The sequence below is a fragment of the Capsicum annuum genome, chromosome 5 (genome assembly GCF_002878395.1).
Source record: "Capsicum annuum cultivar UCD-10X-F1 chromosome 5, UCD10Xv1.1, whole genome shotgun sequence".
In the NCBI taxonomy this organism is placed as follows: Eukaryota; Viridiplantae; Streptophyta; class Magnoliopsida; order Solanales; family Solanaceae; genus Capsicum; species Capsicum annuum.
Window position 1 is genome coordinate 102013454 of NC_061115.1, and position 72089 is coordinate 102085542.

The window sequence follows — 72089 nt, forward strand, 5'->3', positions numbered from 1 at the left end:
GAATATCAGAGTAAAATGTTATGGTTGATCTACTTCAGACTATCAAAATAGTCCACCAAAGGACAGATTCGAGAATTATTTAATTTTTAGGGGCGTTTTGGTCATTCCCCCTCACCCAAAATCCGTCCAAACCCTATATTAAAGCCTATTAGAAGTATTATATGTTATATTTCATCAAATTCCCTAAAAAAAAAACCCTAAACTCCTACATCCAACTTCAAGAACCTCGAAAGTTCACCATTAATTCTGCAAATTTATTCAAGATTCCAAGTTCCTAGTTCAAGAACTCCAAGAACCATCATTCAAAGGCACGATTAACATCTCAAAAACGAGTATCGATCTAAAGTTCATCATTCAAGGTATGTGGGGTTTTTCAACAAGAAACTCTCTTTCGTTCTTGTGCCCAAAAGTAATTTTCCTTACAAAGGCATGATTTTTATTTGACTTTTACGAATTTGAAGCATGAACGATCTTATGATGATTATTATGAAATCTTGATGTTTATGATTTTGAAAGATGAATTTACATGTGTGGAGATATAAAGCATGAATCTTGAACGATATTTATTATGATTTTGATATTTGGATCGTGAATCCCCATTAGAAATTGTGTTTTTTTAGAAAGTGTGTGATATAAGCACGTTGATATTGAATATTTGAGATATTTTGAATGATTTGACCTTTTGGTCTTAATGGAGTTGTTTTGAACTCGAGTGTGAAAGAAATCCACAACGTGGTTAATTTTGATAGATGGGAAGCATGATGGCTCCCGATGTATATTTATATATTACTGAAATTCTTTTGTTGTGGATTGTTTTTGAAATGATCTGAGCTAAGTCCGGGAGAAATCTTTAGCACCGAGTGGGAGGTATAAAGCGACCTTACTTTCCTAGAACTACGTGCTCCCATAGGAATGAGCCTGAGGTTGATTTATATAGTGATCACTAGTTCGTGTGGATTTGATATCGATAGTCCTACTCCGATGGCAAGGATAGGACGGCTCTCCCCAACGTGGGTTGTACGTTGGACTCCATGTAGCTCACATGGTTTATGTTAGTTATAAGAATCTCCCAGTGTGTGTATGTTTCCTTGTGTCTATGGCAAACGGTGAAGTGATTTGAAAGTGGAATTGTGAAAGTTATTCTTTCAAAACATTTAAATGATATTACATTATGAGAATTGATATTCTTGATGAACTGAAAGTGATTGACAAATTATATGATGACTCACATTTGTTATTATACTTTTATCCTCTCATGATTATGATGATTTTCTTCGGGCTATGTGAGTCTTTCATACATCCTGCATATTTCTTATAAATATTTATGATGATGATGTTTATAAAAATGCATACACCCCCATATACTCAATTCCTTTCCATGGTACTGACCCACATCTTCGGATGTGGGCTGCATTTTCTCAGAATGTAGGTTCAGGTGCTCAGTTTCAGGTTCGACAGTGATTCTTCGGGCACGCTGTTCTACATCCTCTGTCGTGGTGAGTCCTCATATTTCGAGGACGTGATGTCTGATGTTGGTTTCACGGAATTGTTTACATTTGATAACTGAGTATGAGTCAGTTGGGGCATGTCTCAATGGCTCGCTGGTTTTATTGATTTTCTTAGAGGCTTGTCAGACTAGTATAGATGTTGGGAGTTGACTAATAAATCGTATTTTGTTATCTTCCTGAAATTCTTTTATTCTTGGATGATGATTACTCTGTTGATATTTGAGGGTTATTTATGGAAACTCCGTTGATTCGTGTTGAACTGAATGAAAATGGCTCAAAGGGTTAGCTTGGGACTACTCGTAGCCTCAAGCACCGTGTGACGCTCCGGGACCCGTTTTCGGGACGTTACACTATCTCCATTGCAGCAATTGTTGAGATGCCGACTTTTGTCCGCTAAAACGTCCCTAAAGGAAGGGGCTTGAGATGGGATATCTTTCATGACGGAGTCCGTCGTAAGTAGTTCTATCGGAGGGGGATCTGGTGGTTCTGTGGGGGGAGATACTACTGTATCGGTGGTGTTAGGTGAGGTCATGATCCTCTACTGTAACCTGCCTACTAAGAGGAAATTAAAGGATAACATTTTCTCTCACGTCACCAAAGAAAGTGAGTACATTCTCTTTGCCATCTCACACTAAAGGGTGTGTATATTCCATATTATAAATAATTCAAGGGTAATAACAAACCTTAAAAAAAAATGTATAGTTACCTGACTTAAAAATAATCACATTCATTATCGCTACACATTTGTTCTTCCACCTATAGCACGCCACCATCGGCCATTTCACCATCAACCACTGTACCCAATTCCACCGTACCTTGAACAATTACCCTTCATGACTCACTGCTTAGTTTACATAAACCTCCAATCTGTCTGTATCCTCCATTAATCACATAGATAAAATTCATTACCTCCCTCCCCTCCAAATCACAACTTCCACCACCACTCTTCATGCACGATAATTTCTCCAACCATCATTTATAAATTTACTCAACTTCAGACCAAAAATTTTATCACAAAATGGAGTTAACAGTGAATTAAAAAAAAGGGACTTCTTTTCTTTTTTTCTTTCTTTAGCCATGACGTATTTTGGCTACACTGAAAGAATTTTCCAGGTGCCTCGGGTTGTTGTGAAGCTATGTTTCTGTTGCAATGTAGCCACATTGTGACGTGGCAGCTTTCTATAGTAATCTAAATAATTAGATATACTAATAAATATTGTAGGGAAAAGATTCAAAAGTTGCCCTTGCAATTAAAAATTTGGTTCAGCCATGAACTTACCGTTAGCAACATGGGGCAATTTCTGGGTCACAATCATAACGGTAAGGACATGGATGACCCAAACTTCTAAGCAAGAGCAAAGTTAGACCTTCTTGCAATGTACAAGGGCGCAATGTACAAAGATGAATCTGGATAAATACCCCCCACACACACACACACAAAAAATACGAACAACATGAACAAGGAAATAGAAACTGAAACATCATGGAAATGAGAACAATTTCAAAAATGAAGAATATGACCACTTATCTATCATAATAAGCACATAACCAATTGAGAAGCTTTCCAGTCAACAACTAAATGTATCCCACTCATTTATTAAAAAAAATTGATATTATGGGTATGGGCGAACGATGGAAATTGAACCCACGTAACGCGCCTGTGATGAAACATTATCAAGCCAACTGGAATTCCTGCATTACAATCTTCATTTTAAATCTGTTTAGCCAAAATCTTATAAACAAAATAATACTTCGCTGCTTGCACAATACACATCTCATAACTTTTAATGAGCAACACATGATCTCCTGTGAGTGCCACATAGGCAAAATTTGAATTGGACAGCGGCTTACATGGTAACCAGATCATAATGTACAATCACCTTTTGAAGATTAAAAAAAAAAGGCAGTACGCAATGTCAAGCATCTGAGCGATTCCCAGGTAAAGCCACCACTTGAAGTCCAGCCAGTACTGCCTCTTCGTCCAAAACAATTGAATACATTGCTCAAGGGAGTACAAACAATGAGCAGAAGCTTCTTCATAGTGAAAGAAAAAAAATGAAATGCTACAAAGCATCCTCTTATAGGGCCATTCAACCTCACAAATCGCGAGGAAAATTGTTGATTTGGCCTTCCTCCAAGACATCTTTGTCATTCACCTTATAACTTACTCGTATGCGCATGACAAGGGATTTCTGGGAAAATTAAGATAAAGATATAGCTGTAAAAGAATCACAGAAATTCAAGAGAGAAGTGAAAAGCATACCTAGTCTCACAATTTTAAGGGAACTGCATAATTTTGATGTACATTCAATTCCAGTAGCTAATAAACAAAATTCCATTAGTAGTTTTAGTTTCTTACAGCACATATTGGTAAATAATAAGAACAATGCACATCTTCAGCTTTCTTTTCAAACCCCTACAAGGAAAATAATGTTTCCTCAAGTTCAAGAGTTTTCAATCTTTCCCATCTCATATCCAATTCACTCAGAATCCATATGAAACGTACAGCTGGTAAAAGCCAGACTCATAAAAGTATATTTTCATGTCTAGAATTTTGCAGATCGACATCCAAAAATTTGTTAATAGTTCCTCTTCATGAGCAAATGGAACACATGAAATTTTGAAGTTAGAATTGATTCGTGATACTGTAACTGAACTCGTATCAGTATCAAATTGATAATGATCCTGGACAACGTTTTTAATATGAATCATCAATGCTGGAACTCTGGGGAGCAATGATAGAGCATAGACTTTGGAAAGAGTGGCATTAAACTCATGAATCATATAATGAAACTCTAATATGACAAGTGTGATAGAGCACCAATTGAAATTTATGCCCCGTAGATCTACAATGGAGTCTATATTTTTTCCTAACAGGATAAATGAAAATTTATCGCGATAAAATGGTGTTTCTCAGATAAATCATAGTATGAAAAGCTTTGAATAAGGAGGAGGTGGACTTCCCAAAGATAACGAGAAAGACGTGTTTTTTCACCTAGTTAACAACTAGTGGAGTAAACTTGATGGCAGAGAATCTGAGAACGAAGATCACTTATGTCGGTGCTTTATGTGCAAGGGTGCGATTGCAGATGTCGACCATCGCCTCATTCACCTTACGGTAGCTTCAAGATTGTTAGAATATGAGTAGGAAAAGGAATAATATATAGAACTCTACTTGGAAAGGGATTGAATTGTTAGTGTCCTAGTTTTCTAGTTAGAAAAGAAGTCTAACGTAGTTTTCATAAATAGGGTCTCAATGTAATAATTTAGATACAACAAATCAATAATATTTTCTCCTATGTATCTGACATGGTATCAGAGCGTTGGTGAGAAACTCAGCCGGACAAGTGATTGTACGTCAATTTATGGCCACTTTCCAGTAATTTCTTTTTTATTCCAGTAGGTTCATGTCATCATTTCGATCCAACCCATATCTTTTTTTTCCTCATATTTTGACCGCTTTTCAGTAGTCAAAACTAACTTTTCGGAGGTTCAATACAATTTCTTCAAACGTTTATCATGATTTCGATTTAGTCCTATGATTAAGTCTAAACCCTTAATGAGGAGATCAAATTATCAAACGTCACAGTCCATGAAGAATCGACGAGAGGAAGGTCGTTTTGGAATATCTCGACCTAGGTGTAATTATTGTAAAAGGCTTGGACATACTAGTTACGTATGCTATTCTCGACCTAAGTGTAGCTATTGTAATAGGCTTGGACATAATCATGACATGTTATAAAAATGCTCTTATTGCTCAGTCTATCACCACAAATAATCAATGGGCATATTTATCTGAAAAGGAATATAATGAATATCTTCAGTATCAAGCAAGTAAGCAGATATCTCTACTAGTAGCCTCAACTGCACAATCTTCTACCTTTGGATCATAGGTTGTGAACTGTGGCGCTTCTGATCATATTTCTTCTATCAAATATTATTTATTCACGGTCTTCCAACTGTCACTTTAGCAATTGTAACCAAACCAAAGCAAAAGGAGTTGGACAAGCTACTCCCTTATCCTCTGTCACTTTAAATTTTGTTCTTTATGTCCCTGGTTGTCCTTTTAATCTTGCATCAGCCAGATGTTTGACTCGTGTCCTAAATTGTGGCATACTATTTCTCGAGGACTCTTTTATCATGCATCACCATAGTACGGGACAAACAATTGGTGTAGGGTATGAATCACAAGGCCTTTACCATTTTACCTATCCTTTAACTCCTCCATAGCATGTCCAATTATAGATTCTCCAGACATAATTCACAAACATTTAGGACATCCTAGTTTGTTCAAACTACAAAAGATGGTGCCTAGTTTGTCTAGTCTATCCACATTAGATTGTGAGTCATGCCAACTAAGGAAACACACTAGAACTACCTTTCAATGTAGTACTGAGAATCATGCAGAGTATATCTTTTCCTTGGTTCACTCTGATATTTGGGATCCTAGTAAAATCTTTTCAACCTTAGGGTTTCATTATTTTGTTAGTTTCACTGATGATTATTCAAAATGTACTTGGATTTTCTTAATGAAAGATCGCGCTGAATTGTTTCCTATGTTCAGAGTTATTGTGCCAAAATAAAAATCAATTCAGTGTCTCTATTCGTACATTTCGTAGTGATAATGCCTTAGAATATATATCCTTCCAATTTCAACAATGTATGACTCACCAAGTAATTATTCATCAGACTTCTTGTCTGTATACCCCTCAATAGAATGGAGTAGCAGAGAGGAAGAATAGGCACCTCATCGAGACTATTCACACTCTTCTCATTCAATCCAATGTTCCGCTGTGTTTTTTAGGCGATACAGTTATCGCATCTTGCTATTTAATTAACTGGATGCCTTCATTTACCATACAAAATCAAACTCCTTATTCGGTATTGTTTTTACAGTCACCTCTATACTCTCTTCCCCCTCATGTCTTTGGGAGTACATGTTTTGTTCATAACTTCACTCCAGGAAATGATAAATTAACCCCTCGTGCTCCCAGATGTGTCTTTCTTGGTTCCTAGTCTGGTGTATCGATTGCGTCGGTCACTTCATGGTTTCAAACAATCTCCTCGAGCCTGGATTGGAAAGTAAAGCACAACAATTCACATGATTAATAGTGAAGCAGATCTCTCTGTGTTTTATTGACATTCTGCTCCAAATCTATGTATTTATTTGGTAGTTTACATTGATGATATCGTTATTACTGGCAATGATCAAGATGGTATCATTAGTTTGAAGCAGCACCTCTTTCAGCATTTCCATACTAAAGACGCAGAATGAAGAATTTTTTAGGCGGGACATGGAACAGTTACAGCTCACCGAGGACATGACCCTAGATAGGAAGGTCTGGAAGACGCGAATTACGGCAGAGGATTAGGGCCAGTTTGGGTCGCTAGTGTAGGGAATTACTTGGTGGGGGTTTTATTCTTGTTATGATTCCGTGTTCCGTGTTCCATGTTTTATTACGAATCTGTGTGCTTTCCTCTGCCTTCCTCTGCTTTCCTCTGTTTTATAATACTTATGGGTGCCATATTTATGTTATGTAATCTGCTTCTGTGCTTTACTATGTGTTTGTGTGGTATCTCGTGCCTTGAGCCGGGGGTCTTTCGGAAACAGTCTTTCTACTTCATCAGAGGTAGAGGTATGGACTGCGTACATCTTACCCCCCCAGACCCCACTAGGTGGGAATACACTGGGTTTGTTGTTGTTGTTGTTGTTGTTGAAGTTGCTGAGTGCAAATCAGGTATTGTTATTTTGCAACACAAATATGCCTTAGACATTCTCGAGCAGGCAGAAATAATGGGATGTAAACCTGATGACACTCCTATGGATCCGAATACTGAACTCCTGCCAGGACAGGGAGAGCCACTCAATGATCTTGGAAGATATAGGCATCTAGTTGGTAAGTTAAATTATCTCATAGTGACCAAACCAGACATTTCCTAACTTGTGAGTGTTGTAATTATAGTCAATGAGAGGCAGTTGTTCGCATTGTGCGACATATTAAGTCAGCCAAGTAAAGGACTACTCTTCAAAGATCGAGGTCATGAGCAGATTGTTGGATATACAAACGCTGATTCGGCAGAATCACCTAGTGATAGACATTTTACATCCGGATATTTTGTTTTAGTATAAGGTAATTTGATGTTCTGGAAGAGTAAGAAACAGAGTGTGGTTGCTCGATCTAGCACAGAAGCATAATATAGAGCAATGGCAGCCACTTGTGAGCTAGTTTGGATTAAACAATTGCTAAGAGAGTTAAAATTTGGAGAATCAGTGAAACGGAACTTGTGTGTGATAACAAAGCGGCTCTTCACATCGCATCAAACCCGATATTTCATGAGAGAACTCAACATATTGAGATTGATTGTCAATTTGTTAAAGAAAAGGTACTTTCTAGAGAGATTGTTACAAAATTTACGAAATCGAGTGATCGGCTCGCAGATATTTTCACCAAGTCCCTCATTGGTCCTCGTATTAATTACATTTGTAATAAGCTCGGTACATATGACTTTTATGCACCAACTTGAGGGGGGTGTTAGAATATGAGTAGGAATAGGAATAGTACTTGGAAAAGAATTGTAATGCCAATGTCCTAGTTGGAAGAGGAGTCTAATGTAGTGTCTATAAATAGGGTTTCAAAGTAATAATTTAGATACAATAATTCAATAATATTTTTCTCCTATATTTCTCACAGAGACTATGCTGTGTTACATGGTTTTGGACTTTTTAAGGTGATGCCAAGCACTGTTAAAGTGGCTATGGACAGTCTAGGTATCTTCCGAATCCAAATTGATCTATAAGGAAAGTCAACCTCCTTACTATTCAAAAGCTTTTCATAATATCTGTATGTTGTTGTAATCACCTATGTTAATTCACTATATCTAGGTCTATTGCATTTGAATACGGGGGAATATTTGTGCTTTAAGACAAAATAGGCTGACAGAGGTTTCTAAATCATACGATCCATACATTTATTTCTACCCAGAAAATGTCTAGTAGAAGTAATCCAAGACAGAAAATGAACAATCAGCGCACCTTGCCGTGTTGGCTGTTTGTTATTCTCAACTTCTGTGTGATTGATCCATTACCACCTGCAGGTAGGGTATTACCGCTAGCTGGATCCAACTGCAGTTGAAGGAACTTCAAAGAAATACCAAACAAGCTTAGTCAAAAAGACAAATGGTACATGTTCTGAGAATTTGAAAATTAGGCCATCCAACGTATATTACGATTGACATTCAATTGCAATTAATCAAAGGAGGACCTGTATAGACCAAGAATTACCCAATTCATTTAAACCTTCAGCAAAAAAATTTTTTATGAAGAAACCTTTAGCAAAAAGTTTTTTTATGAAGAAACCTTCAGCAAAATGTTTTAAATTTTTTCTTTCAGTACTTGAAAAAAGAGGATATTTTACTTTTTAGAACAATTCGTAGACCTATTTACAGCAGCCTCCAAGATATCCCTGAAATTTTTAGCCTTTCAGAAGTCAACCATGATAAGATATTTGCAAGGCATGAAATCCTCATCAAGGGCAACATTCTCCTTGTATAGAGAAAAGATTTACTGACACACTTCAATGAATCTATCCCATGTGTGGGTGTGGGTGTGGGTGTGGGATCCATACCCAATCTGGTCAATCGATTTTGGGTACTTTAACCAAAATCAACGGAGAAATTCTGGAGAGATTTTGTGATTTCTGTAATCAAAGCAAAAGCTAAGGTGAATTGAAGAAAATGGAACACCATACAGAAAATTCTATATCACTACTTTTCCTTTTGTCTCCTTCAAAACCTCTTGATCAATATTTTCTCAAGATTTTCAAATAATATCTCATAATCTTGATATTGTAAATTTGTTTTTTAGATATTTAAATTTTTTTTAGCTGAATCCCCATACCCCTATCCATACCTGGATCCATATTCCCAAATTTTAAAATCTAGATCATGATGGATCCGACCTCTAAGATCCGCATCCGTATCGGACACCCGCCCCTGAGTCCAAGCAACATGGCACTTCTAACAACTTCCACTCTCAACCAATATCAACTTCCATTCTAAAAAAACCCAGTTCCTCCATCAAAACTGAGCCTGAAGAAGCTCTGGTCAAGTCCCACAGGCCAGAAAAGGTTTCAGATTTTCTAAAAACGTTAAAAAATAAAATTTAGTCTCCACATGACAACCGTTATTTTCTGATATTGTAGTTCAGATATTTGATAGGTTATAGCAAGAGTATAAGAGGGATCTGGAATCAACCTTGTAGTACTTTTGTTTGGGATGGTTTATTTGGCGGTGGAGATTGTGGCAGTAGATCGACGTTGAAGGAAATACAAGCAAAAAACTAACAAAAAGGAGAGAGATTTTCCATGCTCTCAATGGAGGTTACTGTACATGCTGTGCCATATCAGCAGGTGTCAAATGGGTACATCTTTCAACTAACATTAACTGTTTGATAGGTAGAATCTTTAGTTCAAGTATCTAAATAAGAAAATTTGGCAAGTTTGAGAGACGGCTTATGTATTCTACCGAGATTCCGTACGCCACTAGAATATATAGTAAACTTCCATGGACACCGAACAAAGGGAACCCTGGCTACAGTTGTAGTAAAACCACCCCTCTATAAGCTTTCTTTTCTCTATCGCTTAGATGAACCGCTTTTCGCCTGTTCCGCCAAAAACCAACATGAAAAGCACCAATACTATAATACATGAGGAAGGACAACTAAACAGCTACTTTTATTTTATTTTTTTATATAATGTGCCTGAGATGAATTTAAATTAAAAAAATATGGTCAAATGATAATTCATGCTGAGAACAAAGTAAATAGAAGTCTGCTCTCTTAAAAAGCTTGAACTTTTAGATGAGATGGTAACAAACTTCAATATGGTGTCAAAGCACGAAACCATCCTGGGATCAAATTTCACCACCACCCATTATCAAAAGAACATTCATGTGCTTGACCCTCGAAAAAATAATTAGAACCACACAGTGAGGGAACGTGTGGAGAATATAATTAAGTAAATAAAAGTGTGCTCCCTCCAACAACTTAAAGGTTTTAGATGAGGTGGTTAGATACTTCAATAATTCATATAGCCAACCCCATCTTTTTGAAAATGAGGTGCAATTGTTGTATACTGTATTAACTAACAAGATGGTGTAAGCCGAAGAGGGACGACCAATCAATCAACATTATTAAGAAAATGGATACCGGGCCTAACTCAACCCCAAACGAAAGCTCATGAGGTGATAATTCCCAAAATCACGTAAGGAAACAAATTATTCCCTTAAACAAGGCCCTTGATCGCCAACCCCCACGCCCAACCCCCAACCACCAACCCCGACTCCCCCACCCACCAACCACACCACCAAATTCCACATCCAGGGTTGGGCATCTGTGAGTGGACAACATGAGGGCCTAACATTTTGTAAAAGAATAATTGGCATGGCTCTGACAATGATAGTGTAAAGAAAATGAACTTGTGCCTAATTCAACCAAAAAAAACCAATGCATGAGATAATGATTGTCCAAAATCACACAAGGAGACAATAGTCTATTCTCTTAGGATACTTACATGGGACAATCGATATTCCAAGTGGAACATAAAGAAGAGAAAAACAATAACACAACAAATTAACTATGGATGACTCTTCCTTTGTTTACCTTTGGTACTGCTGCCTGGAAGATGAAGTCCGAGTAAACATATTCTGACTTATTTGTAAAACTACCATCAATAAGTGTCATATGTGGGTTTCCAGGCTGCTTTGAGATGTTGAATGTTAATCTCAAGGAGCTGCTCTCAAACGCAGTAACTGATGAATGTGCCGGACCATTGCCTTCTGTAACTTAAATAAATGGTGTCAGCATTTTAAGAATATAATTTGACTGGCCAAGAGGTTAAAGAGCGGATAGAGATAGTACCAGACACTGATGGACTGGAAGGAAGCCCGTTTAATAAATCCAACATAGAAGAATTTCCACCTGTAGAAGAAACTTGAGATGAAGGAGCTGAAGGTGTGGACAATCTATCTAATATATCCAATCGACTTCTATTGTCTGTCTTGGAGGATAACACCTGAGGTGTGAATGGGCTTCTCTGAGCAGGAGTTCCAATCGACAAAAGATCTAGTAAAACATCAGAGCCACTCTTTTGGGCCTGAATTGTATCTGAAATTCAAAGAGCATAAAGAGAAAATCCACTATGAAGTCAAGTTTAAGTAGATGTCAGTTTGTGCTTTGGACAAATCAAAAGATGCCAATTTAAGATTTTAAATGCAGTAAGGAGGAAAAGAAAAAACGTGAGAGTCATCAGAATTATAAATCAGGAAAAGCATTCAGATTCATACAACACAGAGTAAATGAGACCTGGTTGCAAAGATACTGGCATCAGATTGACATCAAGAAGATCTTGAAGAAAAACTCCACCAGAAGAGTTAGATGAAGGAGCATCATCCAAAGTAAGATCAAGCAAGTCAGCAACAGGAGCAGTACTGAGCTTTATAGATCCATTTGGAAGACTAACTGATACTCCTTGTGAAGTTGACACAGCTGCTGGCACAGAACCAGCTCTCCTTCCACTGAAGGTTTCTTCATCCAGAACCGGCATTCTCTCAACGAGTGAAGACCTGAAAACACACATCGCTGCTCAGCATAAATCGCACTAGAAAGACGAAAAAAGGAATAGAAACAACTTTCTATAAGATATCAACCAAACCTCATATTCTGATGCCTCTCGATAATAGAGTTAAATTCAATAGCTCTCTGTTGCAGTTCAAGCACAAAACTTCCTTTATACTGACCAATGATATCATTTATCCGTCTGCACCAACCAAAAGCATTGCAGATTAATCACTTAAGTTACTCTGTCAGACCAACAGTTTATTAGTTTCCAACTATTTTGAAGGGGCACCGAGCATCAAGTTAGGAATATTAAATAGGAAAAAAATATAATTTACCAAGTTTGAGGCATGTGGGATTGCTAATAAAGATAACATTACCAAGTAACAATACAGCATAAGAGTCTTGAGAGTGATGTAGACAACAAACCGACAAAATAAAAGTTCAATACAACACCTTCTTAGCAATGATGAAAAGAACAAGTTTGCTAAGAAAATGTACCTTGGGTCTAACTCAAACCAAAAAATTAGCTCAATTGGTGAGGCGTTTCCTAAATCAATAAGGAAACTAAAGCCCATACAATTAACCCATGTGGGGTTTTAACACGGGGCGTGAAATTTGGACGGAACAATATATCATGGATGGCCCAACATTGGCTAGCCTAACATGCCCTCATAGCTTTGGTCCGACAATGAAGGAACCATGATACGAGTACGATCATGTAGATGGACTTATGAGGGCGTACGTTAGACCCGAGGCTTGGTGTGTGCAATGAGTGCAAAGGAGCACCAAAATGGACACCAAAACAGTCCACTACATACACTAAATGGGCCAAATCAGTCCACTACATATACTAGAGGGGTGCCCCTTCACTAAGGAGCCTTTTGGTCATTTTACCTATTATTTGTAATACACTATAAATAGAATAATGTAGGGTTTCATTAGGGAGATTTTGATGATGATGAATGTTGTATAACATTGAAAAGACAAGTCCTCTCTCCTTGAGGCACAAATCTGAAATTGTAATTAGGGAAATCAACTTGAGTGTGGAATCACTCGTGTTGGATTCAAGCTTGGAAACATTGGTCCTTGGGAGATCGAGATCCTTCTTGTGCCTACGCAGGAGATAGGTTAGTGTTGTGTGTAGTATTAAAGGTCCAAGGGTGTAACAATTCTTGGGTTGTTAATATTATTTCCTCATTTGGTCTACCTATCTATCTTTATCTTATTGCACTTTGTAGATTCATAGTGGACTGTTTTGTGTCCTTCTTGAATCCGAAATTTGTTCTCATTGTGCTCATCTTGTTATCATTGTGTTGCTGCTGTTTTTGGTGTCAAATACACCGTTGTTATCTCGTATTGTTGTTGCTATAGTGAATCCGAGAGTGGTCTCCAACTTAGTCCTCAAATCCTTAAGATTAGTAGACTGTTTGGGAGTTGTTTCGTGTTTCCGTTATTTTCCCGTATCAAACCATGTACTGTGAGGTAACACATCCCGAGCTAAAACCTGATTTTTAAGTGGCAGGAGGATAAAGTGGAAATCTCATACACCAACTAGGGCTGGCCAACTAACCCAGCGATTTCTTGATAACATTGGGTAGTCCAACATCAAAGATTGTTGTGGCTAATGGCTATGAATCCATATTAAGGAAAGAGACCTTGGATCTTATTCAGCCCCAAATGCTAGAAAAAAATGGACCTTGAACCTCGGTCAACCCAAAAGTTAGCACATGAGGTGAGGATTGTTTGAGATCATAAAAGAAGGCAACATCATGTTCCCTCAACTAAAGTAAGACACTTTAAAACCTACTTGCACGCAGAAACTGCACACCTAGAGTATGGACAAGATAACACAAGGGACTAACATTAGGTAAACCAAGAATAGGGATGGATCTGATTCCAATACCATATAAAAGGAATGAACCTTAAAACTAACTCAACCTAGCTAGCTCCTGAGACGAGTATTGTCCAAAAGCATATAACAAAAACCTTATAGAGAGAAAAAGAAAAGTTCCTTGGCTCTGTAGAAACTTAGGATCAGTCAACTAACCAATCATATAATACTGATGGAAGAAACATTAAATTAATCATGGTGCCTGAATATAAAGTTTTTTGGTGTCCTAAACAGAACATCACATCATTTCTTAAATTAAACCAGTTAATGAATAATGTTTTGAAACTTGTGAATAGGTGTGAAGCAAAGAGAGGCTGAAGATTATACATAAAGCACACGTGGCAGATTTGATAGGTGCAGACAGAAGCTCCCGTTAAAGTAGCGTGTTTTGAATGTGTTACAACTTGGGGAGCATGCTTAACTCAAAATAACTTGCAGAAAAGAGGCTTTAACCTTTGTAGTAGATGCTTCCTCTGTCAAGAAGATCAGGAACCCAGGAAGCACCTTTTTCTACATTGTAAAATTTCTAGAGAATGTTGGAGTTTTTCCTAATCTTCAGGGTATTAATTGGGTGATGCCTCAGAAAGTGAGAAGTTTGTTGGAAGGATGGCAAGAGCAGGCTATACCAAAAGAGAGAAAGCAGATATGGAGAACTATTCCGTTGTGCATCTTAATGACAATTTGGCTAGAGAGGAACAAAGTTTGCTTTGAAGGGCAGAGAATGCACATTTCTAGAATTAAGGGTAGATGTTTGCAAAATTTGTATTTCTGAAGTAAAGGCAGATTAATAGAGAGTTTGAACCAGTCTATGGATTTAGTGGATATGCTAGGAAGAAACGTATAGGAGGTTGTTTTTTGTTTTATGCGTTTCTATTGCTTTTCCTGTACCAACTTGGTACCTTTGAATAAAATATCTACCTTATCCAAAAAAAAAAATGAATGAAGAGTTTCACATAAAAATAGAACAGGATAGACTATATATACTATAGCTGAACAGCACAAAAGATATCCAGCTGAATGAACGTGAATTCTGGCAGAAATGTCAGCTGATGATAAGATATGTGTGTTTCATATACTGAAGTCATTAGTATTTTACGGAGTAGAAAAGAATACATACTGTGAACAAGATGGAAAGCGACTTGACAGCTTTAACAAAGCAATCAGACACATCGCCTGAGATGTGAGATCACACGAATGGCTTTTGATGGATGTCTCCAACACATCTATAGCATTCGACTCTGTCACCTGCTCCAAGAAATCTCTTCATATATGCCCCAAAAGGAGAAAACTAATATGCAGAAAAAAGCTGAAAGGATAATAAAATGCCCCCAACTTTAAAAAGGAAAGAAGCTAAATCTCTTTTAAGGAAATATTGAACTAAGATACAAAATAATTAGTATTTTATTTTTGATAAGTGGTGGTGATGATTATAAGCCATCTTTTGGACTATTCATCCTTTGTTTTCAAAATTACATCTTTATTTGACTAAAGCACATTACTAGATGGCAGATGCACATTATTACAATAATGCTTCACAATATATCATCCTATTTTGGTCTTGAAATACACGAGTAGCTGCATAAGTAAAACATAAGTGTTTGTCAATTTATCTGTCTCTCACAGTTTCACTCTCCCCTATTGGTCCTTTTTTGGTAGTTTAGAGGAATAAGGCATTTCTTGGAGATCTGCATTTTTTAATAACTTAAAATTGCATGGAACTAGTTTACATTCATTACCATATTCCACCAAAGCATAAATTTATCATTTGTGAACTACCAAAAAATGCAGGGAAATTCAACAGTTACAGTTATGGTCAACACATCCATCATGAGTTACGTAGAGGATGACAATAATGACTGACAAACGTCATCCAGAGAATACTGGATCACAAATGAAATACAAGCTGGTCAAGAATATGATGCAGGACTGATTTGGAGAATATATTCATAGAAAATCTGTCCAAAAGCATGAACTCGCCATTAGGGGTTCTTCTATGTCAAGCCTTCCAACATTATTGACTAACATTTCACCATACTCTCCAATGCACCAAACAGCAACTTGAACAAGGGTTTCCTAACAAGAACAATCAAACAGAATATAGTAAACAATATAGACATATTCAAGACCAGAAAACTGCTCATAGGTTACAGGAACCTAGATTCTGATAAGATAAAGGAAAAGTGTGTTGTACCTGTTCCCCGGCTGTCTGCACAGCTCTGTACAAAGACCGTACCGCATATCCATGGAGGTCAGAAGCATTTGTAATCACCACAATCAGAGCATGCCACACCTCATCCTTGACATAGTTTCCAGCCTATAGCACACCTATCATATTAGTACTCCCACAAAAAAAGGGGAAGGAAGAACGAGTAGATCCTCCAAAACAAGCCAACAAGGGGCTACAAATATGTAGAGTCAAAGCTTAAACCAGAAGCATAAGCACATTCATTAGTGACTAATAGTCAATTTGGCCAAGTTTTTAGGAGGCGAAAAGTGCCAAGGAACTCAGAGACTTCAGACCAATCAGTTTAATTGGGAGTGTTTACAAGTTGATATCCAAGGTTCTCACAGAAAGATTGAAGGAAGTAATGCACAAGCTAGTTGATACTCAAGAAATGGCCTTCCTGAGAGGAAGGCAAATCACTAATGCAGTCTTAATTGCTAACGAGTGAATAGACTCAAGATTAAAAACCAAGTCTCCAGGAATCATGTGCAAATTGGATATAGAAAAAGTATATGACCATGTCAACTGGAGCTTTTTACTTGAAATTATGCAGAGGATGGGTTTTGGTATGAGGTGGATCAGATGGATGAAATTCTGCATAAGCACTGTAAGATTCTCAATTCTGATAAACGGCTCTCCCATAAGGTTTCTTTCCATCAACCAGAGGACTGAGACAAGGTGACCCCCTCTCACCCTTTTTGTTCATATTAGTGATGGAAGGCCTAAATAATATGTTAAAGACTGCTCACAACAATGGATGGATAAGGGGCTTTAATGTAGCAAAGAATGGGAATGCTAGAGTGGAAATTACACATCTCCAATATGCAGACGATACTCTCCTCTTTTGGATGCAGAAGATAGTCAACTCAAAATCCTGAGGTGATTCTCATTTTGTTTGAAGCAACGTCTGGCCTCTATATCAACTGGAGAAAAAGTCTCATTTTTCCGGTCAACGAAGTGAACAGAATTCAGCAATTAACAGGGATTCTGGGAGGAGAAATATGACAGCTGTCTACAGTGTACTGGGGGATGCCTTTGGGAGCCAAAAGCAAATCCAAAGAGATATGGAATGGGGTGGTCGACAGATGTGAAAAAAAACTGTCCAGATGGAAAGCACAATACTTGTCCAGAGGTGGAAGACTGGTCCTAATCAACTCAGTCTTAGATGCTCTGCCAACATATTTGATGCCAGTTTTTCCTCTTCCTGTCAAGGTGGAAGAAAGAATTGATGCCCTTTGTGGAATGGAGATAAGGAGAATAAAGGATTCCACTTCGTCAAATGGAAAACTGTGATGCTATCTAAAAAGCAAGGTGGATTAGGTATCAGAAATTTGAGGAGACAGAACAGAAGCCTACTTATGAAATGGTTGTGGAGATTTCCTAAAGAGGAACATGTACTATGGGTTAGAGTGATCCAAGACAAGTATAAGAAGGTAGACCCCTGGAAAACCAAAGAAGTTCTGTTTATGGCACCAGTTTGTGGAGATCGATCAGGAATCTATGGCATAGCTTCTTCGAAAGAACTAGTTTCAATGAAAACAATTGAAGGAAGATTTTGGTTAGGGAAGTGACTGGCTAGGAAACGGCAGCCTCAAGAACCTTTTTCCAGACATTTTTTTGCTGAACCAGCAGCAGAGGCTGCAAGAAGTTTGGTTTGGACGGGGATGGAACCTTACATATAGAAGATTGTTGCAAGACTGGGAAGTGGATAGAGTGGTTGGATTCTATGGCATAATAGATCAATTCAAAGGTTTGAACGAGGAAGAAGACACTCTCAGATGGAAATGTCATAGCAAAGGTATTTTTGCAGTCAACTCTGCCTATAAGCATTTAAATAAGATGGGCACTCAAATCAGGTTTTTACATTGGAAGCTTATCTGGAAAGTTAAAATTCCATACAAGCTAGCAGTTTTCATTTGGTTGGTAGTAAAAGAGGCAGCATTAACTCAGGAGAATCTTATGAAGAGGGGATTTCATATGTGTCCAAGATTTTATTTTGTGAACAACAGGCAGAGACAATCAACCATCTGCGTCTTCATTGCAAGGTGGTTAGGCAACTTTGGAACTTGTTTACCAACTTTGGAAAGAGTAGGTCAGGTGCTTGAAAGCTGGAACAGTGAGGGTTGCGGCAGTAAGGACAAAGGCAGATGGAGAATTGTCCCAGCAGTGATTTGGTGGACCATATGGAAGGAGAGAAATTCTAGATGTTTTGAGAGTATAAGCAGTCCTATACATAGGATTAAAATGGATTGCATTATCACTTTTTGCTATTGGTGCAGTTCGGAGTATGTAGATGATCCAGTAGACATTATTGACATTCTAGGTTCTTTGTAATGAAGTAGGATCTGAAAATAGTTGGTTTTTGTCTCTTTGTTTACTAAACCTACCTAGGTACATACAGTAGGTCCATGTTGTGAATTTTCAGGATCCCAGCCTTCTGTGCTGAAGATTTATATACAAAACTGTTACCTTTGTCAAAAAAAAAAAAGTGCTCAATTTTTTCAAAAAGTGTTTATTTCAAAAAAAAAAGTGTTTCACCAAAGATTTTGGGAGAAAATAAGAGCTTCTAGGAGCAGCAGAAGCTGTTTTTCAAAAGCTAAGAAAAAAGTAGATTTTCCGCAAAAGAACTTTTTTGAAAAGCATTTTTGAGATAAATACACTTACCCTCCCCAGACCCCACTTGGTGGGAATATACTGGGTATGTTGTTGTTGTTGTTGATTTTTGAGATAAATACACTTCGAAATATTTCTAAAAAGCTTGGCCAAACACTAATTACTATTCAAAAGTGCCTTTTAAATTTATTGGCCAAACACAAACTGCTTATTAGCAAAAGTACTTTTTTTGAAAAACACTTTTGAAAATAAGCTAATTTTAGAAGTTTGGCCAAACAAGCTATAAGTGTCTTTACATGTTTGAGAGATTGAGATTATGATGCTGATTCTAGAAAAGTTGATCAGAGGAAAGTATAATAATCAGCGTTAAGAAGATAACATCCTCAATCAGAAAACTAAGTGAGACAAAAACCATTAACGAGCTGGATGTATTTCAAAGGAAACAAGCACCTGAAGAACATATGGAGGACTATCCCTGCTTTTTTTGGACAATATTCAGAAAGAAACTTGAGTGCTTTTATGGCAAAGATATTCACATCCAGATGTTGAATTAGATGTTTGTCCAATTTAGCTACGTGACAGTAATCTGATGGATATATTTGATAAGGACACATTGCTAGATTTAGTACACTCATTGCAGACTGAGCTTCATTGTGCTATTTTATCATCTGCATCTCAGTGCTGGAACTTTTGGTGAACAAAATTGTTTCCTTTTTCCAAGTAAGAATAATAATAAAACCTTTCACAATAAATTGCTTATTTTTTGCAAAAAAACAAACTCTTCAATTCAACTTTAACAGCAAGTCTTTCTTGATGAAAATGGAAATTGTATTATCATTTCGCAATGAGTACTTTCAGATAAATGGTCTTTCCCCTACAATCCCTCTCAAAAAGTTCATAAATCTGAGGGAGGAGGATGAGCAGGTTGTAAAGAGTATTCTAGAACATAAATTTGCTATAGCAATTTTACTTGAAAATAAGGTCTACTTATGGAAAAGATTTGGTAGATAACTACCATCGGAAAAGAAGTTAGCATACAACTTTTTCATTTCTTTTCTTTTTTATGATTTCTGCCCAGTTTGCACGCACCTTGACTTTTCCACTGGGTACTTACTACCTCCACCAGCACAGGTACCGGATGACTATGTCCACTAAGGCTTAGGCAAATAGGATGAAATCACCTTACAATTTTGGCTCTGCTGAGATTTGCCTCGTGGTTCACAACATTTTCATTTCATGAAAGCAAAGGCCATTCACAGATTCTTTTTGATAGCCAAGAAATCTCCACGAGTCGGTGGAACACAGTCCGAAACTTGATAGATATGGGGATCATCCATGTACCCTTCTCCACTTAGAAACTAGACTTTTGCCTGTGATAGGGTTCAAACCCGTGACGTGCGCCTAGCCCGCACATCATGTTGTTGTGCTCTTATTACCAGACCCTTCCCTAAGGCAGCAATCGACAGATAATAACTGCACTCCAATCTAGAATTATAAAGGTAGAGAACCAGCTTAGTAATTTATGTGAAGTTCACCTAGATGAACTTCCAATAGCTGGTTCCAGGTTCAATCAAAAGGGTGATTGCAGTAGGTTGACGGCTAGCATAAAAATAGCGAAATTATAATGGATCTTTATAGAAATTGATAGAGAGGATTCATATAGTCAACTCAACTAGCTTGGAAAGGCGGCATAATTATTATTCTTGTAAAGGATAATTTTACTAACGTAGTGTTTCACAAACGGTAAACTTGTCAGAATCAACAAAGTGCTTCACGAATAGAATTTGATAAGACTTTTCTACTCCTTAATTAAGAGGAAAGCCATCATAAACACATAATAAAAACTCCTTACGAACGTAACCTCTGCATTACCAAAGTTTGGCGAATAGAATATAGTTAGCTACATTCCTGTCCAGCTAAATTGAACATAAAAGGGTCTTTAAGGGAAAGACAAGATAGCTTAAAAGTTAGAAACACCAGGAAACATTGCCACAGAACTAAAATTATATAGCCAGCACCTAACAATAAACATATGGAAGCACCATAACTATTGATTTAAAAGTTAATGAAGATATATAAAATTATTGAATAAAACAAAGATATAAATTTATGAATCTACCAGTTTATGCATACCTCAGAAAGGACCTTGAGCATCTGATCAATGTACCAAATTTTCTCAGGGGAGAACCTAGTTTACCATAAGCAGTTGTAAGCACGAGAAGCATTTGAAGAGAACCAAGTTCAGGAAAGTTAAGTAATCATATTACAACACAAGAATCCCCTTGGGGACACAACCAGAAAAATCAACAGAGAGAAAAACAGGAAATAGCAAAGTAATAACCGGAAGATCTATTTTCAGAATATTCAGAAGCAGGAGTTTTCTTTGATTATAAAATTAAGAGATGATGTGTTTGACACTTATTCAGTATTGACTTACTTTTCCACAATGGAATATATCTTGGCAGTCAGATCCCCCTTAAACTCTGGATCGCTTACTTTCAGATGTTCAGTTAACTCCTTGGTCAATGGCTTCACATTGGTGTCGTTTACTAATAGATACACTAGGTCAAGGGCTCTTTTACGAATTGATGGATCGGTGTCCTGAAAATTAGATAAGCACATAAGTGGCAACAGAAATGATAAATATGAAAAATTTGAAAAAAGATGTTATACATTTGCATTTCAACTCGAGAAGCCATGTAATGACAGAAGTACAACGGCATACCCAACATAATCCCACAAGTAGGGTTTGGGGAGGGTAGTGTGTACGCATACCTTAGTAGAGGTTGTTTCCAACAGACCCTCAGCTTAGGTAAAAGCAATATCGAACAGTTCAGACAAAAAAAAAAACATAACGGAAATGAAGAAGCCAAGACAAAAATGCTAAAGAAAGCCCGACAACGCACACTACGAAAGTAATACGAAAATCAAAATCCAAGAAACATCCAATTTTAAAAGAAATAAATAACAAGAAACTACCAAAAAAAATACTATGAGTACTAGTATGGAAGAATAAGAGAGCCAACTCTCAACTACCTGACCTCTACCCTAATCAGTACCCTCCATAACCTCCTATCTAAGGTCATGCCCTCGATAAGTTGAAGATGTGTCATGTCCTGTCAAATCACCTCTCCAATACTTCTTGGACCTACCTCTACCTTTTTTCTGACCATCCATTGCCAACCTCTCACATTGCCGCACTAGGGCATCCGTGCATCTCCTCTTTACATGTCTAAACCAACTCAACCTAGCTTTTTGCATCTTATCCTCAATCAAGGTCACTCCCACCGCCTTGAAAAGGGACGACCCGGTTCATACCTACTCCGTAGGTGTCGGGGAGAGGGGGGACCACTCCGGGCCTGACCTACGTGCCCTCACCCCAGCTTCGCTGGAGGGGCGTTTCGAACCCCCGACCCTGGCACACCACGGTAAGCAAGCTTACCGCTGAGCCAAATTCTAATTTTATCTCTCTTAGTATGACTACGCATTCATCTCAGCATCCTCATTTCAGTAACTTTCATCTTCTGGCGTGGGAGTTCTTGACAGGCCAACACTCTGTTTCATGCAATATAGCTGGTTTGTAGGAGTTTTTGACGGGCCAACACTCTGTTTCGTACAATATAGCTAGTCTAACCACCACTTGGTAGAACTTACCATTAAGTTTTGGTGGCATCTTCTTATCAGAAAAGACTCTAGATATGATTATCCAATTCATCCTGCACCAATACAATGAGTGACATTCTCATACTCTTTGTATAATAGATCCAAAATACTTGAAACTTCTTCTCCGATGGATAGCTTGTGCATAAGGCATCACCTTCATATCCTCTTCCTAAACTTGCACTTCAAGTATTTTGTCTTGGTCTTGCTCAACCTAAACCCTTTAAAGGTCGTTTAGCAGAGTGCATTAGAAAAAATAATGCATGTGTTAGCTTATGTAATACTAGTATCTTGTTTGGTAATACAATCTATTAGGTATTAAGTGTGTATAACTTATACATGGAAATCCATGGTATTAGTATTGCAATGAGTTATAATGCATGCATTAGCATAATTAAAGACACAATTGCCCCTCACAACATTTTCCACATTCTTTCCACCATATTTTTGAAGAGTATTTTTGTAAATAATTACTTTTTAAAAAAATATACGCAATGCATTTTATTTTTAATACACCAAACCAAACACTTCATAAGAAATTATGCAAACCGTAACTAATACCAATATTACTAATGCACGCACTGCTAAATCACCATATTTTGCACTATTTTTATACATCCTGCCAAACGAACCCTTAGACTCCAGATTTGCCTCCAAGCTTCAAGCTTAGCGTTAACTCCGTCGCAAGTCTCGTCGCTCAGGACTATATCATCCACAGATAACATATACCAAGGCCTTGCACCTTGAATTTGCGAAGTCAATTAATCAATCACCAAGGCAGATAAAAATAGGCTAAGAGTTGATCCCTAGTACAACCTCATGTCCTTAATCGCCCTAATGTGCTCCATAGGAACGCCTTTAGCCTCCAAACACCTCCATAGAACCTCTCTCGAGACTGTCATAAGCATTTTATAGGTCGATGAATACCATGTGAAGGTTCCTTTTCCACTCCCTCTGCTACTCCACAGTCCCTTAACTAGACGAATAGCTACTATAGTAGAATGCTCCGGCATATAATGACGGAAGTACCATCATGAAAAGATTCCATTAATAATGTATATATGTACGTGGTATACATTCCCCTCCAAAACTATTAAGACAGATCTTATAGAGCTTGAGTACTGCATTTCAAGAGCGCAAATCATGAAAAGTGCTGGCTAGCAGAATTTTAAACATACGTTGAAGGTGTATTATGTAGGAGGTACTCCAAATGAGAGTAAAAGAACACTGATTGAAGAAGAGGAAAAATGAGAAGCAGAAAATGGTTATGGTTTATGATAAGAAAAAATAAAATATAAAGGTAATATACCTTCACGCATTCCAAAATTGTTGCCCGATGTCTTTGTACTGCTTGACTATCTACAGCTATAGCTCTCATCAGCATGTTCAAGGCGACATATCTGACATAATTGAACCTCGATAAAATGAAAAACATATTGCAGAAGAATAGAAGTAATTAAGCAGCCAAAATAAATGTGGCATTCAATATACAGAAGGAAACCCCATTTCCCTCCCTCCCTCCAAAAGATGAGAAAACAAATAAGAAAAATTAAACAGGTATCATTATTGGGATTTTTGTACAGTCAGGAGCATCTGAAGGTGGCAATAAAGGTAAGCCAACTAACAGCATGAAGATTTTTGTGCTGAACTTCCATGCAGGTTGCAGTCAGATGCACATAATACCAAAACCAGGGATGTTTTGAAACAAAAGCATGTCGTACTTTGATTGCACATAATTACAGTGTGGTGGAAGAAGTGGGAGCTGGCAGAGGCCTTGTCCCCCTCCTTCGTGTGTATCACCAAAGAGTTCTCATTTCACCATTGAGTAGTTTTAACCCATTTATGTCAGGAACGCACGAAGAAAATTACTGGCTTCATTTCATTTTATACATGTTATCCAACCACTCATGGAGTTAAGATTTTGATTTAATTTAAAAACTACATTAGTGATAGTGTGAAAAAAAACTTAAAACTGAAGTTAAAGTTTTTTTGATAGCGAAACTGAAGTTAAAGTTAGTAGAACATCACTTTGAAGTTTAAACGTTGAGTAGTTTGATAAATCTGTATTCTTATCTATCGTGGAAGTTTTATAGAAAAGGAACCGTGACAAACATTTTGGAACATGCCAAAATGAGAAGAATGTCATTAATCTGAACAGAATTTAGTATATTTTCTTTGAGTTCCTTACTCCAGCTCTCGAAACATCCAACACTTGGACGATTTCATAATTCTTACTTGTCTCATGCAGGCAACTGACTAACGCGTGCCTCATTGCCCATGCATTCTAAATCGAATTGAGTGGTAAAAAACAATAGATGGAATTGGCAAGAAGATACATTAATTAGTAAGGAAAACATTATGGATGAATTTTTTAATTTCTTACATATATTTTAAATTTGTTCTTCATTTCCCTTTTTAACTGAAGCCCATGCTTTAACAGCACTCTGCGCTTAAAGCCCCAATATACCTGGAGCACTTTTTACAGCTTTTAGCCAATGACAACACTGGTCACCTCATATTTTTTCTTTATATTTTAAAGATGTATTACTATCTGTTTAGAGAAACATCATAATTATACATACAGATGACACTAAGTACGACATGAATAGAACAACCATAATCGAATAGTACTCTATACAAACCCAAATTAACTGCAACTGCCAAAATACATATCAAGTCATGCCACTTTAATATTTTATTCACCATTCCTCAAACTCTTCCACTAACTAAATAAACTTCCTTGACACTAATCTTGGGTGATAATCCATTGTCACTCTTGTCCACTGCTGCTATAGCACTTCAAATTCTAAGCACTGGGTAGATGCTAATTTTGTTCTTACATGTTTTACTTTTAATTCTTTTATTGTTGTGCTTGTTACCATCTTTCAAACTCAAAGTACAAGATTTAAGTGTCAACTAGAACCAAATTTGGTGTGATTTTCAAGATAAAACCCTAGGTGCCTGCAATTCTTTGTGCATATCAAATATCAAAATCCTTAAAAGTAGATTAAATTACTCTAATATTTGTACCTAAAAAAAAACTTAACACGGATTATTAGTTGCACCCCTAAACTATTCGTAGTCTTAATCTCCCCCATCCCCCACCCCACCCCACCCCCAAAAAAAAAAAAAACTTGAAAATTTAATATATTCTACTCCTTTGATGCTGACATGGATAGGTGCGTGAGAATGAAGAGAAATCGAAAAATCAGCTTCCAGGAGGCTATGCTTCAACCATTAATTTGTGCACAGTTATATACAATGGCTTATTTATTACAATTGTTTGTTCGTGGCGTTTTGGTGATGTATATGATTTCGAATAGCTAGTTTATAGTATTACCTTGTGGGAGTCTTATTTCCTTTACTATCTAGCGGTGTGACATTCCTTTTATGGTTTGTTTTTATGTTTTTTGTTGGGTATACTATTATCTATATTGAGACGGGGTCTATCGGAAAAAGCCTCTCTACTTCATCTGAGGTACTGGTATGGACTGCGTACACTTTACCCTCCCCAGACCCCACCACTTTGTGGTAATACACTGGGTATGTTGTTTCTGTTGTCACACCCTTTTTTTAACCAAAAATAATTAATTTTAAGTTTCAAAAGGGTTTTTATTATTAAGTGACAAAAGATGAAAATGGTGTATGATAAGACGGGGTAAAAATGATAAAAAAATAATTTTTGGAAGGACAAAATTACGTGTCTACAGTTGTTAGTTTCTTCTTTCTATAGAATGCATATTTTACCTTCGTTTTCCGTTGTTCCAACTGTATATCTTTCTTTTTGGGTCTAAATTTGTGTTTAAAAAAAAAAACTTGGCTAGAACTCTATTTTAGCCAAATAAAAAAGTTCTAGCTAAAATAAAGGAGTACCAATGGTGTATTTCCTGTTATCTTTTCTTTACACGCATTAGCTATTTATTTCAACTGTACTTTTGTTTTCGGATCAAATCAATTAAAAGAAGTTGACCACAGGTCCAGTATTTTGTCCAATAAAAAAGTTATATCAAAAACAATGACGTTGCATCTTAATTAGATGCAATTTCTATTTATTTCAACTGGGTATTCTTCTTTTTTGACAAAATCATCCTTGTCTAAAGCTTCATTATATTTAAACAGTTAAAAGTTTGAGCCAAAATAATAAATTTCAACTGTTGTATTTCTCTTTATATCTTTTTTAAGATGCAATGACTCTTTGTTTCAACTGTGTATCTCTTTTTTGTAGGCCAATTTTGTAAAACGTTAACTGGAACTACATCACTTTTAGCAAAATAAAAATATTTAGCCTAAATAAGTGAGTTCTAGTCAAATTTTTTTACATTTTTAACCAGAAAAAGATGATCTAAAAAAGTAATGAATTTCAAAAGGCAAAAGAAACATGACATTGCAGAAAATCCACATGTCATGCAACTAATAATTCGTGCCAAATTTAAGGGATTAATTAGATTTTCTGCCAATTTGTAACTATAGGTTTGGTGCAAATTATTTTTCTAGTACCACTCTTGATGTAAAACCAATAGAATCATAACACAAGACCTTGCACATTCAAGGTTTGTGAAAAGCAAAGAAATAACGCATACCACTCGTTTGCAAAATATCTGAAAACCCAAGTGGAGGGTGTTCAGGAAGAAGTCACATATTGAAGGTGCACAAACTTTGAAAATGATTGATTCAGTTTCAACCAAAGAATATTCTAAGGTGATTTTATAAGACACAAAAAACGAGTCGCAACAAATTGGAAGATTACACCAACAAATATTATGAAGAAAATTTAACTAGATGAATGAAGATGACCTGATATTATTGTCACGGTTGGACAAAAATCTTCCCAAAATATTAATAGCGAGCACACGTAAACCACCATTATCTTCAATGCTCATGATAGTTTCAACACATTCATAGAGAATAGCATTGCCTGCATTTTTGTTTGACTCGGTCTTCGTTGCCACCTAAAAGTTAATCTAAAATTGTTAGGAGAATGAATAAAAAAATGCTATATTTCACTTTACATAATAAGTTCCCTGATGAGTAGCGAATTCCAATGCTTCTTATTCATACAGTTATAGTAGTTTTAGTGATGGTACATAGTCCAACTTACCACAAATTAGTTATCAAATAGCAGCAGGGGAAAAAAAAAAAGACAATTTTCTGAGATTGTTGTATTTGCTAAGATGGTTGTGTTAATCAGTCTCTGAACTGTGAATAAACTTATCGTGATGCATATGCTTAACACAACCATTTACTAGTAAAGCTTCGTTCAGTTTCCTCGTCAAGGATCCGCATAGTAACATTTCCAAATAAAGATAGCTAGCCCAGCAGGGTGATTGTGAGTATTAATAAAGATTTCGATGAGATCAAGGAACAAAACGAAATGAAACGAGCCGTGATACCCAATGTACTTAAAGTAACTATATACACTTGTTCTTTATATTTGACTATAAGCAAACATTCATCAAGTAAAACTATACTTTGCTTTCTTTATCCATGACTATAAGTAACCATATATCAACAACTATAATCCACCTATCTTGTACAGACATGGAAAAAACACATTCTTCTATCTTTACAGCTTACGGAGGACATGACCCTTGATAGGAAGGTATGGAGAACGCGGATTAGGGTAGAGGGTTAGGGGGTGGGAGTGCGGCGATAACAATAGGGGAGCGTTTTTTATTTGTGTCGGAAGTTTCTTGTTCGTGGTGTTGAGTAATGTTTATGGTTTCGGATAGATAGTTTTTAGCATTATCTTGTGGCTCTAGTATTATCTTATGGCTAGCGGTGTTAGTTTATTTTGCATACTATACAAGTTTATATGCATTTATGTTTTGTGTTTGTTATATTGTTATTGGTTCTAAGCCGGGGGTCTATCGGAAACAGACTCTCTACTTCACCTGAGGTAGTGGTATGGCTTGCGCACACTCTACCCTCCCCAAACCCCACTATGTGAGAATACACTGGGTATGTTGTTGTTGTTGTTCTATCTTTAGAGACAAATCAAGGGAATGGAAAATTATAACGCAAGATTCGATAGTGAACTGCCAAAATATGGACAAAACATGCCTATGATGAAAGCATTCCTAAAAAACTCAAAACTGTACAACATTCATGTCATTCACATATGCTTCAATAGACCACTGAGCTATAACTGACCTGAGCAAGAATGTCATTCATGGAATCACTAGCATCAGCATCGCCTTGGCCCAAAACACGTAAGATCTTGAGCAATCTTATATGAAGAAAAGGGTCTATAATGCCGGAAATGTCATATTCAGGTGCATACGGGCTGTTGGCAACATCCTTTAGAACTTTGACTAAGCCATCTGTACATTTCTATAACCACCGATGAGCGGAAACAAAAGAAAAAAAAAATGTAAATGCCCAGTTGAACTGAAATAAACATTTAAATCTTGTCTATCTCGTAATTCAAATGTGCATTTAAATTCAAACAACAGAATATTTCAAACATAATGTTTATATTACAATCCAACATGTTCATTCCTTAAGATATTTTAACACCAATATGCCTCCTCTTTTACATCATATTGTCCCACCTCCTGTCTTTTCACCCCAATCAATCATGGCACAAGTGAATTTAAGAAATTACCTGTGCAAGTTTAGTCATTCTTTTCAGTTGAAATATCAAAAAAGAAAGTCAGAGGTTTAGAAAGGAAGAATCAGAACGAAAGATTGGTCAAGATCCTAATAATGTTCTTCGGCCAATAAAAGTAGAGGCAGATTATCGAATCTAACTTAACAGGTTCGATAGAATTAAAACTTTCTGGAGAGCAGAAATCTCAGCAAAAAATACTGCATTAATATTGCAAACTCAAAGTTACAACAAGCAAGAAAAGAAGATAATAGATGATCAAGCATTTCTGCTTCATAACATGTGCATGGAACGAAATCAGCATGGAAATGTGGCCCATTATGCTCTTTTTTATGCATTTGGAACAGAAGGGTTGGAGGATGTATCAAAGCAATGAGGAAGAGCTTAAAGAGATTTAAGAGTTCTTATTGTTTCATATGCACTTTCAGCATAAAGAAAGAATACCTTTCTTGCATGGGTAGCTGGGTAGGCTTGACAGGAGAATGACCATAGCCTACGTAGCCCAAATGAACTTGGGAGTCATTTGGTTGTTGGTTAGAGTTATGCAGGTATTAGTTATGCACAAATTAGTTATGTAGGGCTCAGTTATGCAACATTGAGTTAGCCATGTATTAGTTGTTCCATTTTCTATCCTACATAAGATAATGCATAGATTATATTACAACTTATACATGTATTAGTTATGCGAGATTCCAAATTGTCAACTAAACACCATGTTTATTTTTTTTTAGGGGGAGGGAGGGGGGGGGGGGGACTGGTAACTTGTATATTCCTCAAAAAACAATACTGAAACTGAGTTGATCAGTATTTACAACATGTACTTCAAATCCTGCTATCTCTTCCTAAATTGAGTCTAGTACATCAATTATGGAGATAGTATCATTTGAATATATCTGATTACACCAAAAAAATAGTAGCATGAGACAATTTAATTTAACTTTTTGCATACTATTCTCTATGCCATCAAAAATCCTAGAGTTCCTCTCCTTCCATATTGCCCACCATATGCTAGTAGGGGCAATTCTCTATCTGTCTCTACTCTTTGCCTGCTTCCCTGCTTCCTCCCAACTTTGGATTGCTTCTATGATCTTGGCAGGCATGCTCCATGATAAACCCTTAAGATTCAAGAATAACCTCCATAGTTGACCGGTGATTTTGCAGTGTAGAAAAAGATGATTAACAGTCTCCGCATCTTCCCCACAAAAGAAACATCTAGAACATAATGGTATCCCCCTTCTCATTAAGTTGTCTTGAGTCAATACAGCTTCTTTGGCTAGCAACTAGACAAAACAAGTCACTTTCAATGGGATTTTTGACTTCCCGATTCCTTTCCATGGCCAGTGACTTCGTGGTTGGTTGGGGTGGTTCAACCAGGTGTATGCACTACTCACCTTAAAGTTGCCCTTCTTTGCCTTTCACTTTCCACCTGAGAATGTCTTGACTCCCTTCTAGTCCATTAAATTGCTTAATGGTGTTGAAGAAATCTGCTACCCTCTGAATCTCCCAGTCATTTATTTGTCTTCTAAAGTTAAAGTTCTGCCCTTGATAAGTCCAGTGGTCTGCTATGGACTTCAGTTGGTGAAATACTAGAGAGTATACACCAGGAAACAAAACATCTAGCCTACCTACTTCATGCCAAACATCCTTCCAGAAATTTGTTTTCTCTCCATTCCCTCCATTCCCCACTTTGATCATTGTATTGCCTTAAACTCAAGCCAGAAAGCTCTGATGGATCTCCATACACTGACCCCATATGGCGTCGTCACCTCTTTGGTCATCCAGTTGTCTTCCTCCAAATATTTTGCCTTAACGACATCTTTCCAGTAGGTCAATTCTTCATTAGTGAATCTCCATAGCCATTTCATTCTAAGGGCTTTGTTCTGTATCATCAAATTCTTTATTCCCAGTCCTCCATATTTCTTTCCCGCTATCACAGCATCCCATTTAACCAAATTGTATCCTTTTCTCTCACTATTTCCTTGCCAGAGAAATTTTCTTCTAGTTTTATCCAACCTGTTGCTGACCCTCTTGAGGGAATTGGGAATATTGATACCATGTAGGTTGGTAGTAGTGAATCAAGAACCGAGTTAATCAGGGTCAATATGCCACCTCTGGAGAGATATTAGGATTTCCATCTTGCTAGCTTCATTTTGCATTTCTCCACCACTTCATTCCAGATAAATCTAACTGTGATTTAGCCCCCAAAGCCATCCAAAGATATGATGTAGGCAATGCTCCAGTTTCCCTCCTAAAACAGCATTTAAAACTTCCATGTTGTGTATATTATTAAAAGGATAAAGGTAGCTTTTCCTCCAATTAATGTGTAGACCAGAGAACCTTCAAAAAACACTAGGATCACCCTCAACATCTTTAGTTGGCCTACATTAGCATCACACAATATCAAGGCATCATCAGCATATTGTAGATGAGTGACTTCCACATTATCTCCTCCAAGTCTGTTGACCTCAAAAAAACCTTTGAGCCATCCCCTTACTCTAGCTGATTTGATCATATTGCTCAGACCTTCCATAGCGAGTAGAAAAAGAAAAAAAGACAAGGGATTCCTTGTCTCAGCCCCCGCTGTGCACTAAAGAAACTAACAGGAGATCCATTTATAAGTACCGAGAATCTCACAGTAGTGATACAATGTTTGATCCAGTGTTTAATCCACTGAATCCACTTCATCCCGAATCCCATTCTCCACTATGTAAAGGAATGAACTGGGTATTTTTGTGCCCTATCTTCTCTGGCGACTCTGTTCTCAGTTCGTGAAGATTCTGACTGTACCTCTACTCTCACTTGACACTCCACCCATATCGGAAAGTGGTATACTACTCCATTTTTGGAGATCGAAATTTATTTAGGAATGTTTCATCCATCATTTGCAAACAGAATTCTTGCCCATATCATGTGATTTTTTTAGTTCTGTTTCCTCCTCCGTGGCCACCCAACCTCCGCATAGGTTCCTAATTTCTTGAAATACTCTTCCTGACCAGAGATGAAGAGGGATTCCGACAATTCTGATCCAAGTTTCCTTCTTCAAAGAATTGTTGAGGAGACAGCCCACCACCATTCCAGATTAACAACAACAACAACAACAAACCCAGTGTATTCCCACCTAGTGAGGTCTGGGGGGGGTAAGATGTACGCAGTCCATACCTCTACCTCTGATGAAGTAGAAAGGCTGTTTCCGATAGACCCCCGGCTCAAGGCACGAGATACCACACAAACACATAGTGCAGCACAGAAGCAGATTACATAACATAAATACGGCACCCATAAGTAATAGAAAGCAGAGGAAAGCAGGGAAAAGCACACAGATTCGTAATACAACATGGAACATGGAACACGGAACACGGAATCATGACAAGAATAAAACCCCCACCAAGTAATTCCCTACACTTGCGACCCCCACCATTCCAGATTGAATCTTTGATTTCTCCAGTTCCACTGCCCTTGGAGAGTTTGCTCAGCCATGTTTATGTTGGGGAACTCGAATAGAAACATACCTCCATACATTTCATAGATGTCAACTCCGAATGACTTCTTCCAAAGTGTTGACAACCATATTCTTATCTCAGACAATGTTGGCTTTTCCTTCTTTCCTCCTTCCAGACCTACTAGGCATCTTTTCAGAAGCCCATTCTCATGGTCTTCTGCATGTGTGAGGGACTTCAATATTGCTAGCATTGTTCGTAATCTCTACCTCCCTTAAAGCCTTTGATTGACATTTACTATCCTTAACTGCTTTTGCATAAGGGCAGTTGGCTTCAGTTACTCTAGGTGGTTCCGCCAATTGCATTCTCTTATAGCCTTTAATGAACGTTTCGATTTTAAATGCAATGTCGTACCATCCTGCATTCACGGCTAGTTCCGGGATGACCAGTACAAACCTACCCCATTTATCAATGGAAGTGATACTTACAAATCTTCCATGTTCATTATGTTTCCAAGTACAGAAATCTTGTGCCTCTCTATCTGCAATTTCCATCTTTTGATATTCTTCTGATCACTGGAAGCTTCTTTGGGAGTGAAACAGATCCATTCCATGGTTTTGCTGATCATGGAAGATCTCCTCATCATCTTTCTACACCTTTCAACCCATTCAAACCACACAGAGCTGTTAGTACTCCACTTAGTGATGTCGAAAGACTTAAAACCAGCATTGAATTAGATCCTATTATCACCCATTGCGAATTCTGAAAGGTCTGAATTTGGAAAAAACTATCATGTAAGGTAATAGTGAAGAAAAGTTGATGAAAGAAAGGAAAGGGAGATGAAGATTCCTGTCAGTAACTACCGGAAAAAGAGGGATCCCCCACCCTCACCCCTAGGAAGTAGAGGAGAGAGTTGCCTCGGGGAAAGTGCCTGGGAGCATTTCAAATTTTGAATCTGGAACTTCGGAGACTATATCAACCAAACACCATATTTGGTGTTTTCAATTTTATACATAGCAAAAACTGCTACCAAACATTGTACAAGTTATACTTCATGAATAAGTCACCTACGGACCAGCAACCGAACAACGCCTTATAGTTTAGGAACCATTTTAAAAAATTAATAAAATGATAATTTATCAAACAAAATATCCTTGGAGAACATCTTCCGCTTTTTTCGTTTTACCTTCATGGTTGTACTTTAACGGTTATACCTGGTTCACACACCAAATCAGATTGTTATCCTTTGGGGTTACCAACATAAATGTCATGCTCTAAACAAGTACATAGAGTAAGGCCACGGAAGCGAAAATCTTATACTAATCAGAATATCTTTCACCCCCCTATTTTTCCCCTTTATATTTTCCCCCTTTTTTGTGGTTGACTGGGGGTCTTAGGTTATCACCATAGTTGTCAGTGCATATATTCCCATCAATTTTGATTATCATGTCTTTTTCTTTTCGGCCCAGGTTCCTGAAGTTAATTTAACAAGATCAGATCCCCATACTGGATTTGGGAAGAACTATAGGAAGAGAAAGTGCTGGTTTTTACTCCCTCCGTTCCTAAATACTTGTCATACTTTTTGTTTGCACGCCCCTTAAGAAACTATGTATTTTTACCATAATACCCTTATTTAATTTCTTTAATCATCTCTCTTTTGATTAGTGAAAGTGTGATCTCTATTCAATAAATGAAAAGTGTGCTAAGGGTAACATAGGAAGAACATACTCAACTATGTCTTGATTTCTAAAATGACAAGTATTGTGGAACATCTATTTTTGGTAAGGATGACACATATTTAGGAACGGGGGGCGTAGATAACTTTGTATTTAGAGTTGTGCACCAGTTAAATGAAGATGTGTTCCTTTTTTAACAACAGTTTCTAAGAACTGCACTCAAGAGCAGAATGTCACAAAAATGGAGAAAGAACAAGCAGTACCAAGGTAACAGATTTCCTAGTAACAGAATGTACAAGTAGCAAAAGATAATGCTGCCCATGTTCAACTTACCTTTCTAAAATAGTCAAGGGCCTCTGTACTAACTTTACATAGATCTGCACAAAGCTGGACACCAGTGATGAGGACTCCATGGTGCTTTTCTTTTAGCAAGGCAGCTACAGGGTTTACAAAGTTTTCGGCAAGATCTGGTACCTTCTTTATAATTCTTATAGAGCAAAGTGCTGCCTACAGTAGACCAGTAGACCAAAGTAGAGTGAATAAATGTTGGTAACAACCATACGTAAGTGTAGGAACAAAGACACATTAGAGCACTAGTACTTAAATACACAGAAGAGAATACTTAAAGAACAATGGATTACCTTGAATTATATGCATAAGTCAATCATGTTGAAAAGAGGCCACAGAAAAAAAGGAAGAGTAATAAAGTAGAATAGGAGACCAAGAGGATTGATTTTCTTGTATGGCAAACCCCACCCATAACCAAATCCCCCTTCTCCACCCTCCTATGCAGGACTCAAACGTCCAACCTCAAGGTTGCAGGTAGAAGTTCCTTTCACTGGGCCAGAGACGGACCTACATGATAGTAAGGGGGTGCACGGGCAGCCAGTAGCCTTGAGAAAAACTTTGTGTATATATACTGTATATATTCATAAATGTATCAAGGACCACTTAAATATTTTTCCATGGCCCCCTGAAACACAGGACTGGTAGATAAGCTGGCTGTGTACCAGGCAATGCTCTTCCCTTTTCATGTGTGATCTAGGTTCGAAACCCACTGCAGCATTCAGTTCTTTGTTTTTCGTTCTCTTTTATTTTTCCAACTTCAACATTAATTCCTCCCTAGTGGTCAATTAGTTTACTTTTTCTCCTTTATCTTTTATGACTTAGATGAAATTTATTTACACATTCTCAATTTTATTATAAGAGTCAAGTCCCTTCCAACTTTGAACAATATGTACTCTTCCCTCTTATCTTATGCAATATTTATTTACCTAAAAACATTTTCACTTCTCCTAATAATACCTTTTTTATATTATATATAATATTTTGTTTTGTATCTATGTGTTCCACCTAATTTGATTAAGGTTATATCATCTTATAATAGATTTTACTTTAACTTCATTAACATCAACTCTATTTTAATTGTCTTTTAATATAATGTCGATTAAGTATGTATTTGTGAATCTCTCTGTGGGTTTGTATGTCTCTGCCTATCATGTATATGAACTTTTGAGTTTTGATTGAATGATTGTCATTAATGAAATATTTTCGAAGTCATAATTTAAAATTTACTGAAATATAAAGACAACCTTCTAGGAAGTTATTAAAAACTCTACCTCTATGTTATTATATTAATAATTTTTCTGTTGAATATACATTTACAAAGTTCTCACACTTTTATTTTCATTTGTATAAATAGCTTTTTGAGTTTTAATTGTCATTACTAAAAAAAAATTATGCAAGAAAATTAATGTTATTCTAATTTTCTAAGTTTGTGTTATTCTTTTGCAAATTCCTTCCTTTAAATTAAAAGCCCCAGACCAACTTCTCTGTTTACCTCCACTTGTGAGTTGATACTGGATATATTGTTGTAGACCAGCTTCTCTCTCCCCTAATAAGAAAATACATATTCTGTTGCCTTCACAATCACTTCAGCAACATAGCAAGGTATCCATCAATTATGATTCGGCCAACCCAGAGTCTTAGACTTCTCTTCAATTTTTTGACTGCTGAATATTACCTTAATCTTCATTGTATTTGAGTGTGTTGTTTTATATTTTTGAATATTAGAAATTTTGAAGTTTAAAATAGACTTATCAAACCTCTCCCATAGCACCCATTTTGCAAAGAAATCTCTAAAATTTTCTCATTATAAAAAAAGTTTGTTGTTATTCGGAGTATAAATGTAACAACAACAACAACAACAACAACAACAAACCCAGTGTATTCTCACTTAGTGGGGTCTGGGGGGGGTAAGATGTACGCAGTCCATACCTCTACCTCTGATGAAGTAGAAAGGCTGTTTCCGAAAGACCCCCGGCTCAAGGCACAAGATATCGCACAAACACATAGTAACGCCCAGGGTTTTTGGTCCTTCAAATTTTTCTGAGTTTTGAGCTCCCTGCCTTGACTACAACTCTCCCTACGAGTCGTAGGGTGTCTTGACGAGTCATGTGACCCTAGTCGTAAGGTGTCCAGAAAGTGGTGTTGAAGTTACTGTCCTGGGTACGACTTGAGGGTGCTGGTCATACTGACTCATGACGAGTCATTGAGACGAGTCGTACCCAAATCATGTAAGTTTTTTTTTTTGTTAGAGGAAAAGGTAACTGTATATTCACAAAATTTCATCATCCAAACAATGATGAAAATAAGCACTTACATCCCGTAGGGCAAAAACCAGAATGCCACGGGAACTAATCTGTAGAGCTTTACAATTTCCCTATAAAATCAACAAAAAGTTCTGTATCCCCCACCATATCTTGCTTACACCAAAAATATAGAAGACTAAGACAGTTCATTTTGATCTTTTGAATATTGTTTCTTTTATCTTCAAAGCATCTTGCATTTCTCTCCTTCCACAATGTCTACCAGATGCTTGCAGGAATCAATTCCCACCAGTCCTCTTCTGATTCTCTTCTTCCAATCTCTTTCCAGCAGTCCATCATACTCTTAGTAGTTTTGGGAACCACCCAACTCACTCCAAGTATACACAAGAACATGTTCCACAGATTTGCAGCTATTTTACAGTGCAAAAACAGATGACTATTTATTTCAGCATCCTGATCACACATAAAACATCTTGAGCAAATTTGTCTACCTCTTCTCTGTATTACTTCATGAGTCAAACAAGCTTTCCTGCAAACTAACCACACAAAACAGGAAACTTTCATGGGGATTTTGACTCTCCAGATCAGATTCCAAGGCCAATTCCTAATCTGTAGTTGACCAGTAATCCTCCCCCAATAGCATGACTTCACAGTGAAAGCACCCTTGTTGTGCAGTTTCCACACTGGTCTATCAGGTGTATTAGTAATTCCGTTGAAATAATTTATCACCAAAAGCAAATCTGCAACTCTTTAAACCTCCCAATCATTTAAGGCCCTTCTAAAGTTGAAGTTCCAACCTTGTGTGCTCCACATCTGAGCTATAGTGACCCTAGCATGTTGACTGAGAAGGAATAGATCAGGGAAGAGAGATTTCAAGATCCTTTCACCTATCCAATGTTCATTCCAGAACTCAATCTTCATGCCATTACCCACCTTGAGTTGAATATTTTCTTGACATTGGGGCCACAGTCTCCGAATAGTCTTTGGAACACTACAACCAAAATTTCCTAGGGCATCTTCAGTGATCCACTGACTTTGAAGTCTATATTTCTCAATGATGATTCTTTTCCATAAAGGCATATCCTCAGCACAGAACCTCCATAACCATTTTTGCAAGAGGCAAGAGTTTTGGAGACTGAGGTTCTTAATACCTAATCCCCCCCGCTTCTTGTGAAGTGTTACAACTTCCCATTTTACAAGATTGTAACCTTTTTGCTCCTTGTTTCCATCCCACAAAAAAGTTCTTCTGGACAAATTTATTCTCTTCTCAATACTCTTCGGTATAGGAAATAAGTTCATCATATACGAAGGAAGGGAATCCAACACAGATTTGACTAATGTTAATCTCCCTCCTAAGGACAAATATTGACTTTTCCATCATGTCAATCTCCTACCACATATCTCTAGCACTTCTCCCCAGACCTCCATTTCTTTGTTCTTTGCACCCAGGGGCATCCCTAGATACTTTGTGGGTAGCGCAGCTACCTGGCATCCAAGATTACTTGCTAATATCTCAATATTATCAACTTATTTACTGGGTAAAGACAACTCTTTTGCCAATTAACATGAAGACCAGAAATGCCTTCAAAAATAGTGAGGAGAGCCCTAATATGTCTCATCTGTGATACTTCAGCTTCACAAAATATTAATGAGTCATCTGCATACAACAGATGTCTGACTCCCCTTTCATCTTCTCTACATCCCTGCAACTGAGCTTGGAAGCCCTTTAACGAACCATTTTCCCTTGCCCTCCTGATCATGAGGTTGAGCCCCTCCATTACTAAGATAAACAAAAAAGGTGATAAACGATCCCTCTGCCTCAACCCCCTTTCGGAAGAAAGAAGCCTTCATTTCTGTCGTTTATAATCAGTGAGAACTTTACATTACAGATGCAGAAACGTATCTAGTTGACCTATTTTCTACCAAAACCCATGTCTTTCAACACCTTCAATAGAAATCGAAACTTCCAGTTGACATGGTCACATGCCTCCTCTAGGCCAAGTTTGCATAAGATTCCTAGATGGAATCCACTAATTCTTTGGCTAAGAGAGCAGCATCCGTGATCTGTCTAACTTTTAGAAAAGCCATTTGGTGTTTATTTACTAGTTTCCCTATAACTGATTTCAATCTTTCCGTAATAAGCTTGGAAAGTATCTTGTAGACACTCCCAGTCAGAAATTCTTAAGCTCCTCAGCTCCAGCTTTCTTCGGTATTAAAGCTATGAAGGTGGCATTGGAAGACCTTTCAAATAACTCTTTCTGATGGAAATTATGAACAGTTTCCAATAGATCCACCTTCACAGTGTCCCAACAAACCTTGAAGAAACTCATTGTCAATCCATCTGGGCCCGGAGCTTTGTCTCGATTGCATTGCTTGATTACATTCAACATCTCTTCTTCCGTGAAAAGTCTTTGAAGCCAATCTTGTTCCTCCTATGATATGGTTGGGCAATCTATCATGTCAAAACCTGGTCTCCAACTTTCTGGCTCTGAGTAAAGTCTTTTATAAAACTCAACCATAGTAGTCTTAATTTCATCAGGTTATACAATTTCTTCTCCTCTAACCACTAATCTGTCAATAGTGTTAAATCTTCTATGAGCAGTTGCTATTTTTTTTTTGGAAGAATGGCATGATTCTGCTCTTTGTATGAGTGGGTCACTATGAGCCGTAAGGAGATGTTACGAGTCGTTATGTGTAATAGTAGGGTGTCCAGTGTAAGTCCCAATATGAGTTCTGTGTTGATTACGACTAGAACCTATGAGTCGTAGGTTCCCATTACGATTCTTGTGGCTGAGTGGTAAGGTCAGCAGTGTAGGGTACCTTGGTAGTACAGCCTTGGTTCTCGTGGTGACGAGTCGTAAGGAGCGGCTACGAGTCAGTGGTTGACCCGTAGTCAAAGGCGGTACTTTTTCAGCTTTTAATTTAAGGGCATTCCGAACATTTCCCCTTTTACTCAAATTGATACCCACGACTTATAACCCCTTTAGGGTGTTATTAACACTCAGAAACTAATCCAAGTAACTTCTCAAACAATCCAAAGGCTCTCTAAGTTCCCTCAAGCAAGCCAAGCTAGGGTTTCATAAAGTTAGTCATCTAAGGGCTCAAGGGTCAAATTCTCTCCAAATTTCTTGGTGTTTAAGGCATGTTACTCTTCCCTCATTGTTAATTTTGTAAAAACATGTGATTGAAAGTATTGTTCATGAGATATTTATGATGGTTTTGAAATAAGGGTTGGGAGTTTTGAATGCTTATTTTTGAACAATGTTTTCCCATGGTTTACATATGATCATTCATGTTTTAATTATGGTTTTGAACTTGTGGGTGCTTGGGTATGGTGAATGAACTAGGGAATTGTGAATTTCCCAAACTTGTGACTTTTGAAGTGGTTATGACCCAACCCCATGATGTGAAATTGGTTTTTAATTATGAGAAATGTGGATATTTGCAAAATTGAACTAGTCTTGAACTAATGCATGATATAAAGAGGTATTTAAAAGCACAATGGTATGATTTAGTGAACAAAGAGAGTCGATGTTTCCCCCACCCTGTATTGATGAACAAAGGGAGTTGTTCTCCCCAAGTTAATGGAAATTGTTTTGGAATGATGTTATTACCTTGCAAGTGTAGTTGGTATGACGATATCAACAATGTATGTCTTAATGTGAAGTATGGTTCAATGATGGGAATGTGTGATACTTGTTTTAATTGGGCTCTAATGAGGGTTGTGTAGCTGAGTCCTGAAAGTGGAGGTCTGAGTGACCGATACTGGAAACCATGTTTGCCGACGCGAGGGTCAAAGTGATCGGGGAGGTTCAAGTCCCCCTCATTATTATTTCATAATTAGGGAGGTTCGAGTCCCCCCGTAAATCGTTATATGCTCGGGTGCTTAAGTCACCTTAGTCTATGTTGGGAGGTTTGAGTCCCCCAAGTGCATATATATGAGATTATTCTCCGGTTTGTGCGGCTACACGCGAGGTGAGAGATGGGGCCCATATAGCCCGTGATTACATGCTATGACGGTTGAGCCATACGATCCAGGCTAAAGTTTTAAGTGCATGTTAAACCTTGTTCCCAACCCTGGCATGTGAAGTATATATGTATATGCATTTGATTCTGTGCATTGGTTTGAATGATTTTAAGTTGTTGATCATGACATTATGTTATCCTTATCCCTGTGTTACATCCTACCGTTCACCCTGCTAACCGTCTTCGGACGTTGTATCCCCATGCGATGCAGGAATTGGTCATACTTCTACTCCTCCTACTCAGTGATTAGGATCCGAGATCAGCTCGTAAGTTGACATTGAAGTGGTGAGCTTTCATACATCGAAAGTCTATATGTCATGTTTCGTTCTTTTACTTCTCAAATTGTTCAGACTTGTTTTGGCTATAGTCGGGGGCATGTCCCGACTTTATTGATATTCAGTTTTGGTTATTGTAGAAGGCTTTGTTTAGACTACAATGGTTATTGGGTGGTGTCGGTCGGTCGTTTGGCCGGTCGTCGGTGGTTGGTCATGGACATGCATTAAAACTTTCTTAAGTTATTGCACGCTATCTTGTTATATGTTCGAAATCATCTGACTTCGGGGTGTGTTGTGTTTGGGTTGGTTAGGTGCAGGGGGTGATCTCCGGTCCACGTGGGACTTGAGATACCCGTCACTGCCAGGCCCTGGTTCGGGTCGTGACAATAAAAGTGTCTCGAATTCAAGTACGATGGATGACTTATTTTTGTCACATTAATATCAAATTAATGATTCGATAATATTAAACTTTTAGATAAGAAGTTATCATAATAATTAAGCTTTCAAATGATTACATGCTGTACTTTGGCACTAGTAATTAGCATATTTAAAGACAAAGGTGCCCCTGTTGTGCTCAAATCCTAGATTTGCCTCTGCATTGGGCTACTCCTCCCTTAGTGGAACCCAAGATGATAGTTCAAGGAAATTTTGATGGTTGATTATGGAAAGTAATCATATAAATGCAGGGTTTCCAAAAGGATCAAATGAGATATGCCAACGGACCTAATGGCAATAGCTACTCTTGAAACAGTGTGTTGTCCACATTGGTGACTCCACTAAGCAAAAGTAATCTGAATCTGTGTTTCCCCCATATTTAACTTGATTGTGGAGTCAATTTTCTGTTCAGCGATCAACATCAAGCAGGAACATTTAATTGCCTAGGATAAGTTCTCATCCATATATATTGCAATTCCTACATGGAGTTTGATGACAGCTCAGGGATAACACAATATTTCACCATCTAGGATTGCATAAAGGAAGGCTTTCATTATAAAGCCTCCATCTCAACATTTTACTAAACCAGCAATCTCTGATCTGAAGGACAGTCTCCATATTATTGCTGGTCAAGGAAAAGCCACCTTCTAATAACAAATCCTGAAATTCCTGATAAATTTCTTGTTTCTCACACACAGATTGACTCACACATCTCACAAACATCATAATAAAATTGAGCAACTTCACTCTTTCTAACCCAACATACGGAAATTCATATTAAGCTATCAGTGTTTCCACACATGCACAAAAGATTTTGTCCTTTTAACTCACCCTCCGCCCAGTTCTGTACAGAGGGACCTCAACTTTAATTTCATCAATGAATTCCTTAAGAAATTAATATTTAATGAGTTTGTGCGGGAAAAGTTAATCCCACAGAATTTCACACTTTTGGAATGGAACTTAAACAATTCAAAAGAAAAACTTTTATCTGTTAGCAAGAGATATAAGACTTACCTTCTTTCGGATATTAGGATCTCTAAACTGAAGCAACCTTTCAATTTCAGGTGCTAAATCACGTGCCATTTCTGCAGAACAAATGTTTCCCAAGGCGCAAAGTGCAAGTCCAACAATATATTGGTTTGTGTGATTAAGATCTCTATTAAAAGTTAAGACATCTCAAAAAATCAAATTTCATTTTCCAAACAAACAGATAAGCAATAGCTTTTTCTCTTTTTTGAGGATAAATCAACTGGCAACAGCTTATGAATTTTAATTATTTTTTAAAAGAAACAGAAAAGAAGATATGATAACCCCTTCTCCAGTAATTCTTTCTTTAATCATTTTGATTTAATCCAATAAATTCAAGTGACTTCAACTAATGTAGAGAAAGAAAGAAATTAAAGAGAGACCACCATAAAGCAGTGAGTCTGAAATGGATACTGTTTTATAGAATTTGTAACCAACATGAGAACTTCCTGTCTTTCATCAAGCAGCAACATTAGTCCAAGATATCCTATTCGTTTCTCTGGAAATCCCGGAGATGCAATTAACTTCAAGCATTCCATTTGACCGAAATGGGTCGGGTAACCAAGCATGTGAATAAACATTAGTTTTGCAAGATTACGATGTCTATAGGCTGGATCATTTTCACTGATTGAAGCTCTAATAGCAGCACACTCCTTTCTTACTACACCACGCTCTTCTGCTGCAGTTTTGCAAGCACGGATAGCCCGAATCATGTCCCTGCATTGGAACAATAAGGGTACATAATCATCTTTATCACAACTACGCATCCTTACATAGCATGAACTAAGCATCTTTGGTAAACTAAACAGAATCTAACACAGAAACATAGCATCAGCATCCTTACACACTTTTTCTTTTTTCCTGAGGGAATGGATTAGGATGGGGCAAAGAAAATGATTACGTCAATCAGTAGCTAAGGAGAAATCTTATTTCATAGAAAAATATTGCAATGCAGGTAATTCCTGTTTCTTAAACGCTTAATGTGAAAATAAAGTAATCCTTAATGAGTTACACCTCTTAGGATCCATCCACTCATCAGAAACAATTCCAAAACTAAATAAAGAGAAATAATAGCAGTTCTGTTCTATATCAGAAGCATCATGCTGCTAAATAAAGTGAAAGAATAACAGCTCTACACTATATCAGATGAAACGTAAAGCATCATGCTGCTATAAGACAAGGCTGCAGAGGCACCAACAAAGCTGTAAAACCATCACTTCAGAGGAAACTGAAACGATATGTATAACTGTTACATGTGACCTGGAATATATTGAAAACAAAACACATTTAAATCAAACCAAACTACACTAAAAAGTTTTCTTTTTTATATTTCAAAAGGAAAACACTTTAGTTTAGCTTGGTTTGATTTAAAATTAACTTACTTTCCAACTACCAACCCTTGTGAAAACTAATGGGGGTCCAAAAGAAGCTATCAAACTGCTAACTTGGACAAAACTGAAACCACAAGTTTCAGAATTATGTTTAGACAGCACAACAACAACAACTACGCCTCAATTCCAAAGTAGTTCAAGTAAGCTATATGAATCATCATTATCCATCATGCATCATGCTCAACAATTTTTCTTTTAAGACAAACTAGGTGTTCTATAAGAGCTGAGGTTCTCTACATATTTTCAGAAAATGCAATGAATCATTCAATCAACAAATCAAATCCTAAACACAATCTAGAAAAATAAATTCGCTGAATTTTTTAGTGTTCTGAACAAAAATAAAAATCCAAATTGAGCTTATAAAAGCATAAAATAAAGTTGAAAGAGTTCAATTGCATATGCCCAACTGATAAACTCGTTCAAAATTGTCTGGATACGCCAAACACTGCCAAGCTTTTGCAGCCAAGAACTAGTAGCATGCTTCAGTGTGGAAAAGAATAACCAATCACAGACTCATGAAACAATTTTTCTTTTTCTTCTTTTGATAACTGTGGTGTCCGGGGCAGTTTTCAAACACCTAGACTAAATCCACGGGATACTTTCCACCTCTCACCAGCAACAACAATCAGGCAACTAGACAAGGCTAGGACAAATTGGAAAAAATATAGGTTTTCATAACTTTGAATCTCTAGATTACATTAAGCAAATCCTTACATCTGAAAGATATTCCTTCATAAATAATAGCCTCAATTTTCATACTTATTAGCCGTATTTTATATTAGCAACCAACAATTTCTTCAAAGCGCCATACTAAATACAAAGGTTATGGAAAATCCTAAAATCATAACAAACGACCATGTCCACACTCTCACTTCTAAGACCAAGTCATCGAGGAAAAGGAGAAACTAGCTCTTAGAGAAGCCACCGCCAAAGGGTTTGAATAATATGTCAACAGGATATGAAGCAACATGAAAAAAGAAACAGACAACATGACACATTGGTAAGATCCTTCTTTCGATCTTTCTCTCAGATTGGCTTTACAGGACAATCAGAAAATCAGTGGATGCATTTATATGTTTTATTTTTCAGCAATATAGGACTACTAAGAATCTTCCTGCGTAAACAAAATAATGATGAAAATTTCCATATATATCTTGATATAGATACACCCCATGTGTGGGACTATACTGATCATGTTATTGTGCAGTTATCATCCTGATATAGATTTTAAAAAAAAAAAAAGTGGCTGATCTTCATTTCTTGTGTATTGTCTAGATTGCCAAGTTTAAGACTATAACCATCCAATGAAGAGAATTAAAGAAAGGGTAGAGAAAAACAAGTAATTACTTTTAGATTGCTATAAAATTAGTCTTTCTGGTGGTAAGAGATAGTAAAAGCTAAGATTACAACTAATGGTAATAATCACTTCAACACTGCAATAAAGTGATCCAACATCACGTAACACTTGCATGAAGTTATTGTTTCAAAACTAAGAAGGTCATCTACTCAACATCATATTTTATGGTTTATCTGCTTCATCATAGATCTTGAGATTTTGTGTCCAGCATAGGTATGAGCTAAATAAAATCACCAGCATTTTTGTTGTGATCAATCATCCAATTCCCGATAGTTCCCTCTTCCTCTTAACTTAGCCCAGAACCACCAACACAGTTTCAGAATTTTAAGCTTAAACTGTGCAACATCAACCATTTTTTAGATGTTGTGTCTCAACAAACCTATGAACTGGGAGAGGCACGACTTGTACCCAAAGCCTCGTAAGGCCGAGCACACCGAAGCCAAGTATGCATCTCCTGAAACTGCTTAGTGTCCGAGGCCAATGATGCCCTTAAAAGTAGCAACAAGAAATGCTAACAGCTCAACAACAAGTAAACAATTCACGGCCGATCTCAGAAAATACTCAGCTAACTAGAAGGCTGACAACAAAAGTTTACACTTGACTACAAAGTGACTAAAACAATTACGAATTCAAGCTGGCTTAAATCCCTTACGACCAAGTAACACATTACCTGAAAACGAACTTAAATACGAAACATTAACCGAAAGATGGGTACCAATAGGACAATAACAATGACCCTCACTTCCAAACTATATAGATACTACCAACTAATAAAGCAGCAATGCAATGAGTAGATTTGAGCAAAACTAACCTGAGGCGCGTGCCGGAGGAAAAGGGATTCATGATTGGGTCCGTTTTGAAACTATGGGAAAGCTCGATCAGATCCAGGAGTGCTGACTTGTTGATTAATTCTCACCTCAAAAATTCAGTGGGGACCTGTGGAACATACAATCAGGAGTGCTGACCTGATTGATCTGTTTGGATCTGGAAATGTAGAAGAGAGAGAGTGTGTGTGAAGGAAAAAAAGAATAACAGTGTCGAAAGATGATTTTATGCAAATTCAATTGAATTGAATGAAGAAACTGTGCACATGGAAAAAAGCAAAAAACATACTGTACAAACTAACTGCAATGCCTCTTTCCTATTTTCGTTTTCTCATTTTTTCCTTTAGGGGTGTGTTTGGTAGGGAAGAAAATGTTTTTTTTGTGGAAAATACTTTTTTAGAAAATGTTTTTCCGGAAAATAAGTTGATTTTGCACTTATTTTTTTATGTTTGATTGGTGAGTGAAAAATATTTTCTAGTGTTTGATTGGTTAATGAAAAAATATGTTTCAAAAAATACATTTTAGTGTTTAGTTAAAGAGTGTATTCGATGTGAAGGATGAAAAATATTTTCTAGAAAAATAATTTGTTTCTTATTTTAGTATTGTATTCGTTATGCAAATTGGGTAAGTACGTATTTTCTAAAAGTATTTGTATATATTTAACAAAAATAATGAGAACAATAAAATAAGAAGAGTGGATAAGAAAAAGTTTTGATTTTTTAAATAAATAAATTAAAAAATCAATTCTTTTTTTTTTAAGTGAAGGGGTTAGTAGGTGGGGGTTATCAAAATAGGTAGTAGGGGTGGGGTAAGAAAAAAAATTTGATTTTTTTAAAACAAATTTAAAAAATTTTGGGGAAGGGGAGGGCGGCTAGTAAAGGGTGGGGGTAGGGGTAGGGATGTGAGGATGAGGTAAGAAAAAAATTAAATTTTTTAAAAATAAATTTAAGAAATTTAAATTTTTTTGGAAGGGGGAGGTTGGTAGGGGAGGGGGAGGTCGGGCAAGGAGGTTAAGAAAAAAGTTTGAAATTTTTTTAAAAAAATAATATTTCTTTTTGGAGGGAGCAGGGGTTTGAGTTTTGAGGTAAGGGATGAGGTAAGAAAAATAAAATATTTCTTTTGAATGGGGGTCGGAATAGAAGAGTGAGGGTGGGGTAAGGAAAAAACTAAAAATTTCAAAAAATAAATTTAAAATTTTAATTTTTTTCAAGGGGGGATTGGTAGGGATGGGGGTAGGGTAAAAGGGGTAAGAAAAAAGTTTTGGGTTTTTGTAAAAAGAAACTATATATTCTTTTTGGAGGGGGAAGGGAGTTATGGGTTTTGGATAGGGAATGAGGTAAGAAAAAAATTTTAAATATTCTTTTTGGATGGGAGATGGTAGGGAAGAAGGGGCGGGAATTGGGGTTCGGAGTAGGGATGGATAATTTTTAGAGTTGTGTGAACATTTCAACTTAAGAGTGAGGTTGAAAGAGAGTTTTGGAAAATGTTTTTATTATTTTTTGCAGAGAAGTCATTTTCCTTAGATTTGAGTAAAAATAAGTTGATTTAGAAAACATTTAAGCCCAAACATGAGAGAATTGAAAAACCCACTCTAGGTCTTTCCTTTTCTTTTTCTTTTTTTTTTGGTTAAGCCAAAAGAAATCACACCGAAATTGTATTCCTTCCTTTTAATTTATTTATTTTGTTGTTCTTAGTCTATTTTTAAAATGACCTTTTTTTTTTTGCTCCATTCATTTCAATTTACTTGGTATTTTTATTAAAATAATTATTTCAATTTACTTATCCAATTTATAAAATCAAAATAAATTTATCATTTTTTTCAATACTACCACTACATTACTTAACAATATAAAGTACGTAGTCAAATTTAGCTTTTTAAAAGAATAATTAATAAGGTTAATTTAATAAAATAAACCCTTAATAAATATTTTCTTAAGAGAATATGAAGTCAAATGGGTCAAGTAAAATGAACAAAGGGATTGATGATTTTTTACATGACATGTTTAAGATCAAAATATTAAGGACATTTTGATACATTCTACATAATTTTGGTTTAAGACACAAGATTAAAAAAAATACTTTTCTGAGGTTTGATTTTATTAACAATGATCAAATAACCAAAAAGTCAATGGCTCAGACTTGGAAAAAAAAGGCAAAAGAGGACCAAGTCCAACTAAAGACAGGACCAAACACTTTCCTAGTCTATGCAAATGCCTAAAAATTAGAAAAAAGCCTCTTGTACTCTTCCTAAAAACTTGTCGCCATTTGAGAAATTGTTGAAGTGGTGTCGGTCGAACTCCCTGCTATTTGAGATCCTCCTCCAGGTCATCTTCAAGCTCTAGCCATAGATATTGTAATGGGAGCTTTGTTAATCATGTTCATAGTTCTAAGGTTAGTCCATTTTCTCTTCTTCTATCTTTCCTCTATTGCTCTTGAAAACTGACCCCTTGTGTTTCTTGTCAGTTGGTCGGGGTTCATTCCCAAAAAACCAAAGAAAAATGCTTGTAACATTCAGATTTGGAATCCTTAGTATGCTTCTTCTTTCTCCATTTTTAGGTATTCGACTCTCCAAGCTCCCCTTTATGTGTCTCTTACCCTTTGACCTTCTTTTTTCATATGGATATAAGTAGGTGGAATACTCAACTCTCAGTGTTTTCTACTGAGTGAATAAGGCACGACTACCCTTTTTTTGTGAAGCTTTGTAATAGCTAGAGTTTATAGTCCTAGCTAGTTTGTGCATAAATTTGATGTCTTCTTCTGGGCATACTCTATTTATATATGGCTATGCAATTCTTTCCTTTAAATTTTTGTAGGTATATAAATAGTTGTGTTTGTCTTAGCTTATCTCTGCTATATTACATGGATATTTTCCTTGTGCTTATTTTTCTATCTGCTAACATTGTGGAATGATTTTGACTGTTTTCACCCTTAGATTAGGAAATATTTCTATTTAGTATTCACCTAATCTTCATTAGTAGCTCCTTGAAATTATATTACTCCATAATTGATTGTGATTCCATCACCTCGTTAGCTAGTGAATCTGCTGATACAAGCATGAAGAGTACAAAAGAGTACAAGGCATGGTCAAAGGTTTAAGCTTTGAAATTGACAAGTGTTTGGAGCCTTTTAAAGTTTTGTCAAGTTAAAGGAGGGGAAGGGAACTACTTCACTCAATAGGCATCTCACTTAAAGGGCAAGATGGACTTTCCACTTTATATTCCAACACTCAAGGGGCGCCCCTTCTCTTTAGTTCATTAAAGGTAGTTTTGTCAATTGGCATGTAATAGTATAAATAGACAATTTCTTCACCCTTTTCATTAGTTTTTGGATGACATTGAATATTACTCATAGTTTGTAGCATTAGTCTTCTAGTTGTAGCTCTTAAACCAAAATTTGGAACCTTGAACGCACTTGAATTGGTTTTCATTTGTATTGAGTTATTTGGCAAGAAAGGTGAACTTGAGGAAATGTGAGTCCTTTGGTCAACCTAAGAGGAAGGTTTGAGCTTCTATTGGTGAGGTGTGATTGGTAATTTGATACACCACCTTTTGTTAATCACTTGGTAGGAGTAAAGGTCTTTCTACTATCTTTATATTTTATGCAATCTTCTTCTTCATTTCCTTTCTTGTGTGTTGTTTTCTCCTTGTGTGATTGCTGATTTTTGCCTTTTGAGTCCATTTTCGTGAGTTCTTAGTTAGCTCCTTATCATTTGGTATCAAAGCTTTGGTTAGGGTTGTTCCAACATCCCTAAATCTTAGTTTTAGTGTCTCAACAAAAAAAAGTCAGAAATCTAAAAATCTAAAAAAAAAAATGGTGTCTAGTGTTATTTTGTGTTAGATCCAAATTTAGAACCTTAGATCTATACCATTTACTTTGTCTTTGAAGTTTCTTGTACTAAATCCTTGCTCTCTAGTACCTAGGGAGTCTAGATCTACTTTTAGAGTGAAGTTTGGTTGAGTTTGAGCTAATATCCACCATGGCTATGGAGTTTTGAAGCTTTTTGAGCTAGATACGAAATTGGCTTGGTGATTTGGATGAGTTTTGTGGCTGATTCTTAGTTGGTTGAGTTTGTTTTGGCCTAAGTAACCTAGATCTACAACAAAACCAGATTTAGGGTTCATTTGCTTGTTGGTCAAACTTGGTCAACACTTGAATATTCATCTTGTTCATCCATGATCTTCATATCTTAGTGAAGAAGAATATTCAAAGTATTTGTTTGATCCAAAAGGAGGGAGGAAAGAGAGTATGATTGTTGTTTGTGCAAGAATATTCCCTAGCATATTCCAAGTCTTCCACAAAGGAAGAGGGGACAAAGGGACAAGCAAGTACACTTGAAAGTACAAGAGGGGGGACCAACTCATTTTGAATTCATTTGAATCTCCGAAAAGGCTTCAAAACCTTTATTTTTCCCTCTAAAACCGAAATCCTTTCATCCCTAAAGGAGTGCTTGGCCGAAACAAAGATTTGGGGAAATTAAAAATTTGAAAAGTGACAACCAACCGCGTAGTGCCACGTCATCACTTGTGATCAACCAAATTCCTCTCTAAAATTAGATTTTCTAGTTTCTAATTTTTTATTCTAGTTTCTTTTAAGCTAATTCCAACACTAATTAGCAAGCTAGTAAGTTTCTACTAGATTGGTAATCAGTCTAGAGTTTGTTTAATTCGTGTCTTCAATTTTTTGTGTGCTTTTCTCTTTTAAAGTCATAGTATTTTGTTGATTCAAGTTCGTACATCACTTTATTTGAGTCATTTCAAACAAAGATTGATTTGGGACCAAAGCTTCTCACCACTCAAGTAATTTGCCAAGTATTGCTAATTATCCAACACTTGTGAGGCCAAGTGTAAGGTGAGGTTGAGTGTGAGTGAAGTGAGGCTTTATTTGAACTAACGTGTTTGTTCATTTTGTAGGTTTTCCTTTGCCCGAGATATAAAGAGTGATAATAATGCTTTGAGGAGTAATATGGATGTTATGAGGAGAGACGCAAAGGGTGATTTGGATGCTATGGGGAGTGAAATGTCCACTTTTTATGGAAGGCTTGATTGTGTTGAAAATAGGAGGAACTCATGACCTTCTATTCCTAATCCCTACCATGCATCCTCGAGTGTCCAAGCTAACAACTCCTACATGACCATGACACCCGAAACCCTCCACCAAATGTTATATCCTCCACAAACTCTTTAAAACCAAGCCCACACCACTGCTAACCGAAACATACCAAGACCCCTACTCCCTCAAATGAACCAAGTTTAACAACAAGGACTTGGAACCCAAAATACCCCACCAAACCCGAACCTCCAAGAACCAAATCCCTTTGACCAAAAACCAATTAGCCCACATAACCAAACATCTCTACAAAACCCCAACCACCAAATACCTAATCCAATGAACCAAAGACCAAATCTTCCCCCACATCCAATGCCACAAGTCTAAGTCCCAAATAATAAAAGACCTCTTAACCCTCTATTTAGACCTCAAAACCAAAACCATCCCATCCAAGTTGAGGATTATGGTAGAGGGGAGCAAGAACGCTATGAAGTTCCTCATGGTGATTATTGGTTTAATGAAGAAGAGAGAGGAAGATATAATCAAAGGGGACCTTATGGCGATAGATTCCGAGGGCATGAGGCAAGGCAAGGCCATGTTGATCATCAAAGAAATTGAGATATTAGTATAAATTCTATCAAGGTAGGCATTCCAATCTTCAAGGACGAGAGTGGCCCTGAGTTGTATCTTTCTTGGGAATCATCTTGTGAGAAATTTTTTCAAGTCAATGACTTATCCGAAGAGAAAAAGAGTTTTTACGCTATTGCTCATTTTGAAGGTTATGCTAATACTTGATGGGATTAGACCAAGAGGTTCAGGAATGTCTTGATTGATGGCCAACCACCCCCTTGGAAAGACTTAAAAAGAGTAATGCGAGAGAGGTATGTCCCGAAATAATATAGACATGAGCTTCTTTCCAAACTCTATAACTTAAGGCAAGGAAGCAAGAGTGTCATGGCATACTATGACAAATTCCAACAACTCATTTTGAAACTTGATCATAGAGATGAAGAAGTCATACATGACATTATTCATTTCAAGGTAGGGTTGAACAAAGACATCTCTTCTCGAATGACTCTTATTAAGTTTGAAAATATGGTTGAAGTCTTTCAAGTGGCCATGGAAATTGAGAAAGAGAACAAGAAATGATACAAGCCAAAGACTCCTTACATCTCCTTGGATTAGTCCAAAGAAAAGGGCATAGTCTCGACATCCATGGATCTTCCTCAAGTCATGACCAAGGTTTCCCAACACCATTCTCTAAAGCTCGAAGGTAAACCAACTTCTACTTCTCATTCTACGAGTCTACAATGTTTCAAGTGTCAAAGGTGAGGTCATAGGGCAAGTGAGTATCTTACCCAACATAATATGATCCTAAAAGAGGGGAAATTGTATTATCTTGGTGAAGAAGTAGAGTTGGAAACTGAGGGGAATGATGACAACTCTTAAGATAGAGAGTAAATAGAACCTGAAACTCAAGGAGAAGGAAGTGAGGAAGATATGTTGCCTTGTGAAGGAGAATGTGATGTGCCTAGTTATGTGATTAGGAGACTTTGTTTAGTAAGGTCTTGGATGATCAAAGAGAGAACCTCTTTCATACCAAGTGACTTATTAAAGATAGTGTGAGTTCAATGATCATAGATAGTGGGAGTTGCGTGAATATTGCTAGTGTCACCTTGGTTGACCACTTGAAACTATCCGCTAACCCTCACCCAAATCCATACAAGCTTCAATGGTTAAACAAGTGTGGTGAATTGAAGGTCAAACGATAATGTGTGATTAGATTCAAGATAGGGAATTATCATGATGAAGTTTTATGTGATGTAATCCCTATGCAAGCATGTCACATATTGTTGGGAAGGCCTTGGAAATTTGATAGGCACACTATACATGATGAAAGGTCTAATAGGTACACCTTTGTGTATGGTGGCTGAAAGTTGTAAGACCCCGCAAAATTTTTAAGCTTAAATCAGTCCTTTAAGCTTGTCAAGGGGGTCCTATACTAAGGAAAATTCTAGCTAAGTTCCCAGACTTAGTTTATTTTTGGCCTTTGAAAGTTGATAAGCTTATTTTGCCACTTTAATGTCCTTTAATGGTCCGTATTTTTGTTAATTCATGATCAGAGAGGTCAATAGGTGTTCTCGAACAAGTTTCAGATTTTTCAGACCTTTTTAGACCACGTTTGGTGTCCCAAAATAGTGGACCAATGCAATCTTAGCGCGCTGCATCGCCTATCACGTTGGTTAACATTGTTACAGGGACAGCCAGTAAAACTACTAAGGCTTGGCGCGATCATGGCGCGATGCGTCGGGTATTACGTCGATGCATCAATGCATCGCATCGCCAATCACGTCGATGCCCAGTTTTCAGTCATTAAATATCCATGTTTTAAGGAAAAAAGGGTTAATTTCCCACCCCTATATAAGCCTATAACATGAGATTCAGCCCTTATTTTACCAAAATATTGTTGTTACTCTCAAATACTCTCAAGAACAAGTTTAGGGTTTTCATAAGAGCTTCAAATTCAAGAGATTCTACCGTTAGTTTTCAAGAATTTTCCATCTAAGTATGTCAAGTGTTCATTCATGGATTCTTTTCATCCATGAAACCCAAGAATTCAATTTTAAATTATGAATTGTGATGTTTATGTTATGGATTGATGATGTTCATGTAGTTATTGTTGTAGGATTACCAAGTTGGAATCTTTATGTGTTGTTCATGAAACTATGCTAGCATGTATGTTAAAATTTATGAAATTGAGTTGATTAAGGAATCATGTGATATTAATTTGATATCATGCCTAAGCCCTAAGTTATGCATACTAGGTGTTTGATAAAATGTCTAAGAAAATAATATTTGTGTATTATGACTCAATAGAACCTAAATGATGAATTCATGTCAGCATTATGTTCAAAATGAGTGTGACTTTTAATAGATTGATGTAATGCTCATGAGATTAGGCTTAGGGAATTATGACATGTTTATATGCATTCTTATTCATGTGTAAGCCTGTGGTATACAAATACTTCATGAAAAATTCCCAATGATAGTACTATGAATTATTGACCATGGTTATGTGTTCAAGAAGTGTCATGTCTTGTCAGTTTTATGCTATCGAGTCTTGGGGGTACTTGTACCCGACAACTTAGCTGTGTGCCTAGAGCCAGCATCATTTTTATGATAAATCTCAGTCATACCATGGTTAGTAGTATTCTCAGTCAGTTTCATGGCTCAGTAGAATTCAGTCAATTACATGACTCAGGAAAACTCAGTAATCTCAGTCAGTTATCAGATCTTAATAGTATTCCATCAGTTAACGAATTCAATGAACTCAGTCCAGTTCAGTTCAGTTAATCATGTTCAGTATCTATTCAGATAGGAGTAGGATTCAGCATCGAGTGAGCCCAAGGATAGGAACTCACCCATTAGTAGAGGGTGTGATTCTTAGAAGCAGTCTTTGTGCTCCAGAACTACATAGCCAGCGTAGGTGAGACATCAAACCTGCTAGTTGAGGGTAGATGAGATGGATTAACCTGTTATTTGAGGGTCCCATCATTCTCCTTAGAGTACCTGTTAGATAATGGATTTCTCACAGCTTGTTCTTACCAGTGGCACGGTATTGACACCCTTCAAATTGGGGTTACAGGTTGGACCCCAAATCTATTTAGAAAAAGGAGCATGTCGGTTAGATGAATTCTCCCACAGTTTCAATTATAGAATTAGGACTGTCTGGTTAGCCACCCAGTCTCAGTAATAGAACTCAGATAGTTCTACAAAACCCAGGACTGTCAGATACAGTCACTCAGCTCAGTACGAAACTCAGCTAGTTCTATCAGAACCTAGACTGTCAGACACAGTCACCCAGTATCAGTTATATTAGTTATATTCGTTATCAGTAACTTATGTTATCAGTATTCAAACTCAGTAGTCAGTATTACTCACAAATCCAGTCACAGTTTCACACTCATGTATGTATTCTCACGATCATGTTATACAGTCAGTTAGCATTATTCATGCATATGAACCCTTTGCATTCAACCTACCTCACTTGTATACCAGTAGATTCAATCATACTGACGCATTTCCACTATGGTGTTCTTATACCATAGGTTCAGAAACACGAGCTCCAAAGCATCAGTAGCATTCCAGTTTCAGCAATCAGAGTTAGTAGTGAGTCCTCATCATTCGAGGATGTTATGATTTGATTATTTCATATCTTTAGTACTTAGTTATTTCAGTAGTTGGAGTTAGTTGGAGACATTCCCCATCAACTCCTTATTCAAATAATCTAGAGGCTTTCAGACTATAGCATGTGTTCACAGTTATTTCAGTTATTTTGGTAATGATGTACTGCTTTTCCAAATGTTATGTTTTATCATATATTTGAACCTTATGTCCTTTTAGACTTTAATTCCATATCAGTTGCAAGATATGGCTCACATATGGTTCAAATAGGGGAAATCAAAGAGGGATGGTGATGCAGGGCCTATAGAGTAGGAGGAGTTAGCCACTACTTTTCTTGATAGATTCTTTCCCCTAGAGCTGAGGGAAGCTAAGGTGCTAGAATTTATTAACCTCAGGCAGGGCAACATGACAGTGAAAAAGTATTCTCTTAAGTTTACTCAACTAGCTAGATACGCTCCTCATGTAGTGGCAGACAATAGGGCTAAGATGAGTAAGATTATTTCTGGGGTGAACGATAGTGTGTTCAATGAGTGTAGATCTGTAATGTTGATTAGTGAGATGGACATAGCCAGGTTTCTGATCCATGCTCAATAGATAAAAGAGCTGAAGATTAAAATAAGAGAGAAGAAAAATAAGAGAGTAAGGACAGGTAGTTTTAACTTTACTCAGCCTAAGTCAGAGGGTGGAAGTCATTCTCAGTTCCGCCTAAAGTCATTCATTCCAGCTCCTTCCTCAGCCAGTGCTCCAGTGCCAAAATTTAGAAACGGCAACAGAGATAGAGCGCCAGGCTCTAATCTCAGGATAGTGTTAGCATTGCCTGAACCTATCCTCTTTGTCAGATATGTGGCAAGCATCATCAGGATACTTGCAGAGCTGGCAGTGATATTTGTTTCGGATATGGCAAGCTAGGCCACAGAGTTAGAGATTGTCCTCAGCTAGGTCCTCAGGATTAGCGTAACCATTCCTCAGCTCAGTCCGATCGCCCGAATCAGCAGGGTGCCACTTCCAGTGCTACTAGTGGGCAATGCCCAAACAAACTCTATGCTTACAGTCTCGAAAAGATCAAGAAAATTCTCCTAATGTGGTTACTGGTATGTTACAGATCTTTCATTTGCATGTTTATGCTTTGCTAGATTCAGGAGCTTCTTTGTCTTTTGTTACTTCTTATATAGCAGTTGATTTCAGAGTCAATCCCAAAATTCTAGCAGAGCCCTTCTCAGTCTCCACCCCAGTGGGTAAAATCATCATAGCCCAACGGGTATACAGGAATTGTCCGATTATGGTATCTCAGAAAGTCACTTCAGCAAACTTAGTCAAATTAGAGATGACTGATTTTGATGTCATTCTCAAAATGGATTAACTTTATTCCTGCTATGCCATAGTCAACTGCAGAAATAGAATTGTCTAGTTTTAGTTTTCGAATGAACCTATCCTAGAGTGGAGAGGTAGTACTTCAGTTTTTAGAGGTCAGCTTATTTCCTACATTCAAGCATGGAAAATAATATCTAAGGGATGTCTCCATTATCTTGTTTGAGTTAAGGACTCTAGTTCCAAAACTCCAGTTTCAAATCAGTCCCAGTAGTGAATGAATATTCAGATGTCTTTCTCAAAGATCTTCTAGGAATTTCTCTCGAAAGGGAAATAGACTTCGGTATTGATTTTCTTCCAGATACTCAGCCTATATCTATTCCGCCATACAGAATAGCACCAGCAGATAATCTTAATCGTGCGAAAGAAAGACGGTTCTCTCAGAATGTGCATTGATTACCGTTAACTCAATAAAGTCACGGTCAAGAACAAGTATCCACTTCCCATAATTGATGACTTGTTTGACCAACTTTAGAGGGCCAACTATTTCTCCAAGATAGATCTCAGATCAAGCTATCATCAGCTCAGAGTCATAGAATGTGATATTCCAAAAATAGCCTTTCGTAGTCGGTATGGTCACTTCGAATTTTTAGTTATGTCCTTTGGTCTTACTAATGCCCAAGAAGCTTTCATGGACTTAATAAATCGTGTGTTCAACCAGTACTTGGATATGTTCGTCATAGTCTTCATAGATGATATCCTTGTTTAGTTCCGCAGTGAGCGTTATCATGTAGACCATTTGAGAATAGTATTGTAGACTCTTAGAAATCATCAGTTGTTCACCAAATTCAGTAAGTACGAGTTTTGGCTAAGGTCTGTAGCATTTCTTTGTTATATCATTTTCGGTGATGGTATTAGAGTTGATCCTCAAAAGACTGAAGCAGTAAGAAACTGGCCTCGCCCTGTATCTCCATCAGATATCAGGAGCTTCTTCGATTTGAATGGCTATTACAGACAGTTTGTTGAGGGATTTTCTTCTATTTCATCCCCTATGTCCTGATTGACTCAGAAAAAAGTTAAGTTTTAGTGGTTAGATCCTTACGAGAAGAGTTTTCAGGAGTTGAAGACTCTACACACCTCAACTCTAATTTTGGCTCTTCCAGATGGTACAGATAGGTTTGTAGTGTATTGTGATGCATCCAGAGTAGGTTTGGTTTGTGTCCTCATGTAGCATGGTAAGGTCATAGCCTACGCCTCCAGACAGCTTAAACCCCGTGAGAAGAATTATCCTACTCACGATCTTAAGTTAGCAGCCGTAGTTTTTGCCTTAAAGATTTGGAGGCATTACTTAAACAGTATTCATGTAGATATGTTCATAGATCATAAGAGCCTTCGGTATGTCTTTTCTCAGAAAGATCTTAACCTCCGTCAGAGAAGGTGGTTAGAGCTCTTAAAATATTACGACATGAGTGTCCTTTATCATCCGAGTAAGGCCAATATAGTGGACGACGCCCTTACTAGACTGTCTATGGGTAGTGTTGCTCATGTTGAGGATCGTAAGAAGAAGTTAGCTCAGGAAGTCCATTATCTTACCAGACTAGGTGTCCTCCTAATCGATTCAACAGAAGGTAGTATATGGGTTCAAAATAGTTTAGAATCATATTTAGTTTTTGGGGTGAAAGAAAAAATAGGATAGCGATCCCAGTCTAATCAAGTTGAAAGAATCAGTCAAAGATCATAAAGTAGATATTTTCTCCCAAGGAGGAGATGGTGTTTTACATTGTCAGGGTTGTCTTTGTGTGCCAGGTGTGGATGACTTGAGGCAGTGAATTCTCGCAGAAGTACATGGTGCGCGCTACTCTATTCATCCAGGGGCCACTAAGATGTACCATAACTTGCGGAAGATCTATTAGTGGAGTGGGATGAAGAGAGATATTGAAGAGTTTGTTGCTAAGTGCTCTACATGTCAGCAGGTTAAGATAGAGCATCAGAAGCCTAGTGGGTCCATGTAGGAGTTTAGTATTTCTACTTGGAAGTGTGATACAAGTACGATCATGATCATGGACACTTTTTGAGTATTTTGAAGACCACCTAAAGAGTGCACAAGTCTAAGTATGAAGGAGGCCCCAAACCGTCCCAAGCACACTCCATGAGCTATTTTTTGGAGCCCTTTTCATTAAAGGGTCTTTTAGTCTTTTGTATTTTATTTTGTAATGTAATATAAATTGAACATTGTAGGGTTTTAGTTGGTAGTTTTTTTATGAATGTTGATGAAATAACACTCCTCTTAGAGAGAGAGAGAGTCCACAACCGAAACTAGGACATAACATAAGGGCAGATTCTCTTGTATGTTGCATTTTGCTTGATACGTTGGTGCTTGGATAGTGGACACCTCTCTTGCGTCAATTGTAAGAGTTAGGTGTTTGTTGTGTAAAGTGTTAAAGATCTAAGAGTGGAATATACTCTTGGGTTGTTCAGACTTCATCAACACTTGTCTAACTATCTATCTTGTTTCTTGTTTTAGTTTCGGCTTCTTGTGTTGTTAATATAACCTGTTTGTTCTTGTTGCTATTGTAATATTGTGGAACTTCATCTTGTGTTTCTAAACTTGTTGTTGGCTAGCTGTTTTAATGTATTAACACCTTGTATCCTCTTCTTTCTTATTCTAGGTAGTGAATCCGAGAGAGGTCCCCTTTGGTCCTCGGATCCTTAAGATTGGGGACTGATTTGGTGTATGTTTTGTGCCTTTCGTTGTCTTTCTCGTATCACTTGGTATTAAAGCAAGGTTTGATTTTGTTCCAACAAAATCAATCTTGGGATTGTTATCTTGAAAATAAAAAAAAAATGAAAAAGAAGAAAAAAGAAAAAAGTTACTGTTCACATTTTTTGGGTTTTTCAAAAAACTTAATTTTTGTGTGTTTTATGTGTTTTTAGTGTTAGATCTTTGTTCTCTAACACTATCAAAGTCTACAAATTGAAAATCCCAACAAAAAAGTGTCAAAATCGAAAATCCCCAAAAATACTAAACCCATTTTTGACCCTAGGTCAAATTTGAGTTTTTGATTTTGTGTTTTTCTTGTGCTTTTAGTGTTATATTTGTGTTCTCTAACACTATAGGAGTATCGGGTTCGAATTTGAGCTAAATTGAAGGTTATTTGAGCCATCCACCATTGTTGAGCTTGAGGTTGAAAAAACTTGAAAGGTTATTTTTGGTACAACCCCCATGGAACCCGAGCCTTCAAATGCACAAACAATGGACAATAATGCCATCAATCTCATTTTGGCTCGCCTTGATGCTATGTCCCGAAACCTTGCTAGGGCGAATGCGGGTCTTGAAAAAATTGGCTCGTATGTGGTAACTATGAGTGAGAGGTTGGATCGAATGGAGAGTCGAAGGAACTCTCGTGCTTTGACTCCTGACACTTTACTTCCAATGACCAATCCTCCAAGACCATCACCTAATTCCGCAAGCCAAGCTCCAAATAGCCCTGAAAACTGAGACATAACTAGGCCCATTTCCCTACAATTCGATCAAGTCCAACAAGGACTTGGACACCAAATACCTACACTAAAATCGAACCCTCCCATCCAAGATCCACTTAACCAAAGGCGTCAACTTTCACCAATTCAAATTTCTTCCGTCCAAGCTCCACAATCGAAGCTTCGCTTCACTAAACCAACCTTTTTGACCGAAGCTCCACTTTACCAAAATCGATATGTCCATGTAGAGGAGAATGGTAGAAAGGAACGTGAAAGATATGGGGTCTACGACAATGCTTGTATTATGGTAGGAGACTTAAATTAGATGAGATTGAAGGTAAAGCTTAAGATGGAGAGGAAGCCAAGATTCAAAATAAAGATGTCAGCCGAGATTTATTGTTATTGAGCTTCCAGGTTCTCTATGTTTTGGGGACTGTTTTGGGTGGTTTCTTTTGATGGGCCAATTGCATTAGGTGAAGCCGTGAATTTGTGGTCAAATTTCTCTCAAGATGGAGAGGATGATACGAGTACGATCACGATCTTACTTTGGAGCCCTTTTCATTAAAGGGTCTTTTAGTCTTTTATTTTTTATTTTGTAATGTAATATAAATTAAACATTGTAGGGTTTTAGTTGGTAGGTTTTTATGAGTGTTGAAGAAAGAATACTCCTCTTAGAGAAAGAGAGAGTCCACAACCAAAACTAGGGCATAACATAAGGGTGGATTCTCTTGTGTGTTGCATTTTGCTTGATACGTTGGTGCTTTGGTAGTGAATGCCTTTCTTGTGTCAATTGTAAGAATTAGGTGTTTGTTGTGTAACGTGTTAAAGATCCAAGAGTGGAATATGCTCTTGGGTTGTTAAAACTATATCAATACTTGTCTAACTATCTATCTTGTTTCTTGTTTTAGTTTTGGCTTCTTGTGTTATTAATGTAACCCATTTGTTCTTGTTGCTATTGTAATATTGTGGAGCTTTACTTGTGTTGCTAAACTTGTTGTTGGCTGGCTGTTTTGTTGTATTAACACCTTGTATCCTCTTCTTTCTTGTTCTAGATAGTGAATCCGATAGAGGTCCCCATTTGGTCCCCAGATCCTTAAGATTGGGGACTAATTTGGTGTGTGTTTTGTGCCTTCCGTTATCTTTCTCATTTCAAAGTGGGAAGAAGTAAACATGGACTTCGTGATGGGTTTGCCTCGTACTCGTCGCCTGCATGATTAGTATGGGTCATTGTAGATAGAATGACCAAATCAGCTCATTTTCTTCCAGTCCATACCTCTTATTCAATCGAGGATTACGCCAAACTCTATATTAGGGAGTTGGTCAGATTACACAGTGTCCTGTTGTCCATTATTTTAGTCAGAGGTACCCATTTCACCTCTCACTTCTGGATAGCATTCCAAAGGGGTCTTGGTACCCAAGTTCATCTCAATACAACCTATCATCCCCAGATAAATGGTCAAGCAGAAAGGACTATTCAAACTTTATAGGATATGCTTTGAGCATGTACAATTGATTGCAAGGGTAGTTGGGATGATCATCTGTCTTTGATTGAGTTTGCATACAACAACAACTATCATTCCAGTATTTGGATGGCTCCATTCGAAGCTCTCTACGGTAGGAGAAGCAGATCTCCAATTGGTTGGTTCAAAGTTAGTGAGGCCTTAGTTATAAGGCCTGACTTAGTATTTGATGCATTAGAAAAGTCCAGTTGATCAGAGAAAGAGTCCGGGATGCTCAGAGCCGCCAGAAGTCTTATGCAAATGTGCGCTGAAAGGATCTCGAGTTCGAGATTGGTGACTATGTTTACCTAAAGATCTCTCCCATGAAGGGATTTAAAAGATTCAGCAAAAAGGAAAAGCTCAGTCCTTGATATGTCGGTCCCTTCAAAATTCTCAGTCGTTTTGGCAAGGTAGCTTATGAGCTTGAATTGCCTTCGGATCTAGCCTCAGTTTATCTAGTATTTCATATCTCTTTGCTCAAGAAGTGCATAGGTGATCCATCAGTTGTAGTCCTTATAAAGGGCATTAATGTTTAGAATAGCCTCTCTTATGAAGAGATTCCCGTCAAAATTCTTGACTACCAGACTAGTAGACTGAGGAATAAAGAAGTCCCTCTAGTTAAAGTTCTTTGGCGGAATTAGTCCATTGAGGGAGCTACTTGGAAAGCAGAAGCAGATATGCGGACCAAGTATCCTACCCTTTTTTGCTAATTTTGATCTTGGAAGTCGGAAGAAGTGAACATGGACTTCGTGACGGGTTTGCCTCGTACTTGTCGCCAGTATGATTCAGTACGGGTCATTGCAGATAGAATGACCAAATCAGCTTGTTTTCTTCCAGTCCATACCTCTTATTCACTCCAGGATTATGCCAAACTCTATATTAGGGAGTTGGTCAAATTACACGGTGTCCCATTGTCTATTATTTCAGACAGAGGTAACCAGTTCACCTTTCACTTTAGGAAAGTATTCCAAAAGGGTCTTGGTACCCAAGTTCATCTCAGTACAACCTTTCATCTCTAGATAAATGGTCAAGCAGAAAGGACCATTCAAACTTTAGAGGATATGCTGTGAGCGTATGCAATTGATTTCAAGGGTAATTGGGATGATCACTTGCCTTTGATTGAGTTTGCATACAATAACAACTATCATTGAAGTAGATCTCCAATCGGTTGGTTCAAAGTTAGTGAGGCCTCAGTTATAGGCCTAACTTAGTATTCGATACATTAAAAAAGTCCAGTTGATCAGAGAAAGAGTCTGGGCTGCTCAGAGCTAACAAAAGTCTTATGCAGATATGCGCTGAAAGGATCTCGAGTTCGAGATTGGTGACTATATTTATCTAAAGATCTCTCCTATGAAGGGATTGAAAAGATTCGGCAAAAAAAGAAAGTTTTATCCTTGATATGTCGGTCCCTTCAAAATTCTCAGTCGTTTCGGCAAGGTAGCTTATGAGCTCGAATTGACTTCGGATCTAGCCTCAGTTTATCTAGTGTTTCATGTCTCTTTTCTCAAGAAGTGCATAGGTGATCCATCAGTTGTAGTCCTTATAGAGGGCATTGATGTTCAGAATAGCCTCTCTTATAAAGAGATTCCCGTCAAAATTTTTGACTACCAGACTGGTAGACTGAAGAACAAAGAAGTCGCTCTAGTTAAAGTTCTTTGGCGGAATTAGTCCGTTGAGGGAGCTACTTGGGAAGCAGAAGCAGATATGCGGACCAAGTATCCTCACCTCTTTTTTGCTAATTCTGATTCAGCCCAAAGTAATAGTTTTCCTTAAGCTTGCTCAATTATCATGTTCAGTTTATTACCAACTTGGTATTCAGTTTTATGCTCAGAATTCTATTATAAACTTGGTATCAAATACCATTGCATATTCAGTCATATGTTTATGCATCATGATAGTCATATATTCATGCATCAGATATGCATCCTCATTATGAGAAACTCATCTTATCAGAAATCTCAGTCACGTATTCATGAATCAGTTATGCATGCATCAGATATGCATGTTCAGTATGATATATTCAGTTTATCAGTCATATCAGTCATGAAATAATGTTTCAGTTATTCATGTCCTATATATATTTATGTTTGTATTTTTTCCATCTTAGTCAGTCTCATTCGAGGATGAATGTTCTCAAGGGAGAGATATTGTAAGACCCTGCAAAATTTCTAAGCTTAAATCGGTCCTTTAAGCTTGTTAAGGGGGTCCCAAACTTTGAAAAATTCTAGCCAAGTTCTTAGACTTAGTTTATTTTTGGCCTTCGAAAGTTGGCAATCTTATTTTGCCACCTTAATGTCCTTTAATGGTTCGTATTTTTGTTAATTCATGACCAAAGAGGTCAATAGGTGTTCCCGAACAAGTTTTGGATTTTTTGAATGCCATTTAGACCATGTTTGGTGTCCCAAAATACTGGACCAATGCGATCTTGGTATGCCGCATCGCCTATCGCGTTGGTTAACATTGTTGCAGGGACTGCCAGTAAAACTACTAAGGCTTGGCACGACCATGGCGCGATGCGTCGGGTATCGCGTCGATGCATTTGACACACTGCGTCGCCAATGCGTCGATGCCCAGTTTTTAGTCATTAAATGTCTGTATTTGTAAGGGTAAAAGGGTCCATTTCCCACCTCTACATAAGCCTATAACACGAGATTCAACCCTTATTTAACCAAAATATTGTTGTTACTCTTAAATTCTCTTAAGAACAAGTCTCTGGTTTCATAAGAGCTTCAAATTTAAGAGATTGTACCGTTAGTTTTCAATCCATCCAAGGTATGTCATGTGTTAATTCATGGATTCCTTTCATCCATGAAGCCCAAGAATCCAATTTTAAATTATGAATTGTGATGTTTATGTTGTGGATTGATTATGTTCATGTAGTTATTATTGTAGGATTCCCAAGTTGGAATCTTTATGTGTTGTTCATGAAACTACGCTAGTATGTGGGTTGAAATTTTTGAAATTGAGTTGAATTAGGGAATCATGTGGTATTAATTTGATATAATGCCTAAGCCCTAAGTTATGCATATTAGGTGTTTGATAAAAAACCTAAGAAAATAATACTTGTGCATTATGACTCAATTGAACCTATTGTTATTGTTATGCCTTGTAATAGATTGATGTAATGCTTATGAGATTAGCTTAGGAAAACTCAGTAATCTCAGTAATCTCAGTCAGTTATCAGATCTTAATAGTATTTCGTCAATTAACGAAACTCAATGAACTCATTCCAGTTCAGTTAAGTTAATCATATGCAGTGTCTATTTAGATGGGAGTAAGATTTAGCACTGAGTGAGCCCAAGGATGGGAACTCACCCGTTAGTAAAGGATATAATTCTTAGAAGCAATCCTTGTGCTCCAAAACTACTAGCCAGCGTAGGTTGCGAATCAAACCTGCTAGTTGAGGGTAGATGGGGTGGCTTTACCTATTATTTGAGGGTCCCACCATTCTCCTTAGAGTACCTATTAGACGAGGGATTTCTTAGAGCTTGTCCTTACGAGTGGCGTGGTATTATACCCTTCCAACTAGGGTTATAGGTTGGACCCTTAGTCTATTTAGAAAAAGGGGTATGTCGGTTAGATTAATTCTCTCACAGTTTCAGTTACAGAATCAGGACTGTCAGATATAGTCACCCAGTCTCAGTAATAAAACTCAGATAGTTCTATAGGACCCATGACTTTTAGATACAACCATTCAGCTCAGTACGGAACTCAGCTAGATCCATCAGAACCTAGACTGTCAGACACAGTCACCCAGTATCAATCATATCAGTTATCAGTAACTTATGTTATCAGTATTACTCATGAATCCAGTCACAGTTACACACTCATGTATGTATTCTCACGATCATATTATACAGTCAGTTAGCATTGTTCATGTATATGGACCGTTTGCATTCAGCCTGCCTCACTTGCATACCAGTACATTTAATCGTACTGACGCATTTGCACTATGGTGTTTTTATACCATAGGTTCAGAAGCACGAGCTCCAGACCATCTGTAGCATTCCAGTTTCAGCAATCAGAGTCAGCAGTGAGTCCTCATCATTTGAGGATATTATGATTTGATTATTTCATATCTTTAGTACTTAGTTATTTCAGTAGTTAGAGTTAGTTGGGGACATGTCCCATCAACTTCTTATTCAGACAATCTAGAGGCTTTCAGACTATAGCATGTTCATAATTATTTTAGTTGTTTTGGTAATGATGTACCGCTTTTCCGAATGTTATATTTTATCGTATATTTGAACCTTATGGACTTTCAACCTTTAATTTTGTATTTTCATATCATATTATGCAGTGCTTTGTTACAGATATCAGTCATGAGTTTACTTGTGGTCCTTTGGGGTCATGAGCATCGTGTAGCATTCCTGGTATCAGATTTGAGGCATTACAAAATTTCACTCTTCTCCCTCTTCCACCATCTAGTGTGAATGAAATCCAAGAGAAAACTAAGAAGTTGGGTGAGAAAAGAAAGAAAAAAAGGGAAGGGGAGATCTCGAACTGCGAAATTGGAAGAAAAAAGCAAATTTGATCTTTCTTATTTGCAGGTTCAAGCTCATAAGTTGTCAAAGAAGTATGAACAAGGGGTTTAACATGAAAATGACCTCAAGACACTCTTGGCCGAGAGCTTCAAAATAGTGGACTATCCTAGTCCAAATCGAGGTGATGTTGCTACACTTTACATTCCCTTGAGCTTAAATTATTGCCATGTGGTTCCTTATGAAGTGGTCTCGGGTTCTCTTGATATATATGTGCATGTTTCTTCCCTTGTTAGTTCTTTTGATGTGTTTACTAAACCATGTGCTCCTAAGGTTAGCTCACTACTTACACATGAGAAAAGTGTGATTAAAAACCTTTAAGTTAGTGTAGATGCTTACAATGTAGATCTTGATGATGAATATGGTCCTTTGAGCTTGTTTGATAAAGACCTTGATAGTAGAATGCTTCATAGTGATCATGTTCATAGAGATGTAGAGAGTGATAGGATATGTATTGTTAAGGGAATCTTCTTAAGCCATAGATGAGTTTGAATATTTGTCTTTCCTTGAAAACAAGTGGCATTTATGTTACTAGTTTTAGATTATATCCTTCACTCATTGATGCTTGTATTAGTTATGTCCTTTGTGATGCTAGTGGTTGGTGTTTCTTACTCATAATAAAGGATGGTTGGTTGTACTCTAAGAATGTACCTCCTTGGAATGTTTACCTAATTTGTGGTAATGCTAACCCTTCTATCACGAGGATTATGTGTTTTGTTCCCTCTCTTTGGTTTTACAAATTCTCATGGTCAAAGGTTCAACTTGAAGCTTTTACCATGCCTTTCTAACCTTTGACTATGCCTTGTACCATAGCTAGTGAATCTAAGCATGAAGAGTACAAAAGAGTACAAGGCATGGTCAAAGGTTCAAGCTTCAAAATTGGCAAGTGTTTGGAGCCTTTTAAAGTCTTGTCAATTTGAAGGAGGGGAAGGGAACCACATCACTCAAGAGGCACCTCACTTAAAGGGCAAGATGGACTTTCCACTTTATATTTCAACACTCAAGGGGCGCCCCTTCTCTTTAGTTCATTAAGGGTAGTTTTGTTAATTGGCATGTAATAGTATAAATAGACAATTTATTCACTCTTTTCATTAGTTTTTGGATGACATTGAATATTACTCATAGTTTGTAGCATTAGTCTTCTAGTTGTAGCTCTTAAACCAAAATTTGGAACCTTGAATACAATTGAATTGGTTTTCACTTGTATTGGGTTATTTGGCAAGAAAGGTGAACTTGAGGAAGTGTGAGTCCTTTGGTCCACCTAAGAGGAAGGTTTGAGCTTCTATTAGTGAGGTGTGATTGGTGGTATGATACACCACCTTTTGTTAATCACTTGGTACGAGTAAAGGTCTTTCTACTATCTTTATATTTTATGCAATCTTCTTATTTATCTCCTTTCTTGTGTGTTGTTTTCTCCTTGTGTGGTTGCTGATTTTTGCCTTTTGAGTCCATTTTTGTGAGTTCTTAGTTATCTCCTTATCATCTTCCATACTGATCCCATCTTAGAAAGATAGTATGAGTGATCAGTGAGATTAATAGTTGTAGTCTTTTCCTGATCTATTTTATTCTCTCCATTGGTTCCATGGGTACTTTCTATTTCTTTTGAACAATGTTCTTGGGTTTGAGTGAATTAGTCTCCACTATGACCTCCCTCAATCTTTTATCCTGAGAATACTCCAATGCTTTATAGATGGCTAGTGACGCAACTTCTGTGTTTGTGGTCATATCTATGCCCTTTATATAATGACCCTCCTAATAATTTTTTTGTGTTCTCGCCTATTTTCATTGTTAGATCTATTCCATAACTGGCCCAAGTCATTTATGACTTTCTTGAATTGATAGTTCGGTTACTTGGGGGTATGTTCAGTTCTTAAAGCTAATTCCCTATTTAGAAGTCTTTGCGGGTTTCAAATGGCCACTGGGCAAAACTTCAGTAAAACAATCTTGGGAATGTAAATTCTGACTACGCCAGTAGCTTTGGAATATTGATTTTAGGCTAGGTAGACCTTTGGTTTGGGTCCCAATGCACCCGAACTTATTTTGACCTATAGGTCAGAAAGTTGAAAAGTTAAAAGTTTTGGTGTGAGTTCCATATTTGGTCGAAATGACCTCGGATTAAAAATCTTACTTTGCCAACGCATCCAGAACGTTGAATTTAGTATGGTTGCATAGTTCATTTGCGAATATTGGATTCCTAATGAATGTCGAGGAGTCATTGGAAAACTTAAAAATTTCTCAACTTGTTGGTGTTGAGGTGTGCACGATTGCATAAAGGGCATAGCGATCCTCCTTGTGTGATCTCCATGTGAGTGGTCTCGATCACCTTTATGTGATAGCTATTCTTGGATGGTGATAGCTATAGCTGAGGGCCTGGTATGGCTATAAAAATACCCTTTAGGCCAAAATTTTGGGCATTTCCACTCATCTTTGGACCAAGAAGGCCTAAAATGGTGTGCCAACCTTAAATTGATTCTTAGGTGCAAAAATAGAATCTTGATTAACATATATTTTAAACATAGAATCTTGATTAACATATATTTTCATGATTAACATTGGATTTGAGGTCTGAATCCTTCGATTTCATGTTTAAATTTCTTGAATTCTTGACCAAAACCCCAAATAGCTTAAGTGCATGATTTTAGCCCAAATAATCTTAGATTTTACCTATTTCTTGAGGGTTATGAATCCTTGATGGTGTGTGAACATTGGGTTGATCTAAAAAATGTGTTTTCCATATGTGGGACCCACTTGGGGTTTTTGGTGTTGATTTTGGACCCGAAGCACAATGGTGCAATTATTAATGTTCTCGTAATGATGTGTAAATTGTGTTTTTGATAGCTTGGCACCTTGCATAAGCATCTTGAAAGGGAAAAGCGAAGGTTTAGCGGATTGTTGAGGAATCTTCAGATTTAACATAGGCTAGGCTTACTCTTTGTTTGAGGTATGTTATAATATAATTATGCTATCTTGTTAGATTGGGGGGTTAAGTATTGGATTGATGAGATGTAGGACCCTGGTTAGTTAGTCCAATTAGGCTATGCGAATCTTAGAGTTGAATCGCTTGACCTTTTTCCCTCCATCTTAGGTGGAATAGATTTCATTACTCATGTTTAGCATAAGAATGACTTAGAATACTCAACCTTAGGTGAAATGCTCTAGTTGTTGTTACTTAGAGTAATTTGGCCTATGTAGCTAATACTAGAAGAGGTTGCCTTAGTTCTATGTGCTTATGTAAGAATATCTACCTTAGTGCTTATGGTGGCTTGCTATACATCTAAGTGTTGATTTAGATACAATAGCCTAGTCTGAGTAGAAATTGACTTAGAATGCATTCGAGGATTTAGATGTGGGTTTGTTGACCTACCTTAAATCAAGACTTATGGTTAGTTCTCTTGAACCCTTACACATACTAATTGTCTAGAAAGTGCCTTTTTAGGCAATATTGATGATTCTTTGATACAAGAATAATGGCCGCCTTAGCTTTCGACGACATCATTCAAAGTCACTATGTGAAGAATCAAGCTTTGGTCGCATGGAGGGCATGAGATCATACTTGGAGGGGATGTTTTGAGCCTACCATTGATCAAACCCGAGTGTGGAAGATTTCTTGGAGCCTTGAAGACTTAAGGACTCTTGGGTTTGGACTACCTTTGTTGGTTTACGATTTTGGTGCCCTTTATGAAGGGCATTTTGGTCAATTAGCCTTAAGGGTATTTTGGACAATTCCTATTATTTTCCAACACACCAAGGCCACCCTTGGTCATTAAGGGTAATGTAGTCTTTTTTGCCTTCTTTTGTAATATACTATAAGTAGGAATTTTTTTGGGTCTTCTCTCATTAGTTTTGAATGATGAAAGATTGAAACACTTGAAAATCCTCTCTCTTGAGAGTAGACCACCTTAATATAGTCTTATTTAGGACTTGGAAAAGTCATTCTTAGTATAGGGCTTGGAAAAGCCAATATTGTTCTTTGCTTGGAAACAGTGGATCTTGAGGTGAGTCGATTACCTTGGCGGTCACCGTAAGAGTGTGGTTTTTATTATTACATCCATTTGGTGTTAGTGTTGAAATACACTTGGTTCTTAATCTTGTAATAATCTTGGTCTCACTATCTATCTTTATTTTCTATGCAATTTCCCTAGTGTTTGTATTGAATTCATGTCTTGTTTTATCTTGTGTCATTATTATCATCTTCATCTCCTCTCTTTAGTTATAATTTTGGTTTCTAGCTTTGTTTTCTGTATCATTTGGTATCAAAGCATGGCTTGATCTTGTTCCTACATAATCAATCTTGGGCTTGGTAGTTGAAAAATACAAAAAAAAGTTGTGTCCTTGGCCGAGAACTTGGATTCTTGTTTTTGTCTTGGCTGAAAAGTTGAGTCTATAAATAGGTATTCTTTTGTTTGATTTTTTGTTTCTAGTGTTAGCTTTCTTCTTCTCTAACACTCTTGAGTCTAGATCTAAAGTTGAGCTTGAATTGTTGAGATGGTTGTTGTGAACAAGTTAATGTTCATGTATTGATGTTGTTGTTCTTGTCCGTATGGTGACCTTTATTGTGGACTTGGGCTGGACATTTTTGGTGTTGTTATAGTTCTTGAAAAGTTGTTGTGTTCTTGTTGTTCATCCCTATCTTCATCCTTTGTTAAAACACCACACTAAAGGACTTGGCCGTTTGTTGGAAGTTTGTAGTTGACCTTTTTGTTGCGGAATTATTGTTGTTCTTGGGAGATTGTTGTTGATTTTCTTGGTGATTGTTGAAGTGTTCTTGATGTTCTTCCAAACCTTCAAACCTTGTTAAAATAAAGTGAAAGTTAGATCTAAAAAGGTAAAGGAAAAAGTGTGAGAACTTTGTTAGTCTTGAAAGACTTACCATCACTCATCAACAAGTCAATCACATTGTAACGCCCCAAAAAACGGGTCCCGGAGCGTCACACGGTGCTTGAGGCTATGAGTAGCCCCAAGCTAACCCTTTGAGCCATTTTCATTTAGTTCAACACAAATCAACGGGGTTTCCATAAATAACCCTCAAATATCAACAGAGTAATCATCATCCAAGAATAAAAGAATTTCAGAAAGATAACAAAATATGACTTATTAGTCAACTCCCAACATCTATACTAGTCTAACAAGCCTCTAAGAAAATCAATAAAACTAGCGAGCCATTGAGACATGCCCCAACTGACTCATACTCAGTTATCAAATGTAAACAATTTCGTGAAATCAATATCAGACATACGCCCTTGGAACATGAGGACTCATCACAACAGAGGATATAGAACAACATGCCCGAAGAATCACTGTCTTGAAGTTTAGTTCTTGGAGTTTTTGAACTAGGAACTTGGAATTTTGAATAAATTTGCAGAATTTAATGGTGAACTTTGGAGGTTCTTGAAGTTGGATGTAGGAGCTTAGGGTTTTCTTTTTGAGGGAATTTGATGAAATATAACATATAATGCTTCTAATAGGCTTTAATATAGGGTTTGGACGGATTTTGGGTGAGGGGGAATGACCAAAATGCCCCTAAAAATCAAATAATTCTCGAATCTGTCCTTTGGTGGACTGTTTTAATAGTCTGAAGTAGATCAACCATAATGTTTTACTCCGTTATTCAAATTAGATGAAACTAATTTCATTAGAAAGAGGACTCTCATATCTTTCCATTGATATATAATATCTCACCCAGATCATTGTGTAAGAGGAATTATGATTGTTTGAAGTTGATCCAAAAATTTGCTTTTGATAGGCTGAAGTAGATCGACCATAACTTTTTAATCCGATAGACAAATTGGATAAAACTAATTTCATTGGAAAGAGGACTCCCAGAGCTTTTCGTTGATATATAGTAGATCACCCAAA

General features: G+C 37.2%; 1 protein-coding gene across 4 annotated transcripts; it reads right to left on the reverse strand.

The window, feature by feature from the left end:
* Positions 1 to 3084: 3084 nt before the first annotated feature.
* LOC107870633 (AP-1 complex subunit gamma-2) lies at positions 3085 to 46482 on the reverse strand. Of its 4 annotated transcripts, none has more exons than XM_016717221.2 (18): positions 46162 to 46482; positions 43017 to 43319; positions 42591 to 42732; positions 34565 to 34738; positions 28662 to 28841; positions 27306 to 27460; positions 23821 to 23911; positions 21289 to 21452; positions 20985 to 21039; positions 16206 to 16328; positions 15992 to 16087; positions 15132 to 15259; positions 12218 to 12322; positions 11869 to 12128; positions 11425 to 11670; positions 11167 to 11342; positions 8542 to 8646; positions 3085 to 3700 (listed from the first exon to the last, which is right to left on the reverse strand). In XM_016717221.2, the coding sequence occupies exons 1-18, from the start codon at positions 46191 to 46193 to the stop codon at positions 3605 to 3607; spliced, it is 2631 nt and encodes an 876-aa protein (XP_016572707.1). In that variant the 5' UTR covers positions 46194 to 46482; the 3' UTR covers positions 3085 to 3604. The 4 variants fall into 4 exon arrangements, with proteins under 4 accessions (XP_016572707.1, XP_016572706.1, XP_047269068.1 ...); XM_016717220.2 differs by having other exon boundaries at positions 11167 to 11348; XM_047413112.1 differs by lacking the exon at positions 3085 to 3700 and adding an exon at positions 3760 to 3924 and having other exon boundaries at positions 11167 to 11348.
* Positions 46483 to 72089: the final 25607 nt, after the last annotated feature.

Excerpts from the sequence above, each read along its gene's own strand:
- LOC107870633 (XM_016717220.2), bottom strand. The coding sequence starts at position 46,193 with ATGAATCCCTTTTCCTCCGGCACGCGCCTCAG. Across the intron at positions 21,040-21,288 it reads ATATATTCCATTGTGGAAAA|GTTCTCCCCTGAGAAAATTT; the intron begins GTAAGTCAATAC and ends ATGGTAAACTAG. Across the intron at positions 3,701-8,541 it reads CAAACAGCCAACACGGCAAG|AAATCCCTTGTCATGCGCAT; the intron begins GTGCGCTGATTG and ends TAATTTTCCCAG.